Source organism: Nymphaea colorata, chromosome 13 (assembly GCF_008831285.2).
Source record: "Nymphaea colorata isolate Beijing-Zhang1983 chromosome 13, ASM883128v2, whole genome shotgun sequence".
Taxonomy (NCBI): domain Eukaryota; kingdom Viridiplantae; phylum Streptophyta; class Magnoliopsida; order Nymphaeales; family Nymphaeaceae; genus Nymphaea; species Nymphaea colorata.
The window spans coordinates 9,485,741-9,556,716 of record NC_045150.1 but is presented as its reverse complement, the minus strand read 5'-3'; the positions used below and the strand labels follow the sequence as shown (position 1 = coordinate 9,556,716).

The following is a 70,976-nucleotide window of genomic DNA, read 5'->3' as shown; positions in this document are numbered from 1 at the left end:
TATCAAATTAAGAAATAAGATCAAATGCAAATTTAAGAAATGACATCCGATCGGATTTGGATATAAATAAATATCTGATCGAATTCGAATACAAATTTGGACTGGATTTATTTTAAATGAATATCTTATATTTAATGCTCTTACATACCGAAAGTTCATCAAATTTGGTTTAGAATTGGATTTACATTGTGAAATCAAAATTCAGATTTGAAATAAAACAGATTTTTTCTTTGTGCGTATTCCAATATGAATATGTAAATACTATAAAAAAAACAGATGTGTCCTACAAGAATCAAGTCCATTGACATCTCTGGCCCGGTAGATTTCAGACAGCAGATCCGACCGATGATAAGGGACCCGATCGAACACGGACAAGCTGCCCCGATCACTTTGGGACGGACGAGGTCGAGGGTAAAAGAGTAATTGCAAACAGCACGAAGGATCTCAGGCATCCTCGGATTGGCGCGTAAGACGCCGTAGTCTTTACAGTCATTAAGACCAAGACTATCTGTAAAATTACAGTTATACCCTGAATCTTTGTTTAAGCCCGAAAATCTTGCTTACGGAGGAGTCTAAACAAACACGCGTGCTTCCTTTTTTCTTTTTTTTTGTTTATAAGAAAAGGAAAACCTTTTACCTCCTTCCTACAATCTAGAGAGAGAGTGAATCGGAGAGGGAGAGCAGACTGACGATTATTTTTCACAAAAGCACGTGAAAACCAGTCCGAAAATTCATCCCCTAGAAATGAGGGGTATGAAGTAAACTCCCCAGTCTTTTACACCGCCATTAAACCCGCTCTGTCTCTTTCTCTCACACAGACACAAGCACACTGCACTTGTCACTCGTTCCGACCCTCATAAAGGCGACCTTGGAGAGAATCTGAAGCGCCACAGCCGTTGTCTTCTTCTGCTTTCTTCATCCGTTTATTGGATGGAGAAGATGGATTCCTGCTGCTGTTGAGTGCGGACGATCAATTCCGAAGATGGGTTCGCTGGAGGAGCCGGAATCGAGGAGAAGTGAGAGGTGGGCACCGGCCAAAAGGTCGTCCTTCCCGAAGTCGAGGTCGAAAATGGAGAGATCCCTGAGGTTCGAGAAGATTGATTACCTGCAGTGGATCTGCTCCATCTTGGTGTTCTTGTCGGTTGTCATCCTCTTTCAGGCTTATCTCCCCACGTCCGTGACGGAGAAATCCGGGGAACGGAGGAGCATTGCCGGGTTGAGACAGTTGGGGGACTTGAGCTTTGGTGAGGAGGTGAAGTTTGTGCCTGGGAAGGTGATTCGGAGGTTGGAGAGGGATAAGAAAAGGATGGGTTTGGAAGGTGGAGAGATGAGGCCGCGCATTCGGACGCCGATTCGGAGGCCTCGGATTGCGATTGTGGGTGTTGATTTCATGGCTTCTCTTGCTGCTCCTGCTGTTTGTTTCGATTGATTCTTGATGTTGAATGTGGGAATTCTGTTGTAGGTGTTTGCAGATCTGTTAATGGACGATGTGCAGCTCTTGATGTTTACTCTTTCTTCTTCCCTGCAAGAAATAGGGTACGCAATTCAGGTACTTAATGAAGACAAAAACGATGTCTTGATCTTGGTGCTTGAGAAAATAGGTTGTGGGGGATCTATGTGAATTGAATTTCTTGGAATGCACTACTTCGGTTCTTGGTTGGGGTTGCTTCTCATTGGTGAAACTTGTTTTCCTCCTATATTCCTGGATCAAGTCAGGATTCATTTTCCTACATACGAACTTTAGCTTGATAGAGTAATGCTGAAACTGTCGAAATAAGTCTCCTGTATTTTGTATTTCTTCTCCTTGCCATTTTTGAATCACAATTGTCGGCTTGGTTTCTGAATGTACCATTTTCTTTCTCTTTCTTGGTTTGCCTTAACACTGTTTTTGCTTGCTGCAATGAGACCGAATGATCAGATGTCTAGGCACAACATAGTATCCATGAAGCTAAAGAACCAAGGAGGCTTTTTACCATCTTGGGAAACATGATCAAACCATTTTCTGAAGATTTTCCTTAGAACCTTCTATGATGGTTACATGGTAAATTCTGTAGTAGGACAGCAGGAGTTAGCATCTTCTACTGTCTGCCAGGCTAAACTTCTTAGGTTGTCATGTTTCTGCATTTTCTTTTGGAATTTCAAAATTTATTGTTGATTGAATTTGTTAATAGGCGTGGCAGAACTCTGTCAGTAGGGTAAACATGGGGCCTAGACCTTGACAATAATTTCTCTACCGGCAGTTGTGAATGTTGTTTCTTATTCACACATTTTATCATTATGTGTGCCGTGTGCGTATATATATTCACAGAGAGAGAGAGAGAGAGAGAGAGAGAGTGAGATGCGCGATTATGCCTCCCACTTTATCAAGCAATTCGCATTATGAGTTACTCATTTGCAAATACCACAGCTTTTTGCAGTTGAGGATGGTCCTGTCCATTCTATATGGAGCAACAAAGGCATATCTGTTAGTATTTTGCAGGGAAGCAACAAGTCAGGAGCTGCTGTAGATTGGCTAAAGTAAGTCATTCTGCCTTATGATAATTAGAAAATGAGGGATCTTAAATAAACTGGAACTTATGCATGGTGATTATTTTGTTAAAGGGAAAACATGAACTTTAGGTAGTATGTTTGGTCTTATTCTTCATTTAGTACTTGTACTTCGTTTATTGTGTTTTTTTATCATCAAACTCTACTTTCAATGCTTTCATAATGTTTTAATTCATTTGTTTCATGTTTGGTGCAGTTTTGATGGTCTTCTTATCAATTCTCTTCAGGCTAGAGGCGTTCTTTCTAAGTGAGTATATAACATCTCCAATTCCTAATGGAATCCTGAAAAACTTGATGTGGTGACAACCACTAATTTTACTTGAGGAATGGATGTGTTTTTGCTTTTCCTTAGTTACTACAAAATAACATTTCCAGAATACCCTTTCTTCTTTCTAGATTTAAGATTTGGAATATCATGTTCTTGCCTGCTTTGTTGGAAGATCTGTCTTTGGACAAAATTCAATGTCCTTAGGGAATATATTTCATATATGCAACAGTCTTATGCAGGAGCCTTTCAAATCTATACCTGTCATTTGGACAATACATGATTGGGCACCGCCACATCAATTGACAGAGGAAGCCACAGATGAAAGTTCTAAACTCATAAACGAGTGGAAACAGGCATTTGCCCGAGCTACAGTTGTAATCTTTCCAGACTATGTTTTGCCGGTAATGCTGATTTACTATGTTGGAACCCCTTTTCTGGCCATTCACATCTTTGAAAGATTTTAAATTCTGTTGGCTTCCAATTGTTCTACAACATGCTTATCAGCACACCATGAACTAGATTTTTTTTTCCTGGTTTATCCAGATGATGTATGCGGCATTTGATTCTGGGAACTACATGGTCGTCCCAGGATCATCTGTTGAATCATGGGAAGCATCAATGTTCAAGGCCCTCAACAGAGGACGTGATGTGCGAGCTGAAATGGGTTACAGTGATGAAGATTTTGTTATTGTCATTGTTGGGAGTCAACTTTTGTACAGTGGTATTTGGTTGGAACACTCACTTGTTATGAAAGCCTTGGTGCCACTTCTTGCTCAGCTCCACAATGGTAACAGTTCTGATTCACGTTTGAAAATTGCTATTGTAAGCGGGAACTCTACAAGCACATACAAAGTGTCATTGCAGGTAATAACTTAAAGGATATTATTCTTTTGGTCAAGATGCTACATTCTTTTCTTCTATATCTGCAATCATTTCTGCCATTTGGGCCTCTGTTATGTGTTGAAATCATTTCAATCATGAAGAGATTTGCTACTGCAGGCAATTGCTCTGAAATTAGGTTACCCAAGGGCTAATGTTCAGCATTTTGGCAGCGATGAAGATGTGAGCAGTTTACTTAGCATATCTGATCTTGTAATATATGGGACATTTCGTGAAGAACAGTCCTTCCCATCATTTTTGATAAGAGCAATGTGTCTTGGAAAGCCAATTGTTGCCCCAGACCTTGAAATGATAAGAAAGCATGTATGTTTTCATTTATATCAGCTTTTTAAAGTTATCAATCTGCTGATGCAATTGCTTCATGACATCTAACATTGACACTGCTGTGATGAAACCAGATTGATGACAGAGTCAATGGCTTCCTTTTCCCAAAGGAGAATATTGGCCTGCTAACAGAGGCACTATTTCAGGCAGTTTCAAATGGAAAATTATCTCTTCTTGCTCAAACTGTTGCATTAAATGGAAAAAAGAATGCAACAAATCTAATGGTCTCTGAAACTATTGAAGGCTATGCTACGGTGCTTGAAACCATTGTTCAGTTGCCATCAGAAGTTGCATATCCAAAGTCCATCAAGGAGATCCCTCAGACGATGAAAGATGAATGGCACTGGCACATTGCTAGTGAAGTTGACCTCAAACACTGGAAAAGAAGACCAAAAAATTCCAAATTTTCTGTCCTGGTGGGGGAATTCCAGAATTATAGTTATATTCTAAGTTCGACGGTCCCTAAACGTGTGATAGATGAAGTATTCTCTTTAGCTGATTGGGAAGAACAAAGATCTATTGAGATGGCTTATGCAAGAAAGAGGCGGGAAGAAGAAGAGGTAAATCGATGGTCTGGTGATATTCTTTATGTCGACCATAGCCACAAGTATGTCCAATGTGTGGAATTATCCTGATTTTATCCACATTAAAGTCAGCTGATAATGTCTGCAAAATATCGGATATTCAAAAATATCACAAAAAATCGAAATGGTTGAGATTGTATCCTGAGTTATCCTTGATATTCTACTGACGTAAAAAAGAAGTCTCTTTTTTCATATTTTTAAATATGTATTTTTTTGTTTTTTTTTTGTTTTTCCAAAGGCAGTGTCACAAGTATTGGCAATGATTTCAAAATATTGTAATATTATTGCCAAAAACAAGTTAAACAAAAATGGAATTTATCATGATATTTTGAATATAATTGCCAGAATGAAAATATTGCAAAAATATCACACGATACTTTTGCAATATTAAAAATATAGTTTAGATTTTTTTTAACATTTTACTGACTATTTTGAATTCTTACCACTGTTTTTCTAAGAAAACTAGTGGATCACTCATAACTTCTTAAATTGTCTATTATTTTTTATTTTTTGAAGCTTTGAGATCTTTCCAAGAAAAACAAACTTTTTGATCAATTCCTAAGAAAAACCTCTCTGAAAGAAACTTGAGAATGATATTTGTGACAATGTCCAAAAGTTGTGCCATTGATTTTGTTATGTGTTTGTGGGAAAAAAAAGAAAGGTAGCAAGCTCATTTATCTCATAATTTCCGTTTATATTTTCCATTTTTAAAACTACTAGGTTTCCTTGAGGAAAACCACACCTTGAAAAGAACTGAAAAAGCCTTGCCGATAACTGTTTTAGTTATTATGATGTGAACATTACCTTACATGTATCATTTACCTGTAAAATCTTTCAGCTGAAGGATCGGACTGATCAGCCAAGAGGAACATGGGAGGAAGTATATCGCAATGCCAAAAGAGCAGATAGAGCCAGAAATGAATTGCATGAGAGAGATGACAGGGAGCTTGAAAGGATAGGTCAGCCTTTGTGCATATATGAACCATACTTTGGGGAAGGTGCCTGGCCTTTTCTCCATCAGAGCTCCCTTTATCGTGGGATAGGTCTAGTAAGGCTTTTGTTACTAACATTTTTACTATTTCTTCACTACTTTAAATTTCAAATTTTGGGTTACATCTCCTTAAATCAGGCTTTGAAGTTTGTGTTCGATTAATGGTTATGCATGCTTTTTGTGGTGATGTCGTTCAGCAGTACCTGTATTTTCTTAAGCAAATCAATCTTCCCTATTCATGCTGCCATCAGTTCGGGGTTTTTTTGACTCGAGATTATAGCTATTTGGATGAAGTGTAGTATTACAAAAATTAGGTCATGCTGATAATCATTGGCATAGGAGGGTCCTAAGAAAACATATAGAGTTGAAAGGGGACAAAGAATAGGAAATAAGCTACTCGTCCTACATGTATGGAATGAGTGTGTCAATGGGTTTTTATCGCAGATTACAGAGTGTATCATCCTCTCGGAGGGTTCAACCCTAATTGGGAATTGGGGTGGCATGTGTGTGTTGGGGTTGTTTTCTTTGTATCAAGGGTGACCAGGGTAGTGGTGGCTACCACATGCTGTTGAGATTGATAATGTATTATCATAATGTTTAACCGCTGCGTTAGATGACCATTAGTTTGAGAGCCGATAGCAGCTACTTGTTTCTTGGAGAGTTTTCCATCAGATGAAACATTATCATATGTGCATTCCTCAAAAGGACAGAGAGAATGCTTGGCTAGTTTGGGGGAATGTTGTATGTTTCTTGCTCCAAAGTGGATTCCATATATCATCAACTCTCTAAAGAAGTCATAAGCTTGCTTTCCTTGGGAGAAATAGGAAAAACTCTTACACCCCATAGAATGGCTGTCATTTCTATGAAGATAATATGTTACCGATGCTGTTAACATCAACTATCACAAGGTTTGCAAATAATTGTGCTGCTTTGCAGACATGAACTGCACAAAAAAGATTAATAATTGGTCATTACTAAAAGCGTAAGTTAGTGATGAACCAAACCATGGATGTACTTGTGTACATATGCTATGGATGTTACTCTGTCAGCTTGGTTTGGTTGTTATGTTAACTCCTTATTAGGTGTTGGTGTAGCAAATTGTTTGGGATGCTGATGGTAATATGCCAAATCATAAGTTTGCTGCTTTTTTACTTAGATAATGATTTTATTGTTTAAGATGCTTAGCTAGCTTATGCTTTATCTAATAATCTGGTATATTCAAATGTATGATAGTCTACAAAAGGACGAAGGCCGGGAGCTGATGATATAGATGGATCTGCTCGTCTTCCACTCCTGAACAGCGGTTACTATAGAGATGTGCTTAGTGAATATGGTGCCTTCTTCGCCATAGCTAATAGGATTGATCGTCTACATAGGAATGCATGGATTGGATCTCAGTCTTGGAGAGCTGCTGCAAAGGGGGTATGTTTTTAATAAATCTTTACATATTGTCTTTTGATCTTTTATTTACATGGGATACTGCTAATGGCCATTACCATGTTTCTGATGCATTTCCAGTTATGGATTTAATCATAGACCGCTGAGGAGATTTGTAGTTTATAATTTTGGGAAAAGCTTACCGTAAATATGTGATTGCTACTGGTAACGTCTAGTGTTTGTTTTTGGAAAGGTGTACTTGCAGCTTCCTGAAAATGAAAAATTTAAGATGGGAAATGATAACCAGCATAGAAGCAAAGTATAGTGTTTGACCATTCTGTTTATCCTAATTTTTGATACATATTTTGGTTTTGCTTTCATTTTTATGCCCGCAGGAAATTGTTTGGTTTCAGATTAGAACAGATGTAATTCTAATTTATTCTTGGTTTCTATCAATTCCATTTCCATCCAAGTGGATGTGTTTACAATAGTTAGAAGTAGAAGGTCTCCTGTTCCTGTACAAAGAATTCTTGATGTTCGATGAAAATGGTTAGATGGCTATTCCAAGTAAGAAGAAAGTAAAATTTATGTTGAGTGTTTTACTATTTTGATTCTGTTTCCATGTCTGTTTAGCTGATCTAAATGGAGCCCCTGCAAACTCCTAATTGAAAACCAAGCTTGCTATACTCGTCAAGTCATCTGCTTGTGGTGGTAAAAGTGAGGTTCAACAACTGGGCTCTGGTTTAGCTGTATTTACAAATGCATCCGTTGGTTTCTGAATCATTCTGTTTGTGAATTTTCTGATATAATTGCTTTTCTGGGCCCCTACCTTGGCTATTTGATTCCATTTCCTAGTTATCATCCTTGTACTAGCTAGGAATTTCACCTGGTTCCACAGTATTGTCTCATTCTGGTTAAGGTGAAGTGAGATTACTGTAACTTACGAAATTTGCTGGAGTAAGTACGGCAGCAAATTAGGAACAAATGTGGAAAGGAAAAGAAAAAAAATCATGCATTAGATTTTCTCTATGTTGATATGTCTGTGTCACTATTTAAATAGTCTTGTATATTTTTAAAATTTGTTTTTTACATTTAGTCGCCCTTTCAACCAGGCATCCTTATCTGAGACAGCTGAAAGGGCTGTGCTAGAGGCAATTCAAAGTCACAAACATGGGGACGCTCTCTATTTTTGGGCCAGATTGGATGATGATTCTAGGAATCCAGCCAAACTGGGTTTCTGGTCTTTTTGTGATGCTGTTAATGCTGGAAATTGCAGGTATCATTTACTTGAAGTTCTGTTCAGCTTCTGGAATTCTTGATGGGAACAGCTTTATGTTCTTTGAGACTTTAAGTGAAGGGAGCATTCAGCATTCTGAACCTTTAGATGCCAAGTAGATTTCCCTGCGTTGACCTTGCATAATGTCTCCTTCCTTCATCTTGCTAGCTTGGAAAAGTCCTTCAGATGCTGTCCTATGTTTTTCTGGTCCATGCTTATTCTGAAGAATAAAAGATTTCCAGAACTTTCTGTGAAAGTCTTCCAGCGGAAACTTGAGTTGTTTCAAGTTTACATGCTCCCCTATTGCATGTCTCGTGCTTGGCACCACTTCAATCAGTTCATTTACAGGTGTTGCTTTAAGAATACTTTCACATGGACCAACATTCATGATGTGAAAAGACTTGGTTTTGTTTCATTTGCCTCTTGAAAGTTTATCTGACTGAAGTTCTCTCAAATTATGTCTCCAAGGTTTGCAGTTTCTGAAGCCCTAAAAAGGATGTATGGTGTATCAAAGGACTTCGATGCTTTGCCACCTATGCCAGATGGTACAGGCACTTGGTCTGTGATGCATAGCTGGGCTTTGCCAACTAGGTCATTTCTTGAAATGGTGATGTTCGCAAGGTGAGTGACTTTGGATGTTCAATTTAATATCTGTTCCAACGTAATTGCTTGGCTATCAATTCCTTATTTGTCCTCCTTTGTTTTTTGGTTAAGATACTCATCAAACTTAATATGTGGTGCATTGGCAGGATGTTTGTAGATGCATTGGACGCCGAACTGTATGACGAGCACCATAGAACTTTGCAATGTTATCTAAGTACAAAGAAGGTACTTTATTCATTTAAACCAGATTTTTTTCGGAATATCTGCAGTTTCATTTTTCTTTTGCTTTTTTACTTGTGGTGGTTCCAGGACTCCATTGCAGATCTTGTCTGTTCATAAACTTTGTAATGGAAGCCTGCAGTTCACTTGCTTTCATACACAAGAACGTTTCTTCATCTTCCTATTCTTCCCACTCTCATTTCTTTTTTGCAGGATCGGCATTGCTATTCTCGCCTGCTTGAGCTGGTTGTTAATATCTGGGCATATCACAGTGCAAGACGGATGATCTATGTAAATCCTCAAACTGGAGCCATGCAAGAGCAACATGGCTTTGCAATTAGAAGAGGCAAGATGTGGATCAGATGGTTTACCTTTTCCACACTCAAAAGCATGGATGAAGAATTGGCAGAGGAATCCGATTCGGATCATCCGAACCGGAGATGGTTGTGGCCATTGACAGGTGAAGTCTTTTGGCAAGGTATATACGAGAGGGAACGGAATATGCGGAATCAACAGAAGGCTCAGAGGAAACAAAAGAGCAAAGATAAAATTAGAAGGATTAAGAACAGACAGCATCAGAAAACGCTCGGGAAATACATCAAACCACCACCGGAGGAGGTGTCAAACACAACTGTGACGTGAACATATATGAAATCCTGCTGCTGGCTTCAAATGATCTGGCGACACCAATGTGTCTCCAGCAAGTCGAATGTATTATTTGGTTCTCTCTCTCCCCATGTCTGAGAAGGGTGCAGTGATCGATCCCCATTTTTCTGACATTCTTTGCATCTGCATCCGTTCACGAAGATCTTGGAACGAGGGAGGGTTGTAATTCTTTTGTTTCATAGCCAAAGTCTCCAGAAAATGTACCAGCTTGGAGATGGAATCGCCATGGAAAACCATCTTTTCAATACCACAGCATTCCCATGTTTAAATTAGATAATGGTTATCATCGTCTTGTCCACCCGTCTTTATGATCTCTTCAGATGATCTCATGAATGACATGATCTCCCATTGGCATCTCTCTCTCTCTCTCTCTAGATAAGGTTAGCCGATTTTGTCATGATCTCATTTCCTCTTTTCCCTGCTCATTAAACAAAAGAAATGCTGACATCCTCTTAAATGTTCACCGACTCGGAGAAAAAGAGAAACCAAGAAAAGCACCAATCCTGTTGGATGATTAAGGATTCGGAGAAAAAAAAAACCAAAGCACTAAAGGCAATATATAAACAGTAGAAGGCAATAAAAAGGATTGATAGTTGATGAATATCACCAAGTTAACGGGGCGCCACATAAAATAAAGCAAGATTGAGACATGCCTTAATGGGCGATCAGGCCTAGGATCTATTTCAATTGACCGGATGATCCACTTGTTGGTTTTTTGTTTTATAAAGTCCAAAAGTAAGAAAAAGGAAAAGCAGTAATGTGATGATGATGAATCCCACTGCATGTAGCCTCCTGTGAAAATGTGTCTCGTGCTTGTGCGGCTAAAACTTCATGTGCTTCAAAAAATAACTTTCCTCAAAGTTCTGAACTGTTGGGGAGGTGACCATAGGTGAGACAGGATCAGTGTTTTGAAGTTTCCCATCTTAAAAGTACTTCTCTGTTACTGAAAAAATGGAGAAAAGAATCAATCGGAATTTCTTGAATACAGAAAAATTGAGTTGATGTAGGAAGCATGATCTTGTGTCGGGCGCTTTAACGGTGGACAGGAAGAATGTGATTAGTCACAGTGGTCTTATCTTACAATCTGAATGTAAAATAATCATATTATGTTCCACCTGTCTCGTGTAGGGATGCCCAATTAGCAATCTGACTTATATTCGTTTAGTTGGAATTGACAAATAAATTCAGATTTGTTTACAGAATGGGGTTGATATGCAGTTTCCTGGCCGAACTGTTGAACTCCGAGCGTCCAGTTGAAGACTGGGCCACCTGACCAAAGAGTTGACTGGATGACTCAGCCTGTCATAACATTTAATATAGTGCATTTTTTCCATAGATAGATAAGGGAGGTAAATCTATCTAGTCTTTCATGCTTCTGAATAACGTATAATATCATTATTTGTGTACATTTAGTAAAATTTGTGATATTTCACAATTCAAAAAAAATAACGAACTTTGTATTCAACAACACACGACAAAAAAAGGAACATGTAATTAATTGTCCATCCCAGCTTGACTCGTGATCAAGTAAATAGATGATTACAGCCGACTCCGGCGACTCATAACTCGGATGAAAAGATTGCCAACTATACAGTTAGATTTATGTCAACATCATATAAAGTGAACATCGGACATTTTTGTTCTGTAAACGTGGGAGAACGCAATGCACAAAATATGCAATCGTTTCAAGGTCCCATTATTTGGACAAAGACGCTAAAAACTGACAGGATGTTGAATGTTGCGTGTGTGGAGAGTTGTTCACCATCATATATATATATATATATATATATATATATATATATATATATATATATATATATATATATATATATATATATATATATAGAGAGAGAGAGAGAGAGAGAGAGAGAGATTGGTAACTAATAGATCAAATAGTAGAGATTAAATTGAAAAAATAAACACCAAACCCTATTTGAGACTACACATCAAAAGAAAATAAGGAAACTCAGATTAAAGAAACTGATTTGTTTGAGTATGTGAAAGGCATTTTTGTCTCCTAAAAATACAGCTTAGTTTCTATTTTTGACAACTTAATAGAAATCTATTTAGGAATTGTTTGGATGACAACCCAAAACTCAGTTTTGGAGGCAAAACACAACATTGCTTCCAAAATCCAGTTTTGGGCATGTTTAAGTAACCTTAAAAATAAGTTTCTCAAAAATCAATTTTTGACAAAACTCATTTTTAAAAAGGGCTTGAAAAACTCCCTACAATAATTTGTTCACCTGTCCAGTTTCCAGGAAAAGCAAACGATACTTCGCGTCAATAACATCGAATATTTGACAAAAAATAAAAGTCCCTAAGCACATTAATGTAATTCTGTTTTAGCACAAAGTGTGCTGGACAAAGACAAGGTATTCCAGTGTCTATGTCAAGTTGTCCGTCACCACATTATGAGTTCTTCCGTCTCAACACAAAGTGTGCTGGACAAAGACAAGTTGTTCGTTCTGCAATCAATCGATACCATAAGAAACAAAATATATATATATATATATATATATATATATATATATATATATATATTTGGAGTGACCAAGGAGCTTAGGACTGCCTATAATTGGATATTTGGTTCAAATCCTATTGGAGGATGAGACAGTAATCAGATTTGAATGTGGCGTGCACTTTTCTCAGTGAATCTGTATCAGAATTGGCAGATATTTGACTACAATGACGGAAAAAAAATTTTCGGATACCGTTTCTTACTTTCCGAATCCAAATCTGTCTCCCGATTTCCAAATATTGATTAGCCGGATCTAATGGTTGTATCTGATCCGTATGATCTATGGAAACGAGCCTTGAACAAATTTTCTGAGAACACAATTAAAAAAAGAAAAAACTAGGGAAAACAATTGTAGAAAAACCTGTTTACTTGCCTAAGCAGTAAATTCCTGTCCCGTTTTTGTTTATTTTCATTTACCCCATTTTACGTGACAAAGGTTGTTCTCTTAACGTGACAGAAGGCCTCCCAGATATTTTGGTTTTCTTTATAGTAAAAGCGGCGCGGCGGCGGAGAGACGCTGAACCACCTCTCTCTCTCTCTCTCTCTCTTTCTCTCTACCGCCGTCTTCGTCTCGTTGTTCTGTTCATCGTTTACTTCCTCCTGCCAACAATCTTTCCCTTCTCATTTGTTCTGAATCTCTAATATCCACCTTTTCTTCACTATCTGTCTGTTGAGGTGACCATTGTCTATCTGCGAAGAAGAACAGGAGTCTTCTGTTCCTGAAGAACCATGTTTACCTTCAACGCCGTCGGAAATGGTTCCATTGAGAAAACCATCTTCGTGGGGAGCTCCACCTCCCTATTGCCCAAAGTTGCGTCTTTTTCTGAACGTTCTTACAGAGTCAGGCTCAACGTGGGGCGGCCTTCGAGGGCTTCCTTCGAGGGGAGTGCGGTTTCAGCAAAGGCAGCCTCCTCTGCGGCTGTTGCTGCCCCTGATGTCAGAGGTGATCCTTCTTTCACATTGGTTTCCTGGGTTTGTTCAAAGAAAGAGCTGAGGGAGAAACTTCACGTTGGGTGCTTTCATCGGTTTGCGTTCGTGGAATTGATTTTCATTATGTTCTTGATTGGAAGACGAATGAGAACTAGAGAATATTTTGACAAAACCCTTTTAGTTCTCCTTCCTCCTAAAGCGCATATTTTTCCTAATTATTCTTTGTAAAGGAATTCTAATTTTAGTTCAAAAAGAGCATGTGGCGATTTCTTATGAAGTTGACCTCATGCAAAATTTGGTTCTTTTCTGTGGTTTGACTTGGAGACTATGGGCAAAGAAGCATCTAGTGGCCGACTGAAGTACAGAACTATTGACTGTATGGCTTCAGCCACTTGAGTAGGGTGTTGGACTTGAAATTTTCAAGTTGAAGAAAGTCTAGAATTTGATACTGGCCGTCTCTCTCTTGGCATAATCTGGTTCAAGTCTGCCTAATCTACGCTTGCTATCAAAAGAGAAAAAAGACTGATCATGACTTTTAATTTTGATACTTGTTTATTTATGTATTTATTTACTGGGTCTCGCTGGTAGGACGGTGCTACCTTCTTCCTGCTGTTCAAGTATTTCATGAGTCGTTGACTTGCTCTTGAAGTTAAGTCCCTCTATATCAATTTCCATGAGGACCTTTAGATGCGTACATAGTTTCTTGCATTGTGTTATTATTTTCCATCGAGATAGTTTGTGAAGCCTTGTCATGCTGTGCTTGTCACGCAGTTTCGGTTTTGATTATTTCATGCTTTGGATTGTTTTTGCTTGTATTTGATGTCTTCTAGTGCAACTTCGTGCATAATTTGCACAAGAGATGCGCGTAGATAGGCAGTTGGACTTTGATGAAAAAAATGTTCCTTGTAGGTTTTGTTTGCTATATAGCTTGAACTCCCTATGTCAATGAAACGGATATATATTTACAGACTCCCCCATTCAAGCACTTTACATATTCAGAAATGTGAGACGTTGCTTGTATGACGCAGAGCAAGCTTTCTTTAAGTGGGATATCGTATCTCTCTCTACTAGCATCAATTTTGCTGGCGAAGCTCCAAACGTTCACTAGAATGCAATCAGCTGCCTGAGAAACCTAGCAGTTGTCATTTCATTATGAGAGAATTATTAGTGAAATTGTAGCATGGAATCTAAATTTTAACTCAGTATGAAGTTGCAGAAGTTTTTATGCAAATTAGCAATGATGCATGGGCGGGAGGTCCCTTTGGTGATAAAATTTTAATAGTATATTTTTTCTGCCGGTTCATTATTGTTCGTTTCTTCTTTTTTTCACCCATGTCTATATTATGAATGATAGTTATCTTTTTACAGTATTATGTAATTTTCTACTGTCAGTAGCTGGCCTTATTTTCTGTATCATACTTGTTCTAATCTAGGCAATACAAGTACCTTTGTGGACCATGGTCTGAATGAAGCAGACCCTGAAGTGCATGAAATTATCCAGAAGGAGAAGCATCGGCAGTTTACATGCTTGGAACTTATTGCTTCTGAGAACTTCACATCCAAGGCAGTAATGGAAGCTGTTGGGTCATGTCTCACAAATAAGTATTCTGAAGGATTGCCTGGCAAAAGGTCAGATGAGACAATTGATGGTCGTTGTTCATGCATAGGGGTATGAGTTTGTGGACATCTGTTGGATACATGTGGTTGACCGTTTGTTCTGTATGTGAATTAGATACTATGGTGGCAACGAGTTCATTGATATGATGGAGACCCTCTGTCAAGAAAGGGCTTTAGGAGCATTTCACCTTGATGGAAACATCTGGGGTGTCAATGTTCAGCCGTTATCTGGTTCCCCTGCTAATTTTGAAGTGTACACTGCACTTCTTAACCCACACGATCGAATTATGGTAAGTTTTTGGTGTAATCATTTTGAATGTTTTATTTCCAATTAAGATGCCATTGCTGTGAAATTAAACAGGGCCTTGATCTAGCACATGGTGGGCACTTGTCACATGGATTCATGACTCCCAAGAGGCGAGTGTCAGCAACATCAATTTATTTTGAATCAATGCCTTATCGACTTGATGAATCCACAGGTAAATACTAGCTACTTGTTATTCGAAATCTGATTCCAGATACTGATATCCCAATATCTTTCACAAGATATATTTATGTTAGCTATGTTCGTGCTGGACTTGTTTGTAGGACTTGTTGACTATGATATGCTTGAGAAAACAGCTATGCTCTTCCGACCAAAAATTATTATTGCTGGTGCCAGTGCATATCCTCGAGACTTTGACTATCCACGGATGCGGAAGGTATCCTTTTTGTGCTATCCAATTATAAGAACATAAAATTGCTGTAATTGGTTAGTGTAGAGATTATTATTCTTACTACTACTACTACTACTACTACTTTACGAACTGCAAATGTGCAGCTTGAACCTTTTAACATTTTTGTATCTTCAATTATCGCGAAGATTGCAGATTCTGTAGGTGCATTTTTGATGATGGATATGGCTCATATTAGTGGGTTGGTTGCTGCTTCTGTTGTTGCAAATCCTTTTGAATACTGTGATATTGTCACGACAACTACACACAAGGTAAAATGAATATGTTCTGAATGGTAATACAAGCTTGTAAATTATCTGCTGTTCTCTTAAGAAACTAAAAACACTATATGAGGTGTTAAGACTAGGTTCAGACATGTAGCTTGTTGGAATTCTTGTCTATGGAATTGAATCACAGAGTTTGTTGGAATTCTTGTCTATGAATTGAATCACGTTTCATGTTTGATGCATATTAGAAACTGATAGTTTTTTCCAATTTCTAGCAATAAACACAAAATACATCCTTCGTAGCTCCATCCTTGTTCTTTTAAGATGTTCATGCTGTTTCTTTTATCTCTAGATTTGCTTCTCTATTCATGCAAAGGATATTCCAAAAATTTAGCAAAATAGTGGAGAAGAATCTTTCTACCTGCAACTAGCTTTCATTGAATTCTTCACCATGCTTATGCTGATGCATTTAACAATTTTAAAAATTGCATTCTTGGTTACATTGGACATCAGTTGGGGGGAAGATGTGAAATTTTTATCTTTGATAAAGCCAGAAAATATGATTTTTTTACTGTTACTACTGCTTGGTAAGCTTCTAGTTTGTATGTGGAACTTTCTAATTTTTCTGTGACCCGGACTTTACCGCAACAGCTAATTTAATAAGCTGTTTCTCCACCTCCACCTCCACCCATGGTTCCTCTTGGTTGAAGAGGCAAACTTCCACATGCAAGTAACATGAACTGAAAACATGATTTTCTGATGGAAAGTGCAGGTGTACTAGGAATGAAATTTTGTATCTCATGTAAAGTAGATACCTGCTTTTTTTAGTTTTGTCTGTTGACCTGATTGCTTATTTGCTCTAGCTAGTAGCTTTTTAGAGAGGCCAGAATGCAGCATGTGCAACTAGGTGTGGGATCTTTTAACTCTATGAACTATGTTTTCCAGTTTGGAGGTTTATTATTCTTTTGGCTTTTTCATAATTGGATATATCAAGTACCTGTATTTTCTGTTTCATATTTCCTGATTATGAGATGATCTTTCTAATGAACTTGGGAAATGTTTGCCTGCAAAATAATCTTTTTAGGAGTATAAATACAGCTTTACAGCCTTTCTGTTAGCCCCTTGCTGTTGACATTGTTTTTCCAGCTCATATTCATTTTTTTTTCCCTCAGTCACTCAGAGGTCCACGAGGAGGTATGATCTTCTACAAGAAGGAACCTGTTTTAGGCATTGACCTGGAGACTGCCATTAATAATGCTGTTTTTCCAGGTTTGCAGGTTGGTGAGATGTTTTTCTTATTCATGTTTCTAAAGCCACCTTAGGTTGATTACTAACTGCGATGAGTAACCTGGATCTGTCCAGATTCAAGTGAAATCTCATGGCTCTTATTCCTCAGATATCAGCTCTGAGACCCTAAAAGGTTAAAAATGTCTACTGTTTTTTTCCTAAACATTGCTTTGCCTGGCATAAGTCATATTAAATTAAAACTGGATTAATCTGATGGTGCACCCAAATTGTCTGGAGCGTTGAGGTTCAATGAAACCCAAAAACAGGGGAGTTCCGATGGAACAGGCTGGAATAATGACTTAGTTATTCTATTTGGTATCTTGTGACACCCAATATGTAGGATAGCCCTAGGTGGGCTTAGAACTGGTGACTTTCAGCTAATTGAGTATGACCTACCAAATGCACTTGCAGGGGGGACCACATAATCACACAATTGGAGGACTTGCTGTGTGCCTAAAGCATGCTCAATCTGCTGAATTTAAGGCTTACCAGGAGCAGGTATGCTGGATTATTTTTAGTATTTTAGTTTGTGCTGAAACTAATTTGAAGATTTCAGATTGCTATAATTTGTATGAGTTTTTGTGTAGTAGGACTAGAATCTTGCAAATTTGTGCGATAATGATCAAAGTCTTGGGACCTGTTATGATCCTGTTGACTTGGTGGGTTCCTTGTAGTATGGATGGAATGGTGACTATTTAAGAGACTCAGTATTCAGTAGTAAACATTCTAGCATACGAAATAACATGAAAGTTGGACGAGTTTAGTGAAAGGTGCAATGTACTAAATATTAGATAACTTGGCTACAGCTTCAGTTTCCTATCATTGGAAGCCTGAGGTTTTAGATTTGCTGTGGTCTTTATCCTGACTCCTTTTGAGTACTGAACCTCTTTATGGATAATTTATTTTGACATGCTAAGTTACACTTATTGTAAGTGAACTAGTTAAGCCTTGTTCTGAATGGATGCTGTTAAGTTCGTTACTTGTCCTTTCTACTGGAGAAATAAAATTGTCTGACTACATATCAGGATAAAAAAATTTCCAGTTCTGCAGTTATCTGGTAATTTTATGCTTCTAGAAATATCGACTGAAGCTTTGAGTTGTTTGCAGGTTGTATTGAACTCCAAATTTCTTGCGAACCGTTTAATAGAGTTGGGATACAAGCTGGTTTCTGGGGGAACAGATAATCACCTTGCGTTGGTGGACCTTAGGCCTATGGTATGTCAATTGCCAATACTCCTTTCTCCATGCATGGAATGAATGGATGTCATCCGAGTAGTTGATTATGCTTCCTCGTTTGGGCATACTCGAATGACTTTATGCTTCACTTTGTGCTTTTTCTCCTCTTAAATATTGATTATATTCTTTTGGATGAAGGGGATTGATGGTGCAAGAGTTGAAAAAATCTTGGACATGAGCTCAATCACTCTAAACAAGAACTCGGTTCCTGGTGCATGCCATGACCTGCCATTCTGCTTTCTTACTCTGTTTAGCTTGCACCGTATTCTTATTTTACTAATGAGCTTATGAAACTCTCTCATTGTTTCCAGGTGACAAGAGTGCTGTAGTTCCAGGGGGTATTCGCATTGGAGCTCCTGCTATGACTACCAGAGGATTTAAGGAGGCTGAGTTTACCTTGGTTGCTGATCTCGTCCATGAAGGCGTGCAGATAGCTCTCGAATGCAAGGGTGCTGTCGGAGGAACCAAGCTAAAGGATTTTCTTGATTTTGTGGGGTCTAAAGAGTTCCATCTCATGAATCGGGTCGTGGATTTGAAAGCAAAAGTTGAAAGCTTGACGAGCCAGTTTCCATTGCCTGGCGTTTAAGAATAACACATACTGTACCATTATGCGTGAGAGAGAGAGTGATCTAATTGCTGTCGATCTTAAAATCGGCATGTGAGTGGCAGCCAATGTCACGAGAAATCTTTCTGTGTTAGATGATGGCCAGTTTATCTGGCGGCAACTAAGCTTTATAAGTTGATGGCTTTCATTATAACATTGAAACCACTTGGTGCGAAACTTGATGATCTTTGTTTTGGTCACAGGTCGAAGAAGTCATGATTTATAAAGTCTCAATTTTATGAGAGGCATTTACCAGTCAGCTTTTCCTTTTCTTGGTTGAGAGATTAACTGTTAATATCTATTACTTGCCGTTCCTTGGCTTACATTTGAGGCTTCCGCACTGCATGAGGAATGTTCAATACAAATTGGCGATCAACGTATTCAACGGTTTTACCTTTCTTCACCTTCAGCAAAGGTATTCAAGAGGCATAGTCTACATATGTTCATCGTCTGATTAACAAACAACGGCAGCCTTCAGCCAAGATCACCGAGAGAAGCTAGCTGTGTTGTGTTCCTAGGGGCATGAAGATCACAAAATGATGTCATCAACTAAGCAATTTACGATCAGTCTTATACGTTTAAAGTTCTGAAACCTCTAAACAGCTGATGTCTCCTCTAAATGTCAAGCTTCAAAAAGTTTGACATGCTTTGGCAATTGGAACTTGAGTTCTGTAGCCTTAAGATAGGCGGACAGCCTTTTGAGAAGACAAAGCCCCAAGTTTTCGTATGCAAATCCACAGTTTTTAACAAGCAGCGTGGAAATCCACTGTTTGTCTAAACACTGTTAAAAAGCGAGGGTCTGAAATCCACTGTTTGTTTAAGCATTGGATTTTATGCATTGGGATTCGAGATCTCCTCGGATCTATCCGAAGGCAAAGACAAACATGACGTAGAAGAAAGACTCCCCGACCTGGCTGAGAGGCTTTGGACTATGCTTGAAGGTCAATAGTGGAGCACCTGGTGGTTTGTGAGAGGCAACTCCACCTCTTTTTCCTTTTTCCAATGTTTAGGGCCGCTTTAGGACTTGGGTGGTCCTATGATATGCCTTTCAACTCAAGTTTTGTGCACTGTTTGCAATTCAGTAGAGTAACACCCATGAGAATTATACTGAAAATGAGTCACCAGTGTAACACTTGGGCCAACCAGCTCCTTCCAGACTCAGCAGTGGAGTATCTCTACAGCTACCTCTTTGTTGCCATGAGCCGCTCCTTCCAGACTCAGCAGTCGAGTATCTAAAGCTACCTCTTTGTTGCCAGGACCTGAGAAGGGCCCACCTAATGCAGAATGTCTATAAGAAATAGATAAAGTATTCAAAATAATGTTTAGTAACAAGAAAACTATATTCTTTGGAACACAGTGTTTCATATATGTTTTTCAATGGATGCATTCGTGAAATACCACTGTTCTTATCGAATTCTCTCAAAAGGTAATGAGACGGGAAAGTACATGCAGCCTGAGGTGGAGGAGCCTAATGCTCCTGAAAATTTGAAGGGTTAATTAATAACTTCATTTATTTATTGAATGACGAATTTAACTTTCAATCACCAGTTTTTTCTGCAGACAATACTGCGAAAAAAACTTAGGCAACAAAAATAACATAATTGAACCTTAATTTGGGTCTTGAACTTGACACTTCTAACGCTCTTCTGTCCCATCTAATTAGGCAACAAAATAACATAATTGAAACTTAAGTTAGGTCTTGAAGTTGTCATTTGTTATTCTATCTACTTTGTAAGACAATTTTTATATTTCCTCAAGGGGTGAGAACTCCGGAGCTTACCGTGATTTTAACCACTGAAGAAGTAACCCTAGAGCAGAGGATGGGAATGGCTGGAACGAGGGGCCCACCGACACCGTGGAAGTTGGCAGCGCCATCTAGCGTTGGCGCTTCAGTCTCTTTCGTTATAACCAAAGTGGCCGCCACTGTCTCCCCCTCTCCCTCTTCGATATAACCGAAGTGCCTCAGCTTTTCTCTACATTAATAACAGATTTCTTTGCAGAAGATAGAGAGACAGGGAGCTTAGCTTCTTTGGTTGTGAGTTCCACATTTCCTGTTCTCGTGGTAAATTGGTTGCAGCTTTTTTCGTTCGTTTTGGATTCTGTAGTGGGTTTCTTGAGAACATTTGGGTTGCTGCAGCCTGCATTGTTGGTCTGTTGAGTGAGAAGCAGAGGTCAAGAGGCTTCATATAGCAATGGCTCAACTCATTTCGTCGGGGTCTATCCACAAACCTACTTTCTTCCCCTGCAGCGGGAGTAGTCCTCCCTCTCTCAGATCTTCCCTCACCGGCAACGTAGCGGAGAGATTCCTTGTTCCGGCTAACGTGCAGGGAAAGCGGTCGCGGAGCTCCGTCGTGACGTCGGTCCTGCGTACAAAGCAATCAGGGCCTGAGATTCTTCCCAGCTTCCCTGTCGAGGTTCTCTCTTTTTCATATTATAACAAGAATTTTATTTTGTACCATTTCAAATGTTGTTCCCTTTTGCATGTTTCTTTTTTATGGAATACATTTCTTGTGGTTCCTTGCTTTCCTTTCTTAGGGGAAGAAACGATGCTATACTGAAGAATGCGGGATGAATTATTGAGTTTTATGCCAATATTTTTGTGGGTTTTTAGTTGAATGGATCTACCACGCGCAGATTTATGTCACAGAGCGGAAGTTCCAAAAGTTTTACCTAGTAAGAAGGGGATTAGATTTGGTGCGTCTAAGCTCATAATATTCATGTCAAACGAGTAAAAGAGAAAAAATTCCTAGGATTAGGAAACCGAAATTAAGAGAACATGGCAGTCGGAAGTTGCGTCTTTTTTCAGATTCACCCTATTGAGTAACCCATTTTCGTTTAGGAATGGGCAGCTATACTGCTCCCTTTTCCAGCACAGAGGTGGCATTGGCAGGAACGGAGATCCTCGTTATGAACTTGAGCTGGTGCCGACGGACGCATGTGAAAACACATTTCTCACTCATAAAGAGAAGTGCACGGATACATCGATCTATCACTAATAGTCACAACGCAGTTCACTTGAAACGATAAAAAGCTACCAAAGTAAGGCAGAGCGATATGTGCGTAAAAAAATATTAGAAGTATGAAAGAAAAAGTGAACTTTCCGATATAAGTATATTGGTTTCCAACTCGTCTCAACATATTTCAACGAATTTCTCATTACCGTTGGTAACTGGCGGTTCGCTTCATATATACACGCACGGATCTACAGCTGGTCATATCAACGTTAGCGACACTCAACTATTTCCAGACGATCCTAACGAGTGTCAACGCTTGCTTGTTATTTTATGGCGTTAAGAACGTTATTTTTTACCTTCCATGTTCATGTTACTACCTCAAAGACTTATACATAATGACACCTCAGTTGTTCCCTGTTCGTTACACTTAATTTTATATGTACATGCTAGGTCTGTATGGGTGCGACCTTACATGTGGAATGGGCGGTTAAAAGTGTGTCCTTTATATAGTCCCGCCATTCGTCGTGGGTTAACAAATCCATCAAGTCTATTCGACTGTCTCACACGCACGCCCCCCCCCCCCCCCCCCACACACACACACAGAGGCCGATTCAACCGTTGTCTTTTGGTTTACTTGAGTGAATTTAATAGTTTATCCTTCCAAACAGGACATTGGCAAATTTGACCGCCTTATAGGTTCTGAAGGGCTTGCAGACACATCGGCTGGCTTGTGTTCCATACAAAATGCTACACGGAAGACAAAAATTGTATGCACAATTGGCCCCTCAACAAACACACGTGAAATGATATGGAAGATGGCTGAGGCTGGAATGAATGTTGCTCGATTAAATATGTCTCATGGGGATCATGCATCCCACCAGAAGGTTATTGACTTAGTGAAAGAGTACAATTCACAAACAAAAGACAACGTCATTGCAATCATGCTTGATACCAAGGTAAGATGGTTTTATAAGGATTTACCACTGCTAGACCAATATTGTCTTCCTATCATCTACCTTTGTTATATTTTGTAAGTCTATGTTCTAAATCCTTTTGGCGATGTGCTGCAATGCATATAGTGTGCGAACGTTATACACACATGGGTGCACATGAAAACTCGTATATTTATTTTATTTAGTTGCTCAAAAATAATTTTTTATTTTCTTTTTTATGGTAAAACAAGGAAATTTTCTATACAGACCGACAACTTACCGTTTCAGGTATTGAAACTAGTCTGTGTTTTATACCATATCACATAATCATCAGGTTATGGCATTGCATTTTGAACTTCAAGAAAAGGTTGACAATCTGTTTTACAGATTTTCATGAGATAAGATTGGCATGGAAAAGGTCCACCCTAACAACCATACCATGTTTCGATATGTTTGCACAGAAATTAACACAGTTTTCTGAGATCGCCTAATCCTATCTCTGGTTGCCGATTTATTATTCATGCTGACAGCCAGCATGAGATAAAATTTAATTTCTGCACATCCACAAGGCCTTAGCATAGCTTTCTGAAATAACTGTTTATTTAAACTTGGTCTTTGATCTCATTTCCATCTCCTGTGTCATTTCCATATCCTTTTCCTCTTATGTTTCTAGATTCATGCATCTTGTTGTGCATCAGGGTCCAGAAGTGCGAAGCGGTGACCTGCCTCAGCCAATCACACTATCAGCTGGCGAGGAATTTACTTTTACCATCAAAACTGGGGTTGGCTCAGAGGACTGTGTCAGTGTGAATTATGATGATTTTGTCAATGATGTGGAAGTGGGAGATATGCTTCTTGTTGATGGTAGGTTTTCTTTGGCAATATATAGGTAGCAATTCGCTGGTGCCATGTGAACAATGTATGTACTTGTCAATTATGACATGGTTCTAATATTTTGAAATGGCTTGACATAGATTCTAATACAGAATGACATATATCCGCTCTTGTGAGCTCATTCCTGACATTGTACACATACACTCTGTTGTCATGGTTTCGTTACTTTCCTAGTTTATTTTCTTGGATATTAAATCTGCTTGCCATTTATTTCCTGCGCCAGTGGCATTCCTGGTTGATTGAACTGTTTATTCTTGCATTAGTTAGTTGAAGAACCAGTGGCCATTGTTGGTAAATTGCAATATAATCTTTTGCACTGATCCAGGAAATAGATACTTGTACTTATGTATAAGGAGTCTTCGTAAGTAAATGTGTCCGTAGCCTCTTTGGTATGGGCAATGTCGTGTCATTCCTTCATACCTTTTTCTTATGTGACTCCATCTCTTCAAAATCACATGTGAATGTCAAGAAATGTCTTTTTTCATCTAAGTTTAGTGCTCAATTATTAAAATATGCAGTGTACTGCCTTGGGTTGTGACTTGTGTGAACTCTGCATCCAATACTTTGTTATTGCTGAATAGGCTCCTTATCAATTTTCCGTATATTACTGCTGAAATCTTAACACCTTATACAACAAAATGGTTTAAACTTTAAATTATTTTCTGCTGCTATTGTGTTTCATGGGGGCTATAAGACTTGTCTTTAGAGATTTGTGGATCATTGTGTAATTTTAACATTTGGATGATTTACTCGTGTATACATATATCTAGGGGGTATGATGTCCTTATTGGTGAAGTCAAAGACAGAGGACTCAGTAAAGTGTGAAGTCATTGATGGAGGAGAGCTGAAGTCCAGGCGCCATCTAAATGTCCGAGGGAAGAGTGCAACACTTCCTTCTATTACTGGTAAGACCATTTGGATATTTAGTTGTCTACAAATAAGAACTTGATCATTTATGTTCACCTTGGTTCACATTGTTTCCAGTGATAACAAATTTAGTAACATAATTAGTGTGTTAATTTATACAGAAAAGGATTGGGAAGATATCAAATTTGGGGTGGAAAATCAGGTCGACTTTTATGCTGTTTCATTTGTTAAGGATGCAGAAGTAGTCCATGAGTTGAAAGATTATCTCAGAAGTAATGTTTCAAACAATCCCTTACTGATCACATTGAATTATTCAGCTATCTACAGTTATTTATTTTGCTTGAGTGATTCATTTTTCTGATTTTATGCTCGCTTCTTCAGGAAATTCTGCTGATATACATGTGATTGTAAAGATTGAAAGTGCAGATTCTATACCCAATTTACATTCTATCATCTCTGCATCGGATGGGGTAATACAAGTGCATGATCTTGTTGTTCTCATTTCAAAACTTCAAGTTGAATTTTCATTTGATTTGCACAAAGAGTGATAACCTTTGTAATCTTCATGATAAAGCCAAAGAGCTGGCCTTTTTGAATTATGATACTTTTTCTCATTATTTGTCAATGTGATTTCTTTGTTTAATAGGCACTTGGAGTGTGTCACTTGGTTCCAGATAATGGAGAATAGTGTTCATACCAATGTTGTACGTATCGTACGATACATGACCGTATCATAAAATACGTATCGTTGCGTTTCAAAAATGCGATACGATACCCCACCTGTATCGTAAACAAGTGGTGTATCGTGCCTGTACTGCACATATCGTACGATATAGGCACCGTATCATACGATACAGTTGTGATACGTTACGATACAGTTACGATACGTTGATTTTTTCGGAGTTATTTATATTTTTTTAGTTTTTTTTTTTTTAAATATGATACAGTTATGATACTTTACGATGTTTTACTATACATCGTATCTTAAAGCCAGACTGATACGGCTTACGATACACTTTTTAGTTTTTACAACATGGTTTATACAACTTTTTTGTCTGACACCAGCATCAAACTTGAATTTCTTTTTACCAAATTGTGGCATCTTCTGGTCATCATTCGTTGGTGCCTGCATTGCTTCCAACAATTTCACATATCACTCAGATTTGTCTCTTCTATCTCTCGGACTTGGGCTCCACAGTCGAATCAATCGGAAATTGTGTTTACATTTTCTCCTTGTTTGGTGCAAAGTTTTTACCTTTCCTGACTGGGAATATCTTGTGGCTGACTTTTCAACTCAAAAAACTGATCTATGTCAAAAATTTATTGAAGAAATAAGTTTCTTTACTTTTTTTTCTGTTTTCACTTTGTAGGCAATGGTTGCTAGGGGAGACCTTGGAGCTGAGCTGCCCATTGAGGAAGTTCCCATACTTCAGGTGAACTGTTTTTTCAGTTTGTATTCATCTATGGCATTTCAGATTGTGATGTCGTTTTTTATCCCATTTATTTTTCTTTTTGGATAATGACTAAAAATTCTTATTCTGGCTCTGATTTTCTTTGTAAAAATTATAGGATGCTTTTCAGATTATGTGGAAACTCAGTTGTATGGAAATCAGGATGGTTCATTGAATATTTTTAGTCAATATTTAAAGTATTGGCATGAAGCAACTGATTAGGAATGTAGGAAGAGGTGAGAGAAAATGTAGCTTCAAGGCCATTCCTGTGTAAATAACTATCTGGGATCCCACCTATGCTGCTAGGAAATCCTAGGCAAGCCGTGAAAGATCTTTGCTGCCCATTATGTTGTAGTTTTATCCATTTCTGTGATGGTTTCTATTCTACCTTTGCTTGGCATATCTGCTTAAGATTCTGGAGGATAATATTTCGAATGATGCTACTGACAGTGTTCCTATGCTGGCCAGCTTCTATAATCTGCAGTCCGATTATGTGATTTTTCATGTTCTACAGTTCAAATGTCTTAGATTCTCATGTGGATAAAAGTATGTCGAATAATAAGTGAACATGTTGCCTTCAAGTTAAGTAGGTAAAACAATTTAATGATTTATGAGTTCGCAGAGCCGCGAATGTTTACTGATACTTCTGTAAAGATTTGCATTGTTCTGATTGTTAATTGCTTTATTTTCTACAACGTACTGAGGAACAATAAAAATTACACACCTTTCTTTAAGAATATACCTCCCCTTGTTTTTGCTCAGAGGGGACTTGATTTGTTTTAATCTTCCTTTCTGTAGGAAGAGATAATTAGGATCTGCCGCAGCATGGGAAAAGCTGTCATAGTTGCTACTAATATGTTGGAGAGCATGATTGTCCATCCCACCCCAACCAGGGCAGAGGTATCTGACATTGCCATTGCAGTTCGTGAGGGTTCTGATGCTATCATGCTGTCAGGGGAAACTGCTCATGGGAAGTATGTTGCACAACTTATGCCATAAACTGAACCAGACTTGTTTAAATCTACAGACCGCACTTTATGCTTTATTTACTTTTTGATTTCTTGCACAAGCTTGTCTCAAGACATAAAATTTCGATATTTTCCAGGAATAATTAGAAATTGATAATATCATTTCATCAGAGAAATACTGCTAAAAAGATATAGGTTTTAAATCTCCGTTACTGTAGAGTGGATGTTAAATGATGATAATCTTCTTTTTCAATAATTTGTTTAACTGCAGGACCTGATACGAAGTGTCCTATCTTTCCAATTATAAAAGACTCCATGCTTTGAATATACTATTTATCACTTCTATGTTCCAGCTAGATTTGAATGCCAACGTAATTTATCTAATTGTAATTCAATTTTGGGATTTGGCAAACACAATGGCTACTAATATCCTGGAACAATGTTAATTGAGCAACTTCTCTGATGATTCAGACATCTCTAGCAGTAGCCACTCCTTCTGCTTGCTTCTATTTGTTGTTACAAAGATTTGCATTGGGCTGACCGGATTTTTTTTGCAGGTTTCCATTGAAGGCTGTGAGAGTACAACATACAGTTGCTTTGAGAACCGAAGCAACTATCGTGGCTGGAGAAACACCAGCTAATCTTGGTCAGGCTTTCAAGGTCCTCAAAAATCCCTGAACTTCTTCTCCATCAGTCACATGCTCGTGTTCTTTCTTCAATGTTTTTCTGCTGCACTAAACCTTGATTTTCCTGTCTGTGCAGAATCATATGAGTGAAATGTTTGCCTTCCATGCAACTATGATGTCCAATACACTTGGCACTCCAATTGTGGTTTTCACAAGGACTGGATATATGGCAATTCTTCTGAGTCATTATCGTCCTTCTGGAACTATCTTTGCTTTCACTGATGAGTACGTTTCTGGTTTGTCATGTTTAAAAGGAAATATGTGTACTTTTACCGAACTATGTTCTGGAAAATATCTCCGCAGTTATGTTGTGGAGTACATTTCATTCAAAGCAACAGATTCTTTGAAAAGGTTGTCACGAGACAACATGACTCGGGTGTGGGTGCATGTGCAGTTCAAGGAATGCTTGGGCACAGCAACAAACAAATTGCCTTTATTTTCATTAAATCATTGAGAATACACACACACACACACACACACACACACATACATACTGGAAAATGCTGCACCAGTGCTTGTGCCGCACTCCTTGCCTGTGTAACATAGATTTCATTGCATGCATATATTTTTCTGCTTTGGTATGGGCTACCTGCCTTCTGCCAAGTTTTGGAGGTTGCTGATTTCTCTCGGACTGTGAAACTGACATTTTACGTTGCTGTGGTGTTTGTTTTTGTTATCCTCACAGAGAGAGAGTGAGGCAGAGATTAGCTTTATATCAAGGTGTATGCCCAATATGCATGGAATTCTTGGACGATGCTGAAGAGACTTTCAAAGCTGCGTTGTCTTTTCTTAAGGTATTATAACACTTTTTTGAAGTTTTTCTATGGGGCTGACCATTTTGTGACGTGCAATGCTACATGAAAATTTGCATGTAGTAAAATTGCATCTATGATACTAGTATTTGATGAAAGCTGGTTAATATCATTGTCATAATATCTTTCTTGGGAAAATATCGATGAAGTTAAATTTGAGGAAGTTTTTCTCGAGTATTTTTTGGCAAAGTTTTTTTTTTCAGAAAATTTTGAGAAAAATCTCACCAAATTTTATAAAAGTAAAAAATCTTAAAAATTAGAGAAAATGAAAGTAAACGAGAAACTAATAATCACAAAAAGAAAGTGAAAAAATAGTCAAAAAATAGGCAAGATTTTCATTTCTTGCTGAGATTTTCAAAATGTCGTCAGATTTTCTCCGTAAATATATTTTCAAAACTCTTGCGATATCTGTGACGATGGAACTTAATGTATGGATATTCGAATTTTAATCCAATGTCACTGGGAAGTGGGGATGCTGCAGTTTATTCCCATGTTCTGTCCACCTGTTTAGCAATTTCAGTTGGCAGGTCGCAACAGTAGCGTGTCACATTTTTTAAACATGTATGCATGATACAAGTGATGGATAACTGTTTTTTCATTTCAGAGCCACGGAATGGTACAAGAAGGAGAACAGATTGCTCTACTTCAGAGTGGCCGCCAGCCAATCTGGCGGTCTCATACAACACACAATATTCAGGTGAGGAAAGTTAAGGCATAGACAGCCGGCGGACTGAGGGTAGCAGCATAGACTAACTGGCTGTCGAGTCACACACACACAGCATAGTTACCAGCAAAAGTGAAGGACATCACCGTAGCTTTTAGCTAATGTATTTTTTCCTTTTATTCCTTTTGCCTTGTGAAGTATGTAATAGTGGTGCTTCTTCTTGGACTTTGACAGTTACCAGGGAAGACAGAACCTGGCATTTTTTCCCGAAATCGTGCTTCTCCTTTCTTACCTTTCCTATCTATAAGTCTTTATGTTTTATGCTTTTAGTTTTGAACTCTGCCTCATGCCCCATTATTCCTCTATAGTGGGAATTCTTTACTTTGGGGTCATTCCTCTAATTGAACTCGACTTGGCCAGTAAGAAATCTCGAAGAGGTCGTTGTCATGTAGCAGAGCTGTATGTGAGCATGCATCTTCGCGACTGCGGACCAGCCATTCATCTTAACACTTCACATGATGGAGACAAGGTTTATTTCCAAAACTGTCAAGCCGGATGGTCAACAGATAGGGATCTTTGTGCTAAACAAGCTGCAGCAATGCATGCTAAATGTTCTTGTGTCAAGTTTAAGGTTTCCACTGCATTCATGATCTGGCCCCTTTGGTTGCATTATCCCCTTTTCTTCATCTCTCATGTCCTTTTCTGTCTTAAGCCAACCATGTCCTTCAAATGATGCACGTCTTCTGAACAGAAAGGTGGATTTAAAAATGGCTACTGTTGGCAGGTTTTTGCAGTAAACTCTCAAACAACAGCCTGAACTATCATTGGAATCGGAAATTGTCGAAGATAATTAAAAAGTACAGTATTTAACAAGACTAGGATCGCATAAACTAGCAAATGGTACCTCCACGTGTGAATCGAAATCAATTGCGTATTCCTGTCCCGGCCGCCTTTCTGAATCCCATCCTTTACATGCCTTTTCACAAGACTCGAAATGTGAACCGAAAAGGTTGCACCAGCAACCATCATGCTAAACAATGTTACTGACACCTGCCTTGTATGCACAGCCTAGGCAAAGCCTAGGCCAAGAGCACAGACTAAGATTATCCACCCTCACCACTGGGCATCCTCATAGCATTCAGTAACCTTCCTGCACCTGGTTCCGATTGCTCTGCGGAAGCAACGGGACCTGATCAGGTACCCAGCCGTTGATGAGATGATGCATACAGCTAGGTGCGGTCAAGCTGGGGAGGAGTTGATCGAGCTGCTTACGATCTCAAAATTCTTTCCCTGCTCGAACTATTTCTCTTTGCTTATGACATATTTCATGTGAATCACTTATCCTCTTTGTGACTCTTCATAAATCTCATCTATTTCCACATGAATTTGTGCTAAAAATGTGAGCCAAACTAAAGGAAAATTTTCACGGTAGAAAAGTTTGGCTTCTTTTATGTAAAAATTTTCAAACAAGCGTGGAGCTGGTGTTACCGTGGGACATGAGAAAGGGAAAGTTTGCATGTGAAAGTGAATTTTCTCCTAGGAAAAAGCTTCAATTCGGGAGCGACTTTTGGAGTCGTGACAGTAAGATGAGCGCGTGTTTTTTTGCTGTTTGTTTCACTTTGGGGAAAGTGAGAAACTTCTTTTAGCTACGGAAAATTTTCTTTTGTGGTTTCCACAGCGAGCCATCTCGTTGTAGTACAAGGATCTGCTCTTTTTCTTTTTGGCACTTTGTCCAACCATCGATTGGTTGCTGTATGACCTTTCTCTCCCTATCAACTACTACCTGTGATTGGTCCGGATGTTCTTTTCTTCTCTCTCTCTCTCTTTACTAGGGAATTATGATTGGTTTGGATGAAGCCCAACCATGTTAAAAAAGTTTAGCTTTAGTGTCAAATCAAGAGTTTAAAAATATGTTGCCCGGCCGACTAGAAGAATTGCCACCGGAAAACAGTGTATTTCCATTTTCAGGAGAGATTGAAGTGGGGTTGACATGTTTGTCTCGAGCACTGAAAACACAATCTTATCCACCAAATTAAGTATTTAATTATCTTTGATATGATCAGATTCTTGATTTAATCCAGCCCCACCTGCAAGTTTAGGAGAGACCTTTTAACAATGTAACTGGATGTTAGATTTGAGGCAAGATCTTTGCTTTGATGGATCATGGATTTAGGTGTTGATCTATTGCTTGATCAACGAAACCATGCCATGTATGTTCTTTTACTGGGTCAGTGAACCAATTACGACCACTGCAAGGAAAACAAATAGAGTGCAAACTCCCTTTTTCCTTCGTCACCAGGGTTCAGGCCTGCATCGATGCCTAATAAAAGAAATAGTATTTACCCTCAACTCGGTACCACAACCTACCTTATATTGGCACAAGAATATAGATCTCATGGGAATCAAACTAACGATGAGTTCCTTTCCACGCCACTGGGTGGACCGCGGTCGCTTCTATTGTTTTAAAGTAAAATGAAAAGGAGAGAAGAAGAAAAGAGCTTTCTAGTGGGCATGATGTACCGACATTGGCCCCTAATAAGCAGCAGTGCTTTGCCTCCTCGTCTAAAGGGAAAAAGAAAAAAAAGTTAAGGTGACTAAGCTAATGAAAAGGGCTAGTTTTTCAGTCACAAAATAACAACAGCAAAAGTTGTGAGCTGGAAAGAAGAATATAAGCTTTCCCACCACTAAACGAAACAAGTAAAGCGCCCGGAAATGGCCTGTTGTTGAGGAGCACCGCCCACAGTTTTTCCATCTCCACTTTATTTCAAAGGCAAAAAACCAATTGTACTCGAGCTGACGCGATTCAGCTTTCTATTCTCACCTCACAAGGTGAATGCTGTGACTGCCAGTGTGGGAAAAGAAGGTTCCTTTAAAGGAAGTGGTTTCCTTTCCACCATGAGCCAGCGAAGCCTAAGAGGCCTTCCCTTTCTCAAAACCCTACTTCCTTTTGTTATTCTAAAATGGGAAGAAAAAAAAAAAAAACTCTCGGAGCCAGCCATTCCCAGTAGTCCAGGTCAGTTCCTATTGGCACCCTTTTATATATATATATATATATATATATATATATATATATATAGTGGCAGTCCGATTTGTCCATATGTTATGGGTCCACTGTCTGGCATCAGGAACAACCAGGCGGTTCCACGTGATTCCGGACACAAGTGAAAGCATACAGACTGTGAACGTTGGAACCAACCGAGTGCCCTGCACCCATTAGAAGTACCGCAACTGAGGACATGGAAAAGAAGATTAAAAAGAAGGCAAATTCATTACAAAGTACAAAGACAGGAGAAGCCAGCAATATTATATTCACATAGACCTGAACATGTCTGAGAACATTTATATATTTACATTGCATAGATTTTAAACAGCTAGACGACCCAATCACAATTCACAACCTAAAAAGTAAAACCCCTTTTATTGCTTCAGGGGTTTTAGGGCAAATGCTTATCGAGTAATGAAATAACAAGAACTAAATCCATTTTAGTTTCGAGCCATGTGCTTATTTTTATTTTTACCTTTGGGGAATGAGAAAACCAAAACCATGACCGTGACCTTTTGAGACACTAGACCTCTATGACTGCTACCACCCAAAATACCCCTATGCAGCAGGACTGACGGAGCTAACTTCACGGCCAGCGCGAGACGGTGTAAGATGGGCTGGGCTCCGATGGATCATTTCCACCGTTGAAGGAACCCTTCCTAAGCAACGCCATCAGAGTTCCTCCGTGCACTCTTCCTTCAGGCACTGAAGTGGCATTGTCGCTGCGCCGGCAAGATTCCGCCGGAGACTGCAGGGAGACCACAGGATACGAAGGACCATGCACGATGACAGGTTTTTTAGAGGTGCCCTGAAGGAGCCCGAATGCTGCCAGGCTGCTTTCTCCACCGCACCCACTTGCAAAATCTATGTGCATTACTTCTGCCTTCTCCTTGACCACTTCAGATATGGTGAGTTTTCGGTTGTGGCGGGCGGAAGAGACGGTGGCCTGACTGAGCGTGCCACCACCGTGCACACGCTTGTCCTGCACCAACGCACTGTGCGCCTGGCACAGACCAGTCTTTCCCCGCGCAAACCTGTCGCAGGGCCCCTGAGCAACGCCTTGACCGGCGGCTGGGCCGAGGTGCTGTCCCCACGTGCACCGTTTGCCACCGCCGTGCGCTTTGCAGAAGTCGGTGCTGCCCTGGGCGCTCTTGCCACAGCCCTCTGCCTTGCACCGCTTGCCACCTCCATGCCTGACGCAGTAGTTAGTCCTTCCCCTGGCGCTCTTGGTGCAGTCCGGCGCCGCGCACCTCTTGCCACCTCCATGAGCAACGCAGAATTTCGTCCCGCCATGGACGCTCTTGGTGCAGACACCACCGCCCTGAAAGGAGCACCGCTTGCCGCCACCATGCCCCTTGCACAGAGGCGTGCTCCCTTCTGCACCCTTCGTGCACCCGGGGAAGGTGCACCGCTTGCCACCGCCGTGCGCCTTGCAGAACATGGTGCTGCCTTGTGCACCCTTGTTGCATTTAGGGAACTGACATCGCCTGCCGCCTCCGTGAGAGATGCACAGCCCGGATAACCCTTCTGCACTCTTGGTGCAGTTCTCCCTCTGGCACCTCTTACCCCCACCGTGCCTGATACACAAGCCTGACTTCCCTCTGGCTGCCTTGGTGCAACCTCCTGAGAAGCCACACCTCCTCCCGCCTCCGTGAGCAATGCAGAAGTCGGTGCGCCCTTCCGCACTCTTGGTGCAGCCGAGGTACTCGCACCTCCGGCCACCGCCGTGGGCTTTGCAGTACACTGTCCGCCCCTCGGCGCCTTTGTTGCAGCCAGGTTTCTGGCACCTCCTGCCTCCTCCGTGGGCAATGCACAACCCGGAGGCACCCCTTGCTCCCTTCCCGCATCCTGCAAATTGGCAGGTTTTTGTGGTATTGTTACGTGGTTGAGTAAGCCCGGAAGTACAGGCAGCTGGGCCTTTCGGCACCGGAGTTACATTTGATAATGCTGGAACGTCATCGTTAAGATCACCATTAGCTGAACTTTGGTTGAGATCAAAGACTCGCTCTACTGCAGGGGGCAGACGACTGCCCGAGGCCCAACGAGAACATGTCGAACCGTCATCAACTAAAACGGTTTCATTTGTGTTCCGGTTAACAACGGATGCTGGAGTGATACTGGTGATATCGGACTCTGCAGGTCCAGTTGAAAGACTCAACTGGAGGTGAAATGTCGAATCCATGTCCATCACTTTGTGAGCATTCGGCGGCGGTCCATTGGGGCTTGTACTTTTGTCATTGCTAAGGTGAAGACTAAAGTTCAAGCCCAGATCCATGGAGGTCTCTTCATCTGTAGTTTCTTTAGCTGATGTTAGAGTGCAAGTCTCTGAGCTTTCCTTCGTATCCGAGGTACTGGGTGATCGGCCTAAGCCAAGGACTAGTAAAGACCCATCAATGGTTTCCCCAAACTTCCTCTTTATGCCCTTTGGTGGTGGAAATTGAGGTGTGACAGAACCAGGGGAGTCCAGCCTCAAGACAGTATCTGTACAATGCCCTGATAGGAATACACTGCCTTTACCTAAATTCTCAAAAGCATTTACAGACATGGGTTGCGAAGAAAATCCGAGGTGATTAAACCTGGGATCCATCATAGGCTCCTTACTTCTTGAAGACGCTACTATGGTCTTAACTCTTCTTAACTCCAAAAGTGATAAAGCCTGCCTGACTTCCGGGAAAAAAAAGGAAAAAATCAATGTGGTAAATTAAAGCAACATGGACCCCATGTAGTGCAAGCAACCTCCGCTGACAAATCCAGACGTGTCTTTTCGATCCATCTCTTTGAAACTAACACCGGAAATCACAAAATTATCAACTTCTCAGATGTATTGGATGAGTTAGACCTTCACTCAGTACAAAGTCATAGTCTACCAGTAATCACTCAGTGTCCTTCAGGGGTCAACTGCAAAGCGCATGGAGGTGTAATCAGTTCCATGATGGCAATAATGGAAGTTACCAGCAGTAGAAATTAGCTCCAGGATTGGTTTGGATCTATATAGCATCATATATAAATTTCATCATCTATATAGCATCATATATAAATTTCATCCACATAAAAAACTTTACACACACACACACACAGATATATATATATAGAACGCAACGAGGCCAAAAGAGTTTCACCAACAAACAGAAAAAGCTCTACCACATGAATAAAGTATAGAGTTATCATCAACTTTATTGTCTCAAAAGGTATTTATCTTTCGTGAGTGCAGGCACAACTTGCAAAAGTCGACCAGTAGTACAAACTTCACCGGCAAAATACAAGCAAGTTCGCAACTAAATAATATCATTGAACATGGAAACTTTCAGATATTACATTGACAAACTACAATATCGAACAGAGTACTAAAAGACAATGTTATCTCAAAAGGAAAAAATACAGCAGGAAAGAGAAACTCTGCATTTGACAGCTAACCGAAGTGACGTCAGAGACAAAAAAACATAACCCTGCAGAAAAAGGGCAACCATTAGAACCAAATTACAATGAAAAATGGCTCCCTTGAGGCGGCCTGAGGTTGAGATGAAGCCGCCTGAGAATGGAGGGGGCGGGTGCACACTCAAATTATCAGACCACGCTTCCTAGTTACTACACGTATCATTGAGCACATGAGATAAATAAATTATGTTTCATGGAAGGGTGTAAGCAAACTCTTAGTTTTGAGAACGGGCTCCTTCCAATGGCCCATAAAGAATCTAAACGGGAATTTTGAACAGGGTCATAAAGGGGCAGAACTGACATAGGGCCCGAAAGAGAAAGACCGGCAAAGCCAAAAGTGGGACAAAATCAAATCAGATTTGGCAATAAAAGAAAGGAAGAAAGCTCATTTCACTCGCTCTCCTTACTTCCCAGGAACTGAACTCACGAAGAAAGATGAAATACACCTTAAAGTTCTGAACACAAAATGGAAAAGGGAACAACGTCTTCGGGCTTTTCAATGTTAATATCCTGATCAAAATATAAAATTTGAAGTGACAACCTATGAATCATAGCATGACCAAAGTTGGACTAGACTGAGAGGCATAAAGTTCTGATGCATTTGCACGAAAATGGAAGATCTTACGACTCTGAAAAAGAAGAACTGAAAGTTCACGGCGAAAGGCATATATGAATTCTTTCTCAACCTATCTTTGAGATGCCGAGACAACCAAAGTTAAGATTGGTTGTCAAGTTCCTGAATCTTTACTAGGGGAAAAAGGAAAGATGAGACGCGAAGTCAAACAAGGACAGAAGATCAATTATTCGATAAAAATTAAAGATTAAGCAAAAGAAGAAGGAATAAATGCAAGAGCTAACAATTAGATTCCCAATCGGCTTTTCAGTAGAAATGTTCCACAAGAAGTCAATCGAACACAAGTCTCAATAACACTACAGTTCTATAATCGGAGATATAGAAAGGGAATAAGTCTACATCTTTGGAAAAAGTTTACAAGACGCGCTGAAACTAACGAAACAAACCACGCAATACCTTTCACAGAAACAGAAGAGAATACAAAAATAGGAAACGAAAGATGTAGTAGAGGTGGAGCAGACATAACATAGATAAGTGAAGAGAGAAAGAAAGAGAGAGAGAGAGAGAGAGAGAGAGAGAGAGAGCCCCTGGGGCCTGAAGCATATGAACCACAATGTATAGAGCCACAATGGAAGAATCTTAGCAACAGAAAGACAGTGAAAAGAAAAAAGGAAACCAGTGTATAACTTTGACGCCCTTGAATTTATCACTGACCAAAAGATGCATTCAACAAAGCAGAAAATATCATGAATGGAGGAGAATTTACCGAGCTGGAAAATTGCAAGGAAAATATCTATTGTTTCAAAATTACAAGAAGCATAGCTAATTCTAGCAAGTTCAAAACAAAGAAACATGGAATACTCTTCTCCCGTTACAATTTGTTCGTAGAAGATATCGGTGCTAGATACAACAACTCATACTGAAAGCGTAAGTAAGGTCTCCCATTAAAGCCAAAGTCCAAGAAAAAGGAAAAAAAGTGCCGCACAAAGCAGAGAAAATATAAAAAACATCAAATTTGACGGTGTAAATTGAGAATAAACGCGAATAGTTTTATACCCAAAAAAGAACCAAAAGAAATATGAGCTAAACTGAACCTATAACCATGGCATTCAAAGAAAGTTCAATCAAGATTATGCTTCATTTTACCTCCACAGGGAAAGAAATCAAACAAACCAGAGAAGACTTCACAAACGAAATGAGGCAAATTCAATCAGGCAAAGGACACACAGTTTTCTCCTTACCCAGTCAATCAAAACACCTCAAAAGAAAGAAACCTCACGGAAGGAATCATATATAACAAGAAAACAACGAAAACAAGAACTTTCAGCCATAAGAAATAGGGGGAAAAGGAAAACTCAGAATAGGAACGAACAAAGCACCAGAAATTTCCTCAAGAAACGGAAGTTGAATCGCATGAAAAGGGCAAAGCGCCAGAAAATCGATACCTGAACAAGAAATCCTTCAAATACCCAGGCTCAGAGCGTCCATTAAAACCCAAAACATGATTCGCAGTCACGATTCGCGAAAGAAAGCCATAAGTAAGAGGAAAAACCACAGACGAAAAGCGAGCAAACGCGTTTCAGCGCTTCAACAACGACACTCGTAGAAGAATCCAAAACTTTCAACGATTTTCACAGTCGAAACACGGAACACAAAAAAAACTTCCAAATTTCACCCTTCTTCCTGTTCAGTAACAGCAGTTCTTAAAGCACACAGAAAGCAACTGAATAAAAGAAGCAGCTCACAGAGCAAAGCACAGCGAGAGAGACAGAGAAATGAGAGAGAGAGATAACGATGCGCACCTCAGAGCTCCAATTAATGGCTTCCCTTGGAGTTAAAGAAGCCTGGAACAACTCAATCGTCACAGACAGAGACAGAGAGAGAGAGGATTGAGATATGAATGCCTAGGGCTTCTCGACTCTATAGGATCGAAGAGAGTGAAATCGACAAGTAAGGAAACGGAGCGCCTGCGAGAGAGAGAGAGAGAGAGAGAGAGAGGCCAATGGTGAGCGAAAACAAAGTGCTAAGAAAATGAATACAAATAAAACTTTGGGACGAACGAATTACTAATTTGTACTTTAAAATAGCCCCGAAGGACGAAAGGGACCACTCCTTCCCAGAAAACCCTCTTCCTTTATCTAAAATGCCCAACATGCCCCATTTCCCACCAAATCGTGATGACCATTATGCCCCTGATTTGCCTTTTTGTGTGCTTTCCGGAGGTCGGCCCGAAATATCCCGGCTCGACCCGTTAGTTGGTTTTGATCCACAAAGTTGGTTTCCCTTCCCGGATCGATACATCTTCTAAATATCAGATTTTATTCAATGTTAACATGAAAGCAACATTTATTCAGTGCTTCATAACTTTTTGTACTTTTGTCAATATTCTCATGTAAGTTTTACAAGCTTTCCATTTTATGTTTGCAATCGTATAATTTTTATTTTTGAAAAAGCTTTACTAATTAAGAGCACCATTAACCTACACTAGTAAGCAGGTTTCATATAATTAAAATAATAAACAATAATATTATTATTATAATTTCCCGTGGAGATAATAAAAAACTATTTTTTTTTTCAGAAACTGATAGTTTTTGTTTACACTAAAAAAGAATTTTGGGTAAGCAAAATAAGTATTTCATTCTACCACAAATTCTCATCTACCCTCTTGTCCCTTAAGAACCGATTGACAAACATAACGGACTGATACTGTCTAACGATTTTAACCCAAAAAACTTGGTTAGATTTAAGAAACACTATTTTATAAAGTTCTATGAACCTACCTTAATTTTTGAGACAGTTTCATTAGACAATATCAATTTATTATAAGCCCCAAACAGTTTCATAAAATACATTGAAAATGCTGCTCTTGCCGTACTTTAATTTAATGCCTTCATCTTTAGTATTTTTAACATACAGCAACCCAATCTAAAAATATTATCCAGCCATGAAGTGATAGAAGCGTAAACGAGTCGGGTATGAATGCATTCCCTGACCCGAATGCGATGAGCGACGAGATCGAATCGACTGGGGCGTGTACCGGGGAATGAATAAATAAGGCGATTAGGTGCAGGGCAGTTCGGTCACTGAAACAAGTTCCAGAAGCAGGGATGCGGGGACGCGACGGTAATTAGGGGAGAAGAGCGAGGCCCTTTCCGACACTAAGAGGTGGGGGGGGGGGGGGGGGCTCGGGAGGGGCAAAAATGGAGAAATGACGAGGAAAGAGAGGCGGGGTGGGCCCCAGTGCAGACGGCACAGATGACGTCACGGTGCGTGGGGGCGGGAGGGGAGGCCCTCGCAGTCGCTCGTTGTGCGCCCTTTCGCGTGGGCCCCACTCGAAGGCGGCCACTATCCTCCCCCTCCTTACGAGCGGCGTTTTTTCTTTTTTCCTCTCCCTCTCCCCGTCCCTTTTTAGTTTTTACTATTTTACCCTTACCTTGTTCGTTGCATAACGAAATTATTGCTTCCCCATCAAGGCATTGGTCATTTCAGGTGTGCACCATGGTGTTCATTTTATATTAAAATTCATGAGTTTTTTTTTACATCTTTAAAAAAATTTAAAATTTTATAACTAATACCTCTTAATCAAAATTTTTTGATTTCACCCATCTTTATATGTGATATAAAAGGTTATTTTGTTTGCATCTTTCCATGCATATGGAAATGCATATTCCTGGCAATGCACTAACTCCTGCTTTCACGATATATACTTGTGATTGTGCTTCTAGATCACGCATATCAATATAAAATATGGCATGGGATGTATCGGAAGGGTGATGATTGGTGATGCTCCTCGAATTCATTCTTATGCGTCACAGCGACATGTTCTACGTATGCTTTTACTTGGATAATCTGTTTAATTGCTGCGAATGACGAGATTTGCCGCGGTTTTTTAATATATAAACTATGTAGATTATATCTGCGGCCGATATTAAACTTGGCCACGTACATGAAGCGCATAAAGTTCACCTTTTTCAACAAGGTTCAGGTGAGCCGGAATTTAGGTAAACGGGCAAAGGCACGTAAATTTCGTGGTTGGGGCGGGAGTGAAATGTAAATTTACATAACCAACGGTTTTGATAAACTTGAACGTTTATTATGGTTCGTTTATCTGGTTTTTTTCTGTTGTATCATTGGTTTAAGTTGTATTTTTTTTCTAAGTTGGGTTTGGATGATAACTTCAAAAACTTGGATTTGTAAAAACTAGACTTTGTTACAAAGCCTGGTTGCTTTTGCCGTCTGGTTTATGTTTTTAAGTGATTCACCCAAACAGGTTCTTAAAATTTTTTTTTTCGATCAAAAGTTCAGTCTGCCCAGTTTCTGGAGGGGCATAGCATAACGAACTAGTGGAAATGTGAAGGGACTGTCATTAGTTGGATTGAGTGGCTTTTAGTTGGTGAGTGTCCCTCTCCCCACCATGTCTGGAAGGAACCCTCGACCCCGAGGGTAGGGGGAAAGGGGAGAGGCTTTTGTGTCCTCGAGGATATCTCCTCATCTAAAATCTGGTGGGACCCTCTCTCATCACAACTTGCCCAATAAGAACTAAACATTTTTTTGTTTGTTTTCAAAATTTTGTATGAAAATATATGCTGAGGTGGAGTTATAAAAACTATTGAAAAAGTGCACTTTTCATTGGAGTTTATGTTAGTGGGTAGCTTAGGTTGTATTTGGGCATGGGTGCATGCCAAAAGATGGGCCTAGTGGGTGGGGAGCCATTTGGCTTCATGGATGTGGATGTGAAAACCACAAACCAACCCAGCCCACTCATCTAAACAATAATATTAAATGGGGGTTGGTGAGTCCAATCTTAGTTTTAGGACATTGATTTTGACAAAGGAGGTGCAGTCGTCAAACTATAGTTTCAAAATTTTAATAAAAAGAAAATATATATTTTCAAATTCTTCATATATATTAAGCTAAAATTTTTAAAATTTACATCGAGCCGCTGTCAACCCCAGCTAGATCTGCCGCTAAACTTCAAGGTGCATCAAGTGTTTCACATATGAACCTAAAGCCATTTTATGCCGATGTTGAGGATCCGGAGCGGAGCCCGCCACAATGGGAACCAATCCTATAAAGAGCTCTTACATGTAAGCGTGCAACCAAGACACAGCTGGAGCAAATTCTTCGAGACAAGATCAACTATCTTAGAAAACCAAAGAAATATGTTGCCAAATGGGCAGATGAAGAACAACCTACCTGGGAGTACCCGCCTCAGCCCTGGATTTTGGTATGTTATCGGCTGCTAACGTTATATTGCAAGATAAATTGTCCAAGGCAATCTAGAAATTAAACTCCTTTTGATTTAGCAATCACATCAACTTGGGCAGACATTATGACTTTGGGAAAACCCAAACAGGTGTTTTCCTAAGCATTTTCTGCTGAAAGCTCTTGTTTGAGAAATTAAAGTGGAAACCTTATGAGTAGCATGCAGCAAACCGAGCGGGTTGCAACTTTTTGTAATGAATATGCGAGTGTCCAAGGGGCATAGCAAAGGTGGTCGGCTATACGACGAAAAAACATGCATCACTACTTGCGCACCATGCAACCATGCCGTAGCATTACTAAGACGAAAGTACACTAATTCCTCAATTATGAACCGGTGCAACACTAGACCATAAGGGTAAGAGAAAAAGGAGGTCAAGAGGCTTCAGTTCTCGCGAGAATTTCGTTAAATTCATCCAAAATAAGAGAACACCCCTTTAAGGGGTGGAACACAATCAGGTGGCAAGGCGACTTGCAATCAATTGGTCCAAGGTTTGAATCTCGTGTTTGTTGGCGACTTGCAATCAATTGGTCGGAGGTTTGAATCTCGTGTTTGTTGTCATGCTTTTGTAAGCTCAAATAATGGTAAGCATGATGCACAAGTTCAAAGATGCACTCATATTTCGATATGGTCACGAGGGTTTTACCCAAAACAGCGGTTTCCCTTAAGTAAACATTAAAAACTAAAAAATTGAGGCAGCTTTGGGTGCCAGATAACAATTGTGAGGATTTGGCATGGCCTGCCAACGTCTGTCGTTTCTGTCCTTTGCCCAAGACAGAAGAAAGTTTGAATAAAGGAAAAACCACGGCTCTTCTTTCCATATTAGAGTTGAAGGTGCCATATAATTCAATGAAACGTATTTATTCCAATTGAATATGACAACAATAACTATGCCCTTCTTAGAATAAGCATGTGACGTTGATCTCTCTCTCTCTCTTTCACACACAAAATCCAACGGACAGTTTTGCAAGAATTCATAATGAAATGCATCATAAAAAATGTCAACTGTCCTTTGAATACGAAAAGATAGATAGTCAACTAATAATGCCAATCATGAAACCTTATAAATTCAATGATTTTGGACAAAAACGTCCTCTTGCCAAGAAAAAATGAAGGAGGGTCCGGCACAGTTTGGAATCAATTCTTTTGAGACAAAGTTCAGAGATTAAACCCAGTACTGAACCCCATTGGCAGCGGCAATAAAGCACCCTTGGGTTGGAGAGACTGCTTGGGATCAGATTTGGTACATCAATCAAAAAACAACAAAATTTCACGGCACATAAAGGGGCATGTGATTGTTCTGGCCATGCAAGGCGGCGTCAGCCGTCAGCAGTGGCGGAGATACATGAGGGCTGGTGTGGGCCAATTGAAATTTCTTTAAAAGGACTTGAAATTACATTATAATGATTAAAAAGTCACGTGGGGTGCCCACACTAAACCTAGGCTGGTACCTCGAGTGCTCCTCGGCCAAAAAATCCTGACTCCGCCACTGGTAGAGGAGTGCATACTATCAAACGAAATGATATTGGGTGCAGTCACAGTCACATCCCCCTCTTGTGTGACGCAAGCGCGCAAGACCCGATTCAAGATGGGATTAGCCAAATTTCTAGACAAAGAACTTGGTTATTCGAACTTTAACCTTCTTAAGCTCAAAGATGTCAAGCAGACCACTTAGTCAGGTGTATTTGAAGGGTATTTTCGTATGAATGGATATGCAATTAAAATATCAAGCATGAGTGGTATAGCCAGAATTTTTTGGCTACGGGGCACTCTTATAAAAATTTTCATTTCTTAATGGGCACAACATATGTAAATAAGTAAGTAATTGTAAGAAATATATGTAAAAATAAACAAAAATTTTGTTGCTGGCATGGACAACTCACACGCCAGCTTATATATATATATATAGCAAGCACCAAGCTTAAGAAAATGAACTATATACCAATTCACCACCCTTTTCCTCCAATTCTCAAAAGAATGGAAGTGGAAGAAGCCAGAAATTTAAATTAGGATGCCGGCCGGCGGCAACAATATTGGAAGAGGGTGGAGGAAAGCGACCAAATATGAAGTGGGTAGCGCCTTTTTCTTCCTTGCACTTGAGTTCAGGGTGAGTAGTGCCACCATGGATCCATTGCTTTTGTTGAGATTTTCTGGATGAAGATGAGAAGATACCCACCTTGCCCATGTGTGGCTCCACTAAGACCTGCAAACGGTTCAGTTTTTAATTAGAAGTTTCCTCTCTATTTAGCGACCGTGGCGGATCGGATCAGATGCGGATCAAGATTTCCTATTGATTTGGCTAATGCAGATCTGACTTACTGCATTCCTGAGCTCCACCACTAGCAAGCAAGAAGAACTGAAAACTTCAAATTTATCTTGCTCAATCCAAGTAACTAATTGACTATGACTAGGAATAAGATCCAAGCCATAGTGTGGCTTTTGAGGTAAGTGCAATGAAGTAACCCACCAAAGCACAATATGGTATCCATATAGGAAAAATACATGCAGCTACCAAATCCTCATAGACCGGGCCTGATGGAAATGGCTCTATATTCAAGGAGGTTAGACCGTGAAGAAAAAAAAAGATAAATACATTATAAAACAAACTGTTGTTTTCAAGAGTGTGAAAAATATTTTTCAAAGGACGAGAGAGAGAGATGAGTTTTATTAAATGATTTTTTTTGTCCTTGTTGAGGGACATTTTGGGCATTTAAAAAATAGTTTGTCTTTTATATCTATAAATTATTTTCTAACGTCTAATCTATTTGGAATCGAGGGCATAGATGATTCCCATTAAAGTCATATATATTAAAATTTAGTAGCTACCGGTTTACATATATATAGTGATTGGTATGTACCACTGGGTAAGGGATAAAACTAGACCTTTTAAATTCATGTTAAAAAGTGTGTTAAACAAAATACGAACCTTCTAATGTGTTTATGAACACTGATTTAATATAAATCTTGTTTTAGTTCATGTCATTTTTGTAAAAAAAAAAATGATCTTTATGCTACCAAAATTTTGATGTTATAAGAGCTGTTTTTTTTTTATTATTAAAAAATATTATTTAAGTAAAAAACAATTAGCTTAATATATGTTTTCTCATCAAATCACTCTTAAGGTCATATTTATAAGGGTAGATTTAAAAAAATATATATTTGAATAATTAATTTCAATAGCTGTGTTTTTTTGTCTCCTTCTAATTGGTCATGTTGGATGGAACAGTACAAAAGATGGCAGGTAGCTCTAAAAAGTTACAATCACCATTCAAAATATATATATATATATATATATATATGTGTGTTAACAAGTTCTAACTGGGGGCGTTTGATTGCCGGATGAAATATTAAGTGCACTACTCAATTTAAAAGTTCTTGCAAGTCATCAAACGCCGAAAAAATAATAGACAGAGTTTTTCAGTTTATTTTTACACGGCAATTCATATGGCATTTCTAAGATTTCGTTCATAAGTTTCCATTCTTTCTCATGAAAACACACTTTACAGCATGAAATGTTAGAAACTTATCTCGACTTGTTGCTTTTTATGAGGTCAATGACGATCAGATAACATCCGTCAAGCTAGTGCAATCGTTGATCATTATAATTTATTGTTATTCCTTTTAATCAATTAAGGAAGCTTCTGGTAGGTGTTGAATAATTTCGACCAGTGACTCTTTTTTTTTTTAATGCTAATGGATTTGTATAAATGCATAGAGGGGAAGTCACGTAATGGGCAACCATGACGAGTAGAGATTGTCAGTGGATCCTGATGGGATCAGATATCCAACGGATTTTTTTTTTTTAAAAAAAAGGGAAAAAATATAACATCCGATTAGGAAATCATATCAGATTTGAATTTAGGAGATGGCATCGGACTAGATTTGGATTCTGTTTTAGATAAACTTCTGATCAGATTCACATTTAAATTCAGTTTTAAATAAATACTCTATATCCAATATTCATATATTTTAAGAGCCAATTCTTAACATATTAAAATGCAGTTGAAACTCAGTTATGCATTTAAAACTTAGATTTATATTCAGATGTAAATGTAAAAGGCAGATTCAGATCAAATTTGGACTGTGAGTTTAAAAATTATATTATGATGAATACACTTTTCTTCATCCACATTTGATAAAAAAAAGAAACTGTAAACATCTGATAATCCTGATGTGGCAGTAGATATTATCCAAACATCCCTAACGAGAAGTAGAATGAAACACAAGTTTTAGTTTGCTGCAAATTGATGGCTCCGCCGCTATTGCTCGGGCATGTTTTTAGAAGAAAAAGAAAATGAAAAGGCTGGGTTTGTATATACACACAGATTGATATCGGTCGTCATTGGACGTCATTTAGATATGGCGACGACGACGCGAGTTGCCCTTTTACTTTTAGCACAACAGCGGCAGGTGTGGAGACCTTTTGCAACGAAGCTTTTGGTGACGGATCTTGGACTGTCATAAAAAAGTCTACGATAGCATTGTCTATTGTTTAAAGTAAAGGTATTGTTTGATGATTAAAGCTGCGAACTCCAGGTAAGTGGACGTTAACAACTTACCACCTAGAACAGATTCAAACGCCCCCAATTCTCTTTACTTTCAGGGTCTTGAGTTGCGTCGGGGCCTGCTCACACTGCAGGCTCATCCTTGCACGATCTGTTTGTCACGTAAACCCGACAACTCAAATGTCGGCAAAGGAATGGGGCCAAAAGGTTGACGTCAAGAATATATTTGCAGAGCAACCAATTTTCTGAAACGTCCTTTTCTTCCATAACCTGCTTTCAAAAAATCACCTTCTTCTTTCAATAATGGAGGATTGGGGAGAGACGTAGTTACTTGGGTTGGTGCTCATCTAGAATATAGAACAGGGAAAAGAGCAAATAATGCATTTGTAAGGTAGGATATTCGACCTGAAAAGAGATACTTTCTAACTTTTTAGGAGCACAGATATTGCAGCCATCCCCAGGGTGTTTGTTAAAATGCCAAACTGGAAGCTTTCTCGAGGGGAAAACACAGTATGGTCTGGTGTTCTTCAACCCAAACATTCATCCTGTTGGTTGGTTTTAGAGTCGTTTATTAACATTAACAATTTGTTACTGTTTTATGAATTTGTCCTAAAAAACGAGCCAAATTCATAAAATGTTGTCACATATTGTTCTATAAATCTACTTCATTTTTAAGGTAAATTCATGAGCCTATTATTACTAAAAAAAATTAATTGCCAACTCTTATTTTGATGCACTTCATTGGGCCATTGACATTTTATTTTCTCTATAGACACATCTCAAATGCACCCTGGGGCGTAAATTATTGGTCATATGTTCAACACTTAAACCATGAAATTCGAGCGCTTGTTTTCAATTAAGCAGAATGAAATTTTACCGCCCAAATGAAGGTCAAAGCTTCTCCCAAACCTAAAAAAAGGAAACTAAATAACTTTTGACTGCCCTCTGTAAAATTTTTCCAATCAATGCAACATGTAGTTTCTAGAAACCGTTGGTATCTTTCAATTATTCGTTTGCTTCAAAACACGACCTTCTTTTTAAGACGAAGAACCTTATGCCCTTTCACTTTCCACAAGGTAAATCAAGAACCTTTCGAGACTCTGGACACGTATTTAATTTCTGGGGAAAAGAAATCAGGGATAATGAAGCCGGGGATTATGCAGACCCCACCATGAAAGGGCAGGAAGATAGAAAAAAAAAGGGGGGGGGGGGGATAAAGAAATCACGAGACAAGAACGCCTGGAGTCCGTTGCAGCGACCAAGGTGGAAACGGAGGGAGAGATTTGGTAAGCCCCACTTGCGCCCTCACCCACTGCCACCATCTCCTTGCCGGCCATTGACCACAGAGTTGCACAAATTCGGCACGTCTCACATCAAATGGCTCGCCTCGTTTCGAGCCCCACATTCAAGAACGCGAAGATTTGCGAGTCGGGATAAATATACCAGTCTTCTTTATATCAAAGTTTTTTTGGCTTATTATTTTGTTTTTATCAATATCTCAAGGGAATCCAAAACGTGTTTGTAGGAAAAGGTATATAAGATATATGAAATTAATCTAAAGTCCACGAATAATCCCCATTCCGATTCGATTCAGCAATTATTCCCCGCACGTCAAACCGATCCGAGTCAGGACAAATCCGATACGAGACGGAGAATATAAAAGGTGGAGGGAGAGGGGACCTAGTTTAGCTGTCGGCGGTGAAAAAGGGGGAACAAAAAGCAGCCCCCAAATCGGAATCGGAAAAAAAAATATCGGGCTACCGGCATCAAAAGGGGGCGACGTGGAGGAATCTGGACCGCACACGTCACATAAGATGGGGGAAGGTGAAGGCAGAGAGAGATATGGGGCAATCATTCCCGCGGCGAACGGTAGTGGCGACCAAACAAAAGGGGAGGGCCAACGGGCGCCACGTTTCAACGGTCAACTTGCCTCGCTGGGTCCCACCTCCCTCGGCCCTCTTCCCCGGCGCGTGTTTCTGAAGCGGACTCCGTCGCCAGAGATAAAAGAGGGAAAATGGAAAAAGGTAGGGGAAAAGGTTGAACGATAATAAATTATTTAAAAAAAGAGAAAGAAATAAAATAAGAGAGATCTGAGGGAGGGGAAGCCCACGGCATATTCGAGCCGCAGGTTTGCTTACTTTTTCTGGAGGGACCGAATTGCCCCTGTGTATTTTTTCTGACTGAAATGCCCTCCGGTCGTACGGGGCGAGTGCCTGCGATTTGATCCGGGTCCGGTTTTGTTTGGGTCCGCTCTGCCCGGAAGCCGTCCGGATCCAGGGAAGAGCGTGACCGGGTCCAAGTAGATCCATGTGATCGGACCGTGGTGTCTTCGCCGATCCGGGTCCGACTTTGCTTGGCCCGCACAACGGGGCTCCAATTTTGTCGATCCTCTCTTTGAAGGCGCTTACATGTTTGTTTCCTCTCACATCTAGTTTGCCTTCCGAGATCCATTGTTTCAACAAATAGCGGGTTTAGATCCACGCTGCTCCTTTAAAAATCTAGGATTGATGTGATTTTAAAATCATGAATTTATGGTCAGACCCCTCTCCCTCGGACCAAAAATCCGTGGTTTTCTTAAGGTAATACAGATTTGAGGTACCCAATTAAGAAATCTACTGTTTGGACCAAAAATCCGTGGTTTTCTTAAGGTAATACAGATTTGAGGTACCCAATTAAGAAATCTACTGTTTGGACAAAAAATCCGTGGTTTTCATAAGGTAATACAGATTTGAGGTACCCAATTAAGAAATCTACTGTTTGTAAGCTGTGGACTTAACCTAAGATGGATTTAAGATCAGCTTGTCAAACACGGCATAAACCCGTGGACCTAAGATCCATGGTAAACAAAACATGCCCCCGTGAAATAACGAAAATATAAATCATTTCGGAAATCGGAGGACTCGGAACTGTTGACCCCAAACACTTTCTGATTTACTTCCTAAGTTGTATATGCTAAAGAGAAATTATCCAATCACCAGAGGATTTTCTCATTCCTTCAAACCTCTAGCATGCTTTGATATCATGTTCTTGGAAGAGACCATTGTTATATGTGCAAAATCCTTTCCGCATGGGCAGCATCAGAAAGGGACAGGACGCAGATTTTCTTAGCAGTTTCGTATTTAGCCCAGACAGACGCATAAGTTAAAGGGCCCTTGCGTCATAAACGTCGACGCATCAAATACAAACAAAAGTCGTATAAAATTAAATAGAAGATAATCACCTAAAAGTGCATTTTTCTCAAAGCTGATCTCACGTCACCAACATTGCTCTGCGACAGAATATTATAAAGCAAGTGACATTATGAAAATTAAATGACATCCTTGTATGGTATTTAAATAAGCTTTTGCAAATATTTGATGACAAAGGCAACATATCAAATATTCGCAGTATTGGGAGACAGCTAACGCATACCATTTTTTCCACTATACTCATTTGAACCGATCCAGCCAACAGATACTAGCAATTGCTATTGTCAGAGTGACATCCAAGATGATTTCGGCAGAGGCTGCCATGGCTTAATCAAGTTCGCCAAGATGGGGAGCGGATCAAACTTTGGTTATGAAAATACTGAGACGAAAATCAACAAGCTTTCCAGCGTGAACCAAAAGTAGCATAAAGATTCATACAGGGTGCTATTTTCAGGAAAATTGTGTTATGGCAAGCCTAGATCCAACCAGTCGCCTAACGAGAAAGAACCATGAAATTGGTACCACACGGATTCTAAAGTCGCCATCATGCCTATTGAGTCCTTAAGGTAGGGTTTATATGCAAGTTAAAAAAGTAAGATAAACAAAAAAGAAAGAAAATTTTCTTAGTACACATTAGAAAGGGAAACCTCTTTCTTAAGATGAAAATTTCACCCAATTTGGATTTGAAGGTGGATTTCACCCAATTTGGATTTGAAGGTGGATTTCACCCAATTTGGATTTGAAGGTGGATTTCACCCAATTTGGTCCTGCATTTCGATTTTTTAGGTGAAGCGCAGGTGCTTCCCCTTTCTTCCTTTTTTTTTTTTCTTTTTTTGTTATTCCTGTGCACGGGTTTTTGGAATATATTCTTAATAAAAGGGATGGAAGCCTAACCTTCAGCAGATGTGTTTTCTGGGCTTAATAATTGTCGCATTTCAGCCTCAAAGGATGCAAACCACCGTCAGCATCGAAGGAACTAGAATGAATTACATGCTTTTGATGTTCATATATATATATATATATACCTGCAGTTTATAATTGGATCACGGTATTTAATTAATTTGCACGTTTAAAGGATTTCTCGGTGGTCTGTAGTCTTTACATTTGGCAAAGATACAAGATATAGACTTTCACGTTTAGATATGTTTTCCCTTTCCTTTGACACTTCTTGCACGTCCACGCCTAAAGATTTGAGTGGCATTTAAATTTGGGAGGGTTGCAAATTTTAACATGTAGACGTACCATGAATTTCCTTCAGAACCAATGGTTGCACATATTTTGGCTTGTAAAATATAAACAATAAGAAAAGGAGATATTATGGAAACCTCTGGAACAATTTGATCAAAGGACTCTCGCCTCAAATCTCCTGGACATGGCGACGACTTTGTCAAACTCACGCCCACAAGTCAGCCATACTGCTTAGTGACCGTATTGCCAGGGCCAACCTATAGACCATCAACGAAAAAGCTAATAAACAAATTTTAAAAATCAAAATGGAAATGAAACAGACAGCAAGAACGATTGTCCCAGCTGACCTTTGGATGCTGCAGTCTCACTTTCAGCATTCTGAAAACAAGTAAGATCTCATTCGCCTTCGCTATGTGAAAATCTCTACGAGCGTCACAACAGCAAATACAAGGAATAGTGTTCCTCCGATGTAAGCAATCACCTGAAAAAGAAGAGTCGTCACAGATCATGACACCTGGGTGTGCAAATGGTTTGGATACCGATTACCGACAACATAAATACAAAATAAAATTGGGTTTGGCTGAATTTGATGTAGCTGAGAAAACCAAAAACTTAAAACCATATCTTATTTGTTGCTGAAGCCCCTCCCCTTTCCCCTGGTCACCAGGATTCAGGGGTGCTTCATAGACCTGGGTGAGGAGTGGAACACCCATCAACCAGAGTGTTATGCATATACCTTTTGCAGTCCAGTAGTGCTCAAAAAAATAGAACTGACAACCAGCCTGCTAATCCAACCAGCTATGCTACGCCACTCAGAGCACATATCCCTACCAAGGAAAAAAACTTCCACTAAAAAGAAAAGAAAATATGAAAAAACTGGTTCTGCTTTCCTCCATGAACTTTGACTGAAACAAATGACAGGTAAGAGGGATGGCTTGAGCATTGAGCTTACCCAACCATGCTGATAATCTTCTTATGGTACAATTTCATCTCTGTCAACAGAATAAACTTGGGGCAGAGGTCTTGTCCACTTAATGTCTTTGTTGAGAAGTATTGGCGTGTTTATAACTAAACTATGCATTGTTGTCAAATTGGGTGATAATACAATTATAGAGGTGAGGGTTTATGAGAGTTGAAGCTGATGGCTACAGAAGGATGAACATATCCAACAGAACGTTTAAGCAGTTATCTCCCACGATCAGTTTAGGGAAGAGAAGAGCAAAGCATCCATCCTCCAGGCAACTGACCGATATTAGAGGTCAAGGGGTATTCCCATCCAGGGTGAAGGTGGATAGACTTGCTTTGTATTCCCATGATGCACCATGAAAAATATTACTAACCTGGATGGATTACCATAAAATGACCAAGCAATACAGCTGATATCCTGTGTCTTCTCAACTAGGATCTTAACTGTTAAAGCACAAACTTGACTTAGAGACATGATTCGTAAATTCAACCGTCTGATGAAGTGCTCAATGTGGCGCACATGGAGCATTTCAGGAAAGTGAAACTACATAAATGTAACTTTGCTTTAAAACATAATAGGTAGCTTCTGCTCAAGCTGTCTTCTCTTAAAATCTCACAGAACACAATCGTTCCCATAGTCGTTTATCTCTAAGTTTTGCTGAAATTCTAGACCTTGGTCACATTGGTGTGGTAAGACACAAATGTGAGTGCAGACTCCAGTGCAGAACAATTTCAAGAACTTGGACTCAGAGATACACCTACACCATCAATACATTGAAAAAAAAAGTATACACCATGGAAAGTTCATAAATGAAAGGTTTTAAGAAAAAAGGACATGTTAAAAGTTTTAGGTTTTTAAACAAGGGCAACATTGAGCAAGTCCATAACCAGACAAAAATGGCATAGGATGCATTGACTGCAACTGTATGGCTTTGTCCATATCTTAGTCATGTCCCACGCCAGAACAAGCATCCTAAAGTGTGAACATGGATAGAAACTCCTATTTAGACGTCTCCAAGTGACATAGTTCTAAACATTTTTCAACGCAGAAAATGATGGATTCAGGTAAGACATCCTCAGAAGGGTTTTAGGAAGTGTTCTACTTCTACTACATCGCAGGACTCAGTTCCGAGATTGCCGAGAGAAGGGACAATCAAAAGCCAACAGGTCTGATGAAAAAAAAAGGGTAAAAAACAAGCTAATAAATATAAGAGGAAGAAACTGTGGTTCACCTTCTCAGAGAAAAACGTCCCCAGCAAAGAGCCACCCAGGACAGCAATCTGCACATACAAAAAACTAAGAGGCCTGTCTGAATCATGAAACCAAGTCTTTAAAGTTTAAACATATTATTTCTAGGCTGAAGTTCATATAACAAATTAGGCTTACTATTTGGAAATAAAATTTCAGTTACCAGACCTGATAACCAAATTTTATGCAAATTGAGGCATGAAAATCTCCCAGGACCCATATCAAGGTAGTTCAATAACAGAGTGCAAGTTATCAGAACCATATCGACCAGGCACTTTGATCAAGTTTAAGACAGAAAATCATCTGCTTAGTAGAAGCAAATACCAGAGTGGCTACAGCATGGCCAGCCAGTGATCCACCAATGACACCAATAGGAGATGATGCAGCAGCGAGTGCTAAAAAACAAATCATATAAGTACAGGGACAAAAAGAAAATCTTTATCATGGAAAAGAAAGACTTTAAAATCTTAAGACTTACCTATTGTGGAAAAGAAAGACTTGTCACCCCATTCAGCAACAAACACCAAAGCGAAAGTGCTTATAACAGTACCAGCAATGGACAGGATTCCAGCACCATTTCCTGAGACTTCAGAAATAGCTAACTTTGCCTGGCACAAAGTTGCAAAATGTTTCAGGTACTTGGAAGGAAATGCTCCAGCTGCCTTATATTATTAAAAAGACAAACCAAAGTACAAGTTATCCCAGCTAGCGTGAGAAAATTAATTGTAATGCAGTATTTTAAGCACTGAGATTCTCAATCCTCTACCATTTGATTTACCAACTTATTTTAGAAGTGTCTATATTTTGACTTGTCATACAAAACTGAAATTAACAACAATAAGCATACTACTTCTTGAGAGCCTCTGAGTTTATACTGCATTCTCTTCACTCTTTTGTAAAATTCCTGGTGCCAATATCACAACCCAAAATTGAAACTTCAATTTCTTTGTTTCCATAATCAAGAGTGATTCCTTCACATTAATAACAAAATCAAGAATTGTGATCAAGAGACATATTCAGTCTATGCATATAAACATATATACACAGATGTCAAGACAATAAACCACCTTTTTCTTTATGCTATTTCACAGAATAGGCTATGGCCTACATGTTACAACCGATTGCTGCCGGTTGTAACATGTACGCCATACCGCCATAGCCTATTCTCACATTGAAATTAAAGCTGTTTCAATAGAAATGAAGATATTTATACCTAGAAAACAAGCACGCTAACATATCCAAATTTACCAGTCAGACCACAAAACATCATCAAGTTAAGGTCCTGATCCAAATGTAATGCTTTCAGTCTTAAAGTTTTTCTTTTTTTTTTTCAGCATATAAGCAAAGTAAAAAGTAAATATTTAAGTGTCTTTTGTGATTTTCAGATCATTCAATGCTGAAAAACTGCCAACTAAAAGTAAAATAACAGCTATATATATATATATATATATATATTATACATATGTATATACACACATAACATGTGCACGTGTGTGTGTATGTATGCTTGTGTATTGAGTAACTAGATCCTGACAACGCACTGTTGAGCCCACTAGAGATAGAGAGACAGAGAGAGATACCTACACTGCCATTTGGAACTGTAGTGGAAAATAACAGGCATGGATGAACTATGAATAAATTTACCTCCTCCTCTTCATCCTTTGATTTTAGACCATCATCAGAAGCAGTCTCAAGTAAAGTGGACACACCAAAATAAACCTGAAATATGCATGATATATCCCAAAATTTAATTATACCAGAGAATTAAATTTGACTCATAGCATCAAACAGCGATCAACATAGCACACAAAATAATTACATATTACATTCATAATTTTTTAGATGAGTACTTGCCAAACTTACCAAAAGGCAAACTGCTGCAATATCATCAATAGGTAAATCTGCTTCACCAAATCTGCACAATTTACATTTGCTTTAGAAAATTTTTGGAAGAATGGAAGCTGTAAAAAATATAACAAATCTTTAATTTGTGTTTCCTAATAATAAAGATCCTAATTGTATATAACCTGAATGGAAGGATGCCATCAATGTAGTGGAAGGCACGCCCAAGGAAAACAGATATAACTGTCATTGCTCTGCAATTTTAAAAGACAACCATGATTAAGAAAAGACAGATTCTTAGACATCAATAATGTATTAATGTGTTGCAGAAATGCATCAAGTAAACAAAAAAGCCCACAACCAAGGCTTTAATGTGAATAGAATGTAACCACTAGGAATATCTTAAAAGATAGGATTTTTTCTTGCAGGTTTAATTAGGATTGCAAACAGACTGGATCCGGGACAACAAAATGCATTACAGGTCAGATGGGAACCGGATCCACTGTACTAGAAATTAACATAAATCTTCAGACCATAGTAACAAAAAACTTTCTCGTGTTTTAAACAGCAAGGTTTTTCTCAGGTATAATATGGCAAACTTGAAAACAACAGGAAAAATATGGAAAATTTTTTAAAAAATTAAAAAAACTAAAAATGAGGGAAAAATCAAATTAGTGAGAAACTAATAACACAAACATCAAAAAATAAGTAGATTTGCAACAAATGAAAATTAGAAAACGAAAAGAAGCAGTTTGACGTTAAAAAAACGTGAAAAAAAATGCAAAAAACGAGTTGTTTTCATTTTTTTCATTTTGGAGTTTTTTTTTTTTTTAAAATGGCGTTTTTAAAGTTTTAAACAGCTAATTAATTATCACATTTTTTCCCTTTAAAAAAAAAGGCATTTTTTTGTGACTATGCTTCAGACCAAGACCACTTGCAACCTAATCCAGTTAACATTTTCACTATTCTAATGTACAAAATTAAATAACAAACATGTTTTCTGTTGGGTTCAAACTCAGTACTAGCCTTCGCTTTCTCTTCTTCTATTTCTTGTGTGTACTCTAGTGTGTGTACATATTTGCATGCCTTTATTCATCTAACAACATTTTTGCCTTCTGAAATTTCAGCTAGCCCCCGTGAAGGAGAAATCTCGTGAAAGAGAAGAATGAAGAGAGTTTAAGATTTAAATAGACGTTAAAAATAAAATAAAGGGGCATAATTTCCATGTAACCAAGAGATTGACAACGTTGTGCTAATTTTACTATCTATGTTTTAGATTGTCAGTAAAATCTATGTTTTGATTTTATTTTGACATACTTCATTAAGATTGTGCTAAATATTTGTATTCCGTCTCCTGCAAATGCTCTTATACACGTCAGCTTAGTATTCTTAAGAGACTTATAAAGGCATAAAAACAAAGAAAAGGAAAGGCACTGATGGAATTAACTACGATGATAACTTACGCAAGGGCACCAAATGTGCCAGCGAAGACAACAGCTCCAGGATTCCGAGATGCTAAAAGTGCCTGATTAAGCACAAAACAAGATAAAACAAAGGAAATGAAGCACACTTACTCAACCAATAGCAAAGTAACCTTTCATACTGGTTGTTCGGTAAACAGCTAGTCCATAAGGAACTTGAAAAATTATTAAAATAATTGTTTCAGAGATGTTATGCTCAAAAAGTTTTGACTTGCTAAGATCATGAATCTAAGAGACCAATCTATATGACGTGTTGGAAAAATTTTCTGGTTAATTAATTTGTGCCCCTCAAGGGAAAAAAAGAACGGAAAATTGAAGTTGGCAAATTGTTTGGCATACATATAAGATCCTGTTAGAAGGACCAAATAACAGTTTAGTTTTTTCCACTGTCAAATAAAATTGTCAAATCCATCCAAGATTTTTTGTGAATTTGGAGCATTACCAACAAAAGATTCTTTTTTTAATTGAACTAGATAAGTTCACCAATCAATAGGGCACAGGTTTCACAAGAAGGGAAACTTTTCCCAATAGCCAATATGAATTTTCACAAAATAATAAAACTAATCTTTGGATACTGAAACAGTAATGACTATATATGTGGGACATAAATAGCTAGATCACATCCCTATGCATGAGAAAGATAAGTTTATAGCAAGAATCTGTTCTCTTACAGCAATAAAAAAGGTTTTATCTCCAAGCTCGGAAAAAAAGATCAGCAAAAACGCCTGCACTCAGAGGGAAAAAAGAATGCGTTGAACTTCCAATGTCAATTATTTATGCTTTTCACTCTGAAATAAATAAGATACACCAGAGCCTCCCAACCAAAAAAGCTAGGGACCTCGGAGAAACATAAATATGGAGATGTAGTAAACAAACATATAAACAAGACACAGAGCTAAAAGAAGACATATTATGTGTACACTAGGTTCAGATGACCAATATCAAAACAAAGTTTACTGTAACTTGAAATTTATAATTTATATTACCACCAAAAGTTGAAAAACAAAATATGGCACAATCAAGAGCTTGGAGTAAATAAAACTTGAATCTGGAAATATCCAGCAAAATAATGTGACATATGCAACTTAGCATACATGATCTGCCTAAACCCACCCAATGAAATACTTGCTTATAAAATGCTGCAAGTTGACCCAGGAATCGTAACAACCAGCTGGGTTATTGACCAGGTCGTGATTATAGTAAAGCTTAGTATTATGGCTGTCTAACTCAATGTCCAAGTAACAAACCTAAAGGGCTAAAACCAGACAAGGCATCCTAAAACACAAGCTGTTAGCATTTTAAAATTCTTAACTGCCATCTGGTTATATTGTTCGTTTCTTAGTTCAGATTGTAACTTCTCTAACATTCTCAACATTATAAATGAACGAGAGAAAATCATGTGCAACTGTTCTACAATTTACAACCCTGTAGGAGCCAATGCAGCAAATAGTGCCATTTGTTTGTCAAACTTGGTGAAAACTTTTATACCTTACATTCACCTTATTGGGAAATTAGAGTTCACTTATAACCAATTTTTCAACGTGTTCAATGGATAAAAGTTTTGTAGGAAAGGGTTCCTTAGTTCTACAAACCAAGATTCTCTCCTCTTGCCACCAACAGGGCATCACATTTTTTGTTTGATCCTTCCTTCTTCATCCCCCTATCGTGATGCCTCTTCCCCAATAAGGAACGGATGAAGTTAAAGTATATGGGCCAATACAAAGATTAAGTTTCAGTCAGAAAGAGATTTAATGTATCATTTGCTCCACTTGTGCTTCAGCATGATGTATGACATATTGGCTTACTTCAGTAGCTTTGCCATCCATGAATGTAACTTGACAATAAAGAGTCAACTCTTTGTCAATCCGTCTCACTGTTGTCAAACTTCATTGCAGAATTTATTTGGATGCTAAGACGGTGTGTACACACTGTCCTACATCTTGAAATAGCAAATCACATGCAAGAAAAAGGAGTCTTCTCTGATTTTCTTAGCAACATCTAAATGTTCATATTTCCAGTCATGACAATAAGTATAAATAGAATATGATGTACACTTTCTCTCGGCTTCACAAGAAAAGGTGAAAAAACTAAGCAAGATTTGAAAATAATATCACAGAAATAAAAAGAATCAAGCTTTTACAGTGGTTGTCATGATGCTTTCAATGATCAGAGAAGGGACAGAAATAAAACTATCTCAGATGCTTCAAAGGTCAATGCAATATTAACCAATGAATACACTAAATTAATAGAGAATAGACTGTGATATTTTTATGTGTTCAACGCAATTATACTTATATGAGTTCACAGCTATTTTATACTATCTGCCAAAACAATATATTCAAGAGTTCAACCACCTTACTCTTCCTAATCTACTTCATATACACTTAATGCAAAATAGCAACTATTATTAGCAGAAACTAACAATACATAAACTTATATTCATAATACTGATATAGTTCATACTGCCAACTCCAAGCACAAAAAAGGTAAGGAAAGAATAGAATCACAACTCTGACATTCTTAAAGGCCACAAAAAATATCTCCATATTCCATGGCTCTAAGATGCTTAAGACCAAGTTGCATACTTCTACAAACATCACTAGTATAAGTTCAAGTATAGAGATATGAGAAGGTTTCCTAACCGAAGCAAAACCTGTGCTAATATCACCAATGTCTCCTAAAAAATCAGATGATTGCAAAGTACTTGCAAACTCTGTGTTGGCCTGTGCTCCTTGTGATCCACAGAAAGTGAGGAGTCCAAACAGTGTGGCGACTTTCACAATAAATGTAATAGATAAATTACAGTCTCTAAAAGTTTTACAAGCCAAATTTTCTGGAAGAAATTTCATTAGGTTGTTGAGAATGGAAGATTGATCCAAGATATTAGCATGACATTGATGCTGAAGATTTTCAGCAGTTTCTTGTCTATTCAGTCTTCCTCCTTTGGAGATCTGGAGTTCCTGCATTTAAATTGTAAAAAGTAATCAACACCTAGATGCTCCCAGTGCAACCATTCCACCAACAGACAATATAAGGTCATAGAACAACTGTTTATGAAGTGGACATGAACCTTAAGTTGTAATGCATAGGAACTTCCATTTCAAATAAGTTTGATGAAAAAAGAAGAAGATAACCTGATGGAGGAATGAACATAGGAGATAGGGAATAAAGATGAAAAAGGGTGAAAAACAGTGAAGGAACAAAAAAGGAGCTTTCAAATCATTGTAACAGCATTTTGCTTTTCAAGAATTTGGGCCACAATGAGATATAGAGTAAAAGGCAACACAATAAAACATAAAAGCAGATACGACACTGTCACAAAATACACCTTAGCAATCGTGCAAAAGAGTCCAAAGCTTGGTTCATAAATCAAAAGAGGTTCTTATATTGCCATGTAATCCAATAATGAAGTAAGCCTATATAACTAAGGAACTGAGATTTTGCAAGACATAGCTGGCCTAGTTTCACTGGAACGAATTTACCTGACCCAAGGTTGGTCCTGTCATTGGCCTTGGCCCTTAACTAATACTCCTAGATGCGAGGCCCATAGCATGACAACTACTGAGACAAGGATAGGACTGGGTAGATGGGGAAGACGCAAAAACGTGCACAAAACAAGAAGGTTCACATCCAATCATTGATTATTTCATAATAATATTTGATAAATGTTATTGATTAAGATACTTATTAAAAATTAGTGGAGAGTTTGGGCCCTCTCCTGCACATACTGATGTATTAAAGAGATGCATCGTCATGGGAAATACTAATTTACCTGTTCCTTAAGATATGCCAGCAGTCGAAACTCTCTCGACGACCTGATAAAATTTCATCACCTGTGAGTAAAATCTATACCTGAAAAACCAAATAAACATCTCATGCAAAATCAACTCCAATCTATATCCCCAAGAAATAGTAATACATAGTATACAACCAAAAAAATAGTACTACAAGATCCTTCTAACAAGGTCAAAGTGAACGATGAAATTGCTGTACAAGTACTTGTGGAAAAGGAAGAGAGAAACTCCACAATTTGAACTCTTGACATTGGAAATCAAAACAAGAAATACAAATTTAAAAAATGGAACTGGAGAAGACCACAACAACAGAAAATCCCGGGTAATTAAAGTTTAATCTGTGCCCGGCAACCAAATTTTTATGGTAGATCAGATTACTAGGATCAAATGCAGAAAATATGAGAAGAAACGACAGAGATTAGTGAATGCCACATACAGTTTATGTGTATGTGCGCTTAAACACATAAAATTTTCTTTTATAGCATTCAAGTTTTTGCTCAAGTGTATTGTCATAGTGCCCCTAACGCATGACATAAAAGATGAGAATCAACAAAAAATCGTGAAACAAAATTGGTCCACAAAGAGATTGCACGAGAAGACATTCGATCGTAAAAAGGCATCGAGCGAAAAAAATACATAAACTTGATATTATTTCGTACAAGAACTAAAACCCGTAATCGATCCAAAGACCGATGATGCAGAAACATTGACACGTTCCGCTCCAATTTTTTTAACTACATGTTGTAGCTCATTAATTAAATCCAGGAAACAGCACAAGACGTAAAATCCATAATGGATCCAGAGAAACATCAAAAGAAAAGCACAAGCGACGCATACAGGGACTTGTACTCGGACATGCATTTCTCTTCTTTCTCTTTAATAATACAAGAATCCTATAGCTTTGCTTTTTCTGCTCCACTTTCTGAGCAGAATCTCAACTTCACTCGATAGAAACCGGAAAGCAGCGCCAGTGACTAATATCCACAATCAATCACAAATTTATGCGCGAGGCTCGGAGACACACACACAAACACGCATTGAGAGAGAGAGAGAGACAGAGACAGAGACAGAGACAGAGGGGTCTTGCTTAACTGTCGGCATTGTCTAGAGACAATTAAGAACGAGAAGCCGGAGGGCTTTGGATACACACGCACTTGCTTACAACCTTGATCTGAAGAGACGTAAGTGACCAGAGAACCACCAGAATTGCCTCTTGCAGAAAACGAGAAGCCCAAGATTTTGTACTTGCGCCGAGCTAAAGAATTGCAAGTGGTCGGACAACTATCACAGTTCCCTCCCGCAGGGAACGACAAGCCGAAGGTTTCAAGCGCTTCACACACACACACACACACACACACATACACAGAGAGAGAGAGAGAGAGAGAGAGAGACTGCTTACCTCATTGATCGGAGGATGTTAGAATTTCCAGATAACTGTCGCCATTCTCGCCGGTGGCCAGCGGAAATCTGGAAGCCGGGAGGCCTCGAGGAGGGCCTCGGATTTAGAAGAGCAACTCCAAGCCCGCTCCCGCAGATAACGTGCCCGCGCATTTTTACCGTCCCCTTTCTTTCTTCCCTCGCTTTTAAATGCTCTTTGCATCGATGTCCATCAACCTTAAATTCTTGGACGAAGGATTAACTACCTTATCAGGAAGCAAACGGGGATGTAGACCGTCCATCTATGAAGATTTACGGTTCAAAGATGTTCAGTGGACCCCGGCCTTTTTAGGACGCCTCGGCGCCTCCTAACTGTCTTATTAGACACTTCAACGGATGTTGACCGTCCATCTTAAGAGATTGACGGTCAGAATTCGTTCCGGGCACCCCCTTCCGTATATTACCACGTGGATAGTCTCCCACTCTACGACCCACGCGATTCAAACTCACCATCTTCCCTCTCTCTGCGACTCTTCTTCTTCCCACCTGTTCTTGCATTGGTTGGGGGGTTCTTGGAGGGGGAAAGAGAGAGAGAGAGAGAGAGAGATCAACCAGAAGAGAGAAGCTCTGACGTCAAGATGGTTCCCCGAGTCCCTAATGGCTTTCTCCGGCGACGGAGCCAGCAGACGTCCGGCGAAGGACGGACTCGCCTCCTCGAGATCAACCTCATTTCAGCGCAGCAGATCAAGAACGTCGTCGGAAGTCTCCGGGCGATGCAGACCTACGCAATCACCTACATCAGTCAAGAAAAGAAGCTCCGGACCCGCGTCGACCGGGTCGGGCGCGAGAACCCGACGTGGAACGACAAGTTCATCTTCCGCGTGCCGGAGGCGTTCCTCTCGGACGAGAACTCGGCCGTCTCCGTCGAGATCTACGCCGTCGGAATCGTCTTCGATGCGCTCGTCGGCACCGTCCGCGTCCTCGTCTCCAACCTCCTTTCGGTCGGAACCGACGGCGGAGCTGGCTTTGCCGCTCTCCAGATTCGGCGACCTTCCGGCCGTTTCCACGGTGTCCTCAACGTCGGGATGATCGTCCTGGAGGACACAGTTGGAAGCCTGACGTGGCGATCCGATGTGGCCCTCGGGTACAGGGATCTCATGGGAAGGTCTCTTCCGAGGCTGAGCTCCGGGAGGCGGAGCTCCGCCGCTCTGACTGACTGGAACGGCTGTTTGACTGAGAGTGAGACGGAGGACGGGGACGTCGACAATAACGGCGGAAAGAAGATGGATGAATGCGATGTTAAGACAAAGATGAGTAGCGAGAAAGAATTGGTTAACACTAGCCATAACGGAGACTGTGACGGCGACGGAGAGGGAGGTCCAGGCCGGACGTCGGCCACCGGGACGTCGGCTCTCTGCGGTTTGGTCTTCCAGAAGAAGAATTTTGGGGATTCCAAGATTAATCCCAGTGCATCCGATCAGAATCTGCAGCAAAAGTCTGTCAAGATCGATGATCAGCAACAGGAATCCTGAATTCCGGCATTTTCTTTAATTTCGGTACGAAGACCTCTTTTCTCGACGAGAGAGAAGCAGCCATTGGGAGAGCTCCATGTCTAGTGTGCTCTGGCGTATTCCATTTTTACCCTATACTAGTTCTTTGAATTAGAATTAGGGAGCGTAGGTGCGGTGGTAAATGGAGGGGTATTTATGTGGGCATCTGTGTTCTAACCGTGATTGATCAATTCGATCTCCCTCCCAGCCGACCCGGGTGTCTTCATTTTTGGTGTTTCCTGAAGTTGGTAACGAATTTTGTTCAATGTGATCCAATCCCCCACAGTGGTAATTGTCGTTTGCATGAATGAATTGAAAGGTTAAAATGACTGTAAAAATGATTTAGAGTTTGATCTTTGTAAGTTATACGCCTAATTTTCCACATATTTCTTCGGGAGCAAGTAGAATTTATCAATGGTAGAATCACTTTCTAAAGCTGCTGCACATGTTTTATTCTGAAAGTTCTTTCATTGAACTTCAAATTTTGAGGCAGTACTGGGGGTATGAAACCATAGAACAGGAAAATGTTAAATTGAAACAGAATAGGGATATTTAAAAAATCAAATCTTACTTTAAAAATTATCATATTCGGCGTGTCTGAATGGTGGAGAGACTGGTTGACAAAGAGTCTCGAGTCCTTTTAAATCCGTCTCACCTGATTCCCATTCGAAACACGAAATCTCAATCTCGTTTACTTTTTCCTAAGAAAATAAAAACTTAAGCGTGTTCTTGCTTCATGTCCCATTATAACCAAAATGTAAATAACTGTAGCTGAATCGGACGAGTCAGAGTGAGCCAAGAGCGAGTCAGGCCGAGTCGGGTGAGTCAGGGTTGAGTCGGGGTCGAGCCAAGACAACCTTGACTCGTGGCTAGATTTTTTTCCGATCCGAGCAGACTCGGTGGGTTTGCAAACTATGAAGCAAGGATCCCAAGATGATTCGAGTCTGTCCTATATTGGATGAGCAGAATACACAAACACATCCACTGAGCTCTAGGTCAATCCATGTCGTATTGTTTCTTTAGAATCTATGGATCGGGTCTATATAATCTAATTGACATACAAACCCTGGTTCGGTGAAATTTTGAACCGTGTTTAAGCATGAATCATATCTGAAATGTTTTGCTTGATGAGAAAAAGGAGTTGCAAAGAATCAAATCTAAATTATTCCATGGTCAATTAAGAACGTCCAAGAGTTTTTTCCCGTCGTGCCAGTTTTAAGTCAGTGAAGATACTTGATATTTCCATGGTTCGATTTTCCAAAGTTTAACTAAGTTTAAAAAACTATCTAAATTGGATATCACCAAGTATGCGTTAATGTTGTTAGATAGTTAAAGAAAAAGTTGAAAATCAAATAATAAACATGAAAAGCACTTATCATCAGGAAATGTGACAAAAATTTAAAAAAAAATCGGGCCGAATTGGGTCCATCGCGCAGATCTGGGCTAGTGTGTATATATATATATATATATATATATATATATATATATATATATATATATATATATATATATATATATATATATATATATATATATTGTCTTGTTAGTGTCTTCCCCATTACCTATTGGGGTATTTTTAGTATTAAAAGTATCTTTTGAAGTATGTCATGTATCTGTTCTAAAATTGAGGTAGATTCATAAATTTCATTGAGTCTCCTTCAATTTTGAGACACATTCATGAAATCAATCCCAAATGGCCCCATGAAGTACAATAAAAAAACCACAAACATGAAAAACCTTCCATATATGAAACCTAAAGAAACATGAGCTAAGGGCCTTTATTATAACGAGCTCATAAAGAATGACAGAAAAGCAATCCGTGTTTGTGTGCACTTGAATCACTCCAAAATGAAAATAGATTTAGAATATTTGAACAAGTGTCTCGTCGATCTACATCAATTTTAATGCAGATTCAAAAGTATTTCTAATGCTAAACGGCTCCATAGGATAAAAAACAAAAAAGGAGAAGAAGCCAAAACATGAAAAAACTATATCGTATATAACTTGAAGAAGCATGAACATAGAGTCTTGTGTGTTAATTATTGTGAGCTCATAAAGAATGAAAGAAAAACAATCCATGTTTATGTGCAATCCGTGTTCCAACCCCTTACTAAAGGTCGTGCAGAGCTCTTGTGGGCAGGCAACTAAAAACTTCGCCATTAAGCTGTGAACAAAGCACTAAGCTCTGAGCTTCGGCTGCAATGGCGGAAAGGGCAGGTGTCGGAATGCGTGTGAAAAGTGGTCGGAGAGGCCATACTTATAATGGCCGACCATTCAGTGGGCGCTGCCTCCTCTTGTATGCTTTTCAGAGAAGACAGTGGAGTTTCTCATGCTTTCATGTTTCTGCCAGGAAGGCTACTAGCTGTGATTTGGAACCCAATGACAGGAAACTTTACATAGAAAATGACGGATTAATGCTTTAGATAAAGAATGGAAAATGGCGGCAAAAGAATACTGGTGATGTTGTTAACGATGGTGATGGTCGATGGACGGCACAAAAGCCAAAAGTTAGTGCTAATGACAGTCATATTTAGAAGGCTTATGTTTGAAGAAAAAATGAATATTGAATCCAGAGTTGGTTATGAACATTCCGCCCTGATTTTAACCTTGAGGTCGTATTTGATCTTATAGTGTCTGATTAAATCAGATTTTGGTCCTTATATAAGCTTAAATCTTAAATCTGATCGATATAAGTCCTTAACTTCATTATTTTGGGTGAGGAGAAGTAGTATTTCATTCCACGTCAAAACCTCACCCTTCAACTTGCATATTGATGTCCTTCTTTTTGCAACACAGTAGACTGATTCCCTGAAAACTCGAAACAGAATCTGATTGCGTATCAACCCTTGTCTGGTCTATTATGCCAACCTCTTCATGGATCTTTAACTCCATTATTGGCTAACAAAGTTGGGTATACAATTTGATTATCAAAGTTTTATTTTTTTCCTTTATAGAATAATTTAAAGATTAGCAATTTTTTCATCATGCTTATTTAATAAACATAGATTATTATGGACACAAAGAAACCTCAGAACTCATTATATGCTGCAAAATAACAATTCTTTCATTCTTATTGAATGTTCACTTTCAAAAGAACATCAGAGAGTTGTGTAAACATTTTTGTAGTAGTTAGCAGTGTTGATCATATTTAATAAAAACTACTTAAAGCATAATATTACTTCTCTAGAAACAAACAAGTTTCAAAGACCTGAAGCTCGACCTTTCCCAAAGAAGAATGAAACTTATCTCTCAAATAATTTATCTTTACTTAATTCACAACTATTTTTTTTATTTTATTTAATCTACATGTACTTCTTTTCAAAGCATTTTATATATATGTTTGAAAATTTGCCAAAAAGAGCACCTATAATTTGGGTAAACGACAAACCACCAATCAACTTTTAGAAGCCAACCAGTAGGTGACAAATGTTGAGAAAAGTTCTTGACAGAGAAAAATAATATTTGATATAAAATAGTAAAAATATCTCACCTGAAGAGAAAAAATATACATCGTTCGTTTGCCAAGAAGGACTAGTTCTTTTCGGGAGGCACTTTACTCACTTTATATAAAATTGATGTTTTTTTATTATTATTATTATAGGGGGCTCTCTGAGAAGTTCTATCAAAAGTTGAGACCTTATATGTTAACTCTTTAAAGTCGAGTGGTGATTTGTTATTTATCCAAATATTAAGCACCTTTTTGTAACTTTTCCTTTAAATATAGTTTTTTTTTTTTTTTACAATGGCCACATCATATTATTATCATTATGAATGGAAAATTAAATTTCCATTAACTTTACTTTTGAGTCATTTTCATGTTTTATTAATTTATTGGTACCGCCCCACTTCTTTCATTTGTATTATTGCTGTATAATTGCTTTATGAACATATCTACCTCCTTGCCCGCTTTCATTGGTCCAAAGTGAGTATTATAATTGATCAAACTGGCATAATAGTGAAAGGGTGGTCGTTTATTCGATTTTTGTGGGTGTTATTTCTTTGAAATGTAAACAGTGAGTAAGCGAAGTTTAATTACAAGTATCCAACTTTTTACCTAAATTTCAAAGCAGCTTTGAACCCTACAAATAAAGAAAAGAATGAAGGCTTATTTGGGTTCAATTTAACCCAAAACAGTAAAAAAATATATTGCCAAAGCATGCTGCATTGCATAGTGATGTTCCTGTTTTTCAGTTCAACAAAAATGGCTTCAATAAAGCTGATGCAAATGGGCGCCACCATCAATATTATGTGCTTCTTCGTGCTATGTGGCCTCAAACCTTCTTCTCTTTTATTAACTCATTTAAAATTTACCAAGATTTTTCTAAGAAAAACAACTGTCATACTATACCCAAAAAGTCCTCGTCGTTTAAGACTTGTAAATGATATTTGTGACTATATTATTTCTATTAGATTTATGGTTCTAGAACTAGCATTTATTTCATTTCTACCTCACCAAGAAAGGCTTTCTAAAGAAGAAGAAAGGCTTCCAATGCATCAGATCCAATTGATGTCTGTTGAATTAACTATATTATATATTTGGGTGAGTTCATATAAAAGTTTTCTCTTCTTTTTTTATGTTTCGGGTGTAGAGCTGTTTCGATACTTAGATTTCATTGGTAAAATAGGCGAGTTCCCATGTCACTCGAACCAGAGACCAACCACATACTAGCCACTGACTGGAATAGGTGGCGCTACACTCATCCGGCAGTTCATGGTTCGATAGAAACGGGACCAGAAATCTCTGCCATTTCCATCGGTGGTGGCATGAAATCCAGCAAAGCTTTCTACTGGTCCGGGTCAGTGAAGTTGGATGCTTTTTAGTTTTTGAAAAACTACTGGTCACTTTCAGCAGGGCGTGTTTGTTTCCCACGGGATCTGAAAATTTTGCAGTTTGTGGGACTCACTGTTTAAGCAAACAGTGAATCTCCGGTTTGTGTAAAGACATGGATTTTGGGTCCTTCAAAACCCATGACCTGAGGTCCCCTTAAGAGAGGGGTTGGACTTAGGATCCGTGGATTTGATATTGAAATTATCATTTGAGGATCTCATATCCTTAGACAAACATGCTCTTTAGGAGGCATCTGTTTACTTTGGATTTGAAATCTATGGATCTGATGTAGATATGATATGATATGCTTTTGCTGATGTGACAAAAGGTCTATGGTGAAATTCGTGATTAACCAAGCTATGGATCCTAGGTCAGACCTAATATTCACGTTTAAAATCCATATTTTGGTTTCTTGCGTTGAAAAATGATCGGATTTAAGATCAGAGAGGGAGGGAGATCTAATTTTAAATTCACAGTTCTCAAATCATAAAGATCTAAAATCGGAGATATCAAACACCCCCTTAGACCTTAGTATTTTATATACCAAATTTGGTAGAGAGGTCCTACTGTGATATCTTTTTTCTCTACCAAATTTAGGTATGCTTTTGATGATGAGACCTGGTCGCTATCTCCTTTTTCTCTACCAAATTTAGCGGTAAACTATCTTTCATCCCTTGGTAATGAATAAGCTTTTTTTAATAATGGGCACTCATATGTACTATATAGACAAGGCTGCATTCAATTCAAACAGCGAGAAAATTTGATGTTGAAAAGACGCACACGTATAGTTCCTTCAATTTCAATATCAATTGCCATGGAGATTGTGAAATGTTCTACATCATTTGATCAATAATATCTAAGAAGTTATTGATCATCTTCAAATAGCTTTAGTTGATAAGAACACACATGCGTTCCAATTGATAATGTATTTTAGAAACTAAGACCAGGTTTCTAACATCGATAGTTGCATTTTTAGTCACTGCCCATGAATTTTATGATGTTTAAGTATGTCAATTAGCCTCAATATCCACCAAAAAAGTTCTTGTTATACTTAATTCGTTTTTAAATCAAAACGTTTTCGTATTTCACTTAATCCAAGCTTAATTTATCAAGCCAATTGATATGACATCTGATTTGACTCGGAGCTAAGATTCTACACTTGTTCCACTTTTACATTCGTACAAAAGTAAGATCAAGAGAAGAAGGCCCTGTTCTCAAATGTACAAATTTCATATCACATCAAATGAAAATGGACGATGGTTGATCTTATGTGCGTGTTGTCTACCAAAATAATACTTCCCGTATTTCTTTGAGTGTTCTTGAAGGGTTTGTGCACTATCCAGGACAAGGGCTAGTAGGTGGTCAATATCTGTTTCGAAGTTTGGCGTGTTATATTATAAAAAAAAAGTACATCTCTCTTCTCTTTCTCTCTCTCTCTCTCTCTCTCTCTATATATATATATATATATATATATATATATATATATATATATATAATATTTGTTTGTTGCTTTGGCATTGACGCTACCAACTGAATGCTAGGATGGGAAGTAATGAATGTGCGACCAAGTTGAGTCCAAGCAACAAACACGCCGCAGCAGATTGGTGGATCTCACATGCAGCATTTGCTCCGCTCTGGTCAATCACCAAACAATCGTCCCTCGTGAGTCTCATACTTGCACAACTATTTAAGCCATTTTTTTTATTAGCTTGACTTGAATCAACAGTTCATGGAAACTTTAATAATAATCAATAATACTAATAATGCAATGCTTGCAAACTGACCGTTAAGCTTCCTTAGCACGAAAAATTTTGCTGTAAATTAAATTGCTTTCATTGGTCAAACTGCCACAGTATAAAATTGATTTAATTAAACACGGGTTTCTGAAGAAAAAGAATATTAAATTTAAAATAATAAGTCTTTCATAAAGTGCAGATAATGTTGTTTCACATGTCTCTGCTTTTACTAGTCTTTTAAAATGTTTAAAATCTTCTTATTTTTATTTACTTCTCTAGATTCTTCGGGCTTTTATCTTTTTTAACGATTCATAACCGATCAGGCTGTGACGCCGTGTCACTAATTTAGCTTGTACACTAAATCGAATTTAGTTCAATTTCCAAAATTTACAACAACGAATAACTAGCAACATTTAAAAATTTCTAAAAGGTGTACAGGTGCTTACTGGTAGTAGTGAGAATAATTTGTAACTGTTTCATGAATATGCCCTTGAAGTTGGAACAACTTCGATAATTACAAATTGTTCTTTTTTGTCGATGGAACCCTTAAAGAACACGATTTACAAAAGACAGGCATAACTTTTTTCTGATTTGCATTCCATACTACGAATCATTAGCAAACAAAGTGTGTAATGCCGTCCAAACGTACGTAATTTACTAAAAACTTAGTATATCTACTTTTACACGCAAAGTCATACTTCCATGTTGCATAATTTTGAAGCAACGAACGCTTGTTTGGATGTGTTTGCATGCGCACATCCCACACGCGTATGTATATATAACAAACGTTTGATTTTATTATTTGATCGTACTCGGTGACATTTAGTATGTTTTAATAGATGTAATTAGATGTCACATAATTAAATGAATACACTATTTAATAGAAGTAATTAGATGTCACATAATTAAATGAATACACTATGCCATTTAAATCTTGATAGAATCAAAAGTTACCTCATAAGAACTATTTGACATAATAAATGGTAGGAAGAAATACTCCTCCTACTTAACTAAACATTCGCATAATGAAGATAATTTTTTGGTCCCGTTGAATTACTTCTCTTTGCTTCTTGTGCAATGTTGGACAAATCTGCATTAATTTCACCTCGTCCGTTTCTGATATTTTTCAATATTGGGACAACACAAAATGCATTTTAATTTGGAAAAGGACACGATGCACCTCCTTATTTTCCCCTTTTTCTATTTTCCTCATCTTCACAGAAAGCATATTCTTTGAACGAAACAGAAGAATAGACACGTCCACATCCAACAACTACGATTACATCAACGTTAACAACTTTTTGTTGTTCCCCTTTCATTAGTAATGTTTGTTATTAAACCTACAATGAAGAGAAACTAAAATAAACTCTTATGTCAATATTGGATATATAGTGCAAAGCACTTGGATTCATGTTTATAAGGATGTCAATGGATCTGATTCGAATTGGATGTATTCTTAATCATACTTCGGCATTTTTGGATGTTCAAATATTCGGTACTAATTTGGATTTGAAATCCCAAATTCGAATTCGAAATCTGATTTCACAATATAAATCTGATCTACATTTGAATTTGAATCTCAATTTTAACGTGAGTTCAGCTGACTTTCAAAATGTAAAAGCATTAGATATAGGATATTTATTTAAAATTAAATGCAAACCAAATCCGAATCAGTATGTAATCAGATTTTAATATATATCTGAAATTAAATCTAATTGGGCATTATTTCTTAAATCTGAATCTAATTTGATTTCATAAATATTCAGAATGATTCTATAAGATATGCAATCCAAATCCGATATATTGACATCTTCTCTTTCTCTTTCTCTCTCTCTCTCTA

At 38.6% G+C, this 70,976-nt stretch overlaps 6 protein-coding genes across 7 annotated transcripts; 4 read left to right on the top strand and 2 right to left on the bottom strand.

Moving 5' to 3' along the window:
• Positions 1-750: 750 nt before the first annotated feature.
• On the top strand, positions 751-10,111 carry LOC116267270 (uncharacterized). Its single transcript, XM_031648900.2, has 14 exons — positions 751-1,375; positions 1,463-1,549; positions 2,408-2,517; positions 2,744-2,794; positions 3,045-3,216; positions 3,359-3,679; positions 3,815-4,018; positions 4,114-4,599; positions 5,462-5,671; positions 6,848-7,036; positions 8,104-8,267; positions 8,736-8,888; positions 9,017-9,095; positions 9,303-10,111. The coding sequence occupies exons 1-14, from the start codon at positions 983-985 to the stop codon at positions 9,729-9,731; spliced, it is 3,048 nt and encodes a 1,015-aa protein (XP_031504760.1). The 5' UTR covers positions 751-982; the 3' UTR covers positions 9,732-10,111.
• Positions 10,112-12,759: 2,648 nt separating this feature from the next.
• Positions 12,760-19,149, top strand: LOC116267271 (serine hydroxymethyltransferase 3, chloroplastic). Its single transcript, XM_031648901.2, has 11 exons — positions 12,760-13,219; positions 14,640-14,835; positions 14,939-15,113; positions 15,185-15,302; positions 15,412-15,524; positions 15,686-15,808; positions 16,936-17,040; positions 17,462-17,548; positions 18,158-18,265; positions 18,425-18,497; positions 18,598-19,149. The coding sequence occupies exons 1-11, from the start codon at positions 13,006-13,008 to the stop codon at positions 18,870-18,872; spliced, it is 1,587 nt and encodes a 528-aa protein (XP_031504761.1). The 5' UTR covers positions 12,760-13,005; the 3' UTR covers positions 18,873-19,149.
• A 1,583-nt stretch (positions 19,150-20,732) lies between these two features.
• On the top strand, positions 20,733-29,409 carry LOC116267207 (pyruvate kinase isozyme G, chloroplastic-like). The gene is made up of 12 exons (XM_031648814.2): positions 20,733-21,304; positions 22,513-22,800; positions 23,475-23,640; positions 24,441-24,575; positions 24,699-24,809; positions 24,919-25,007; positions 25,908-25,970; positions 26,787-26,962; positions 27,514-27,616; positions 27,719-27,867; positions 28,328-28,436; positions 29,059-29,409. Exons 1-12 carry the CDS (start codon positions 21,083-21,085, stop codon positions 29,170-29,172), a joined length of 1,725 nt encoding a protein of 574 aa, XP_031504674.1. The 5' UTR covers positions 20,733-21,082; the 3' UTR covers positions 29,173-29,409.
• A 2,986-nt stretch (positions 29,410-32,395) lies between these two features.
• Positions 32,396-38,201, bottom strand: LOC116266838 (uncharacterized). Of its 2 annotated transcripts, none has more exons than XM_031648260.2 (2): positions 37,973-38,201; positions 32,396-35,059 (listed from the first exon to the last, which is right to left on the bottom strand). In XM_031648260.2, the coding sequence occupies exon 2, from the start codon at positions 34,749-34,751 to the stop codon at positions 32,748-32,750; it is 2,004 nt and encodes a 667-aa protein (XP_031504120.1). In that variant the 5' UTR covers positions 34,752-35,059; positions 37,973-38,201; the 3' UTR covers positions 32,396-32,747. The 2 variants fall into 2 exon arrangements, with proteins under 2 accessions (XP_031504120.1, XP_031504121.1); XM_031648261.2 differs by lacking the exon at positions 37,973-38,201 and adding an exon at positions 37,616-37,930.
• Positions 38,202-50,332: 12,131 nt separating this feature from the next.
• Positions 50,333-61,246, bottom strand: LOC116267042 (GDT1-like protein 1, chloroplastic). The gene is made up of 13 exons (XM_031648590.2): positions 61,045-61,246; positions 59,624-59,666; positions 58,494-58,811; positions 56,523-56,576; positions 55,834-55,895; positions 54,556-54,624; positions 54,392-54,443; positions 54,173-54,247; positions 53,007-53,136; positions 52,853-52,923; positions 52,513-52,560; positions 50,662-50,795; positions 50,333-50,571 (listed from the first exon to the last, which is right to left on the bottom strand). The coding sequence occupies exons 1-12, from the start codon at positions 61,194-61,196 to the stop codon at positions 50,724-50,726; spliced, it is 1,146 nt and encodes a 381-aa protein (XP_031504450.1). The 5' UTR covers positions 61,197-61,246; the 3' UTR covers positions 50,333-50,571; positions 50,662-50,723.
• Positions 61,247-61,527: 281 nt separating this feature from the next.
• LOC116267230 (uncharacterized) lies at positions 61,528-62,958 on the top strand. The gene has a single exon (XM_031648846.2). The coding sequence runs from the start codon at positions 61,661-61,663 to the stop codon at positions 62,552-62,554; it is 894 nt and encodes a 297-aa protein (XP_031504706.1). The 5' UTR covers positions 61,528-61,660; the 3' UTR covers positions 62,555-62,958.
• The last annotated feature ends 8,018 nt before the right edge of the window (positions 62,959-70,976 follow it).

Coding starts and splice junctions, on each gene's coding strand:
- LOC116267270 (XM_031648900.2), top strand. CDS start 983: ATGGGTTCGCTGGAGGAGCCGGAATCGAGGAGAAGTGAGAGGTGGGCA. Junction 4,019..4,113: donor TTGAAATGATAAGAAAGCAT/GTATGTTTTCAT, acceptor TGATGAAACCAG/ATTGATGACAGAGTCAATGG. Junction 9,096..9,302: donor GTTATCTAAGTACAAAGAAG/GTACTTTATTCA, acceptor TCTTTTTTGCAG/GATCGGCATTGCTATTCTCG.
- LOC116267207 (XM_031648814.2), top strand. CDS start 21,083: ATGGCTCAACTCATTTCGTCGGGGTCTATCCACAAACCTACTTTCTTC. Junction 24,810..24,918: donor GTTGAAAGATTATCTCAGAA/GTAATGTTTCAA, acceptor TCGCTTCTTCAG/GAAATTCTGCTGATATACAT. Junction 27,868..28,327: donor ATCTTTGCTTTCACTGATGA/GTACGTTTCTGG, acceptor TTATCCTCACAG/AGAGAGAGTGAGGCAGAGAT.
- LOC116267271 (XM_031648901.2), top strand. CDS start 13,006: ATGTTTACCTTCAACGCCGTCGGAAATGGTTCCATTGAGAAAACCATC. Junction 15,525..15,685: donor ACTATCCACGGATGCGGAAG/GTATCCTTTTTG, acceptor ATTATCGCGAAG/ATTGCAGATTCTGTAGGTGC. Junction 15,809..16,935: donor TCACGACAACTACACACAAG/GTAAAATGAATA, acceptor TTTTTCCCTCAG/TCACTCAGAGGTCCACGAGG.
- LOC116267230 (XM_031648846.2), top strand. CDS start 61,661: ATGGTTCCCCGAGTCCCTAATGGCTTTCTCCGGCGACGGAGCCAGCAG.
- LOC116266838 (XM_031648260.2), bottom strand. CDS start 34,751: ATGATGGATCCCAGGTTTAATCACCTCGGATTTTCTTCGCAACCCATG.
- LOC116267042 (XM_031648590.2), bottom strand. CDS start 61,196: ATGCGCGGGCACGTTATCTGCGGGAGCGGGCTTGGAGTTGCTCTTCTA. Junction 58,812..59,623: donor TGGCATATCTTAAGGAACAG/GTAAATTAGTAT, acceptor ATTTAAATGCAG/GAACTCCAGATCTCCAAAGG. Junction 56,577..58,493: donor TTAGCACAGGTTTTGCTTCG/GTTAGGAAACCT, acceptor CTCTGAGTGCAG/GCGTTTTTGCTGATCTTTTT.